The sequence below is a fragment of the Anomaloglossus baeobatrachus genome, chromosome 8, assembly GCF_048569485.1.
Source record: "Anomaloglossus baeobatrachus isolate aAnoBae1 chromosome 8, aAnoBae1.hap1, whole genome shotgun sequence".
Classification (NCBI taxonomy): domain Eukaryota; kingdom Metazoa; phylum Chordata; class Amphibia; order Anura; family Aromobatidae; genus Anomaloglossus; species Anomaloglossus baeobatrachus.
In genome coordinates, this window is record NC_134360.1 from 224,175,688 (window position 1) to 224,240,353 (window position 64,666).

Genomic DNA, 64,666 nt, shown 5'->3' on the forward strand with positions numbered 1-64,666 from the left:
CGCAAGGCCTTGCGTTCCATCCGGTTTTTGCCGCATGCGGCAGATTTAGCCGATGCGGCGGCCGGATGGAACGTTGCCTGGCACGTTTTTTCGTGCGGCAAAAAAAACCGCATTGCGCCGCATTCGGCCGATGCGGCGCATTTTTCAATGCATGCCTATGGCGGCCGGATGCGGCGCGATGCGGCAATAACCGCATCCAGCCGCCGCATGCGGTTTTTGCCACTGCGCATGCTCAGTAGCATGCCGCAAGCGGCAAAAGCCGGACTGGCCGCAAAGGAAAAACTTATGCAAAGGATGCGGTGTGTTCATCGCATCCGTTGCATAGCTTGCACAGCCGGATGGAGCCGCACAGCTCAAGCCGGATGTGTGAAAGCAGCCTAACACAAAATCTGAAGAGTCACATATTATACAGATTTGGATTTGGAGATTAATGAAACTGAACTGGACTAGCAGAGTTGGTGCAGTGGAGTGACTGTTGTAGCAGAGCTGGAACAGCAGAGTTGGTGTAGTAAAGTTGGAGACCGACATAGCAGAGGATCAATAGCAGAGTGGGTGCAGGGAGTTGGAGACTGATGTAGCAGAGCTGAAATAGCAGAGTTGGTGCAATGGAGTTGGAGACTTATGTAGCAAAGCTGGAATAGGAGAGTTGGTGCAATGGAGTTGGAGACTGATGTAGCAGAGTTGGATCATCAGAGTTGGTGCAGTGGAGTTGGAAACTGATGTAACAGAGGATCATCAGCAGAGTTGGTGCAGTGGAGTTGGACACTGATGGAGCAGAGCTGGAATAGTAGAGTTGTTGCAGTGGAGTTGGAGACTGATGTAGCAGAGCTGGAATAGCAGAGTTGGTGTAGTGGAGTTGGAGACTGATGTAGGAGAGCTGGATCATCAGAGTTGGTGCAGTGGAGTTGGAGACTGATGTAGGAGAGCTGGATCATCAGAGTTGGTGCAGTGGAGTTGGAGACTGATGTAGGAGAGCTGGATCATCAGAGTTGGTGCAGTGGAGTTGGAGACTGATGTAGGAGAGCTGGATCATCAGAGTTGGTGCAGTGGAGTTGGAGACTGATGTAGGAGAGCTGGATCATCAGAGTTGGTGCAGTGGAGTTGGAGACTGATGTAGGAGAGCTGGATCATCAGAGTTGGTGCAGTGGAGTTGGAGACTGATGTAGGAGAGCTGGATCATCAGAGTTGGTGCAGTGGAGTTGGAGACTGATGTAGGAGAGCTGGATCATCAGAGTTGGTGCAGTGGAGTTGGAGACTGATGTAGGAGAGCTGGATCATCAGAGTTGGTGCAGTGGAGTTGGAGACTGATGTAGGAGAGCTGGATCAGCAGAGTTGGTGCAGTGGAGTTGGAGACTGATGTAGGAGAGCTGGATCAGCAGAGTTGGTGCAGTGGAGTTGGAGACTGATGTAGGAGAGCTGGATCAGCAGAGTTGGTGCAGTGGAGTTGGAGACTGATGTAGGAGAGCTGGATCAGCAGAGTTGGTGCAGTGGAGTTGGAGACTGATGTAGGAGAGCTGGATCAGCAGAGTTGGTGCAGTGGAGTTGGAGACTGATGTAGGAGAGCTGGATCAGCAGAGTTGGTGCAATGGAGTTGGAGACTGATGTAGGAGAGCTGGATCAGCAAAGTTGGTGCAATGGAGTTGGAGACTGATGTAGCAGAGCTGGATCAGCAGAGTTGGTGCAATGAAGTTGGAGACTGATATGGCAGAGTTGAATAGCAGATACTGATGGACACTTAAAATAACAGATTAGCATCAGGAATGCCAAAAGAACCCATGTGTATGAAACAGAACCAACTGACCAGATAAGAAGAGTGTTGCAGTGCACAGAGCTGTAGCCAGGAGAGGTGAGAAACCATATACCGTAGCGCCCACTAGTGTCTTATCTCTCAGATATTAGAGAAATAGCTATAGACTCTGGTACTGCTAATCTCAGCACTGCTAAAACCTCCCTGGCTTCCACCAGGCTGACACTATCTCTGCAGTAACAGCAGTGTCTCCCCGAGCTGCGCCAGTCGCCACTGTACGTGAACCATCTCCCCTATTAGCACCGACCCAGACAGACAGCATGGTGGCGCCACACAGCAGTGCCACATCCATGTCTCTCTGCACTGGCTTTTCCCAGGCAGCTGCCAGTCAAGATGAGAGGCTCTCCCCATAGGTTACAACATCCTTGCCAAGTCTCCTGTATTTGCTGCTAAAGTTGCATTAAATTTGGGCATTCTGAGCCATAAAGGGGCACGGTATTTGTAAACCCATCCCAAAGTGGGGGGTTTGGGTTGGGGGCTGGTGGTGGATTGTAATCCAGCACACATGTTGGTAAGTGTGCGTTATGTACCAGCACAACATTAATCATATACAGCGGGTGAAATAAGTATTGAACACGTCACCAATTTTCTAAGTAAATATGTTTCTAATGGTGCTATTGACATTAATCTCTCTCTAGATGTCAGTAACAACCCATCCATCCACACAGGCAAAGAAATCAAACCATAGATGTTAAAAAAATTAAAGATGTGTAATAATGAGAAATTCCACAGGGAAAAAGTATTAAACACGTAAGGCTGATTTCACACTACATGTTTTTAACATGCATCATGAACGTTTTTTAACGCAAAAACGGATCCAGTGCAAATGCGTTTTCATTTCAATGCATTTGCAATGGACTCGCGTCAACATGCGTTCACATGCGTTTGCGTGCGTTAGGCTGGAAACACATCTATGCGAGTAAAATCGGTCCGACTGGGCTGAAAAAAACTCGGCTGATTTTAGTTCATGTTAGGTCCGAGTGCAACGCAAGTGCGATGCTTTTTCTGAATAAATTAATGATTTTACTAGCGTGTGTAATGCGTGTGTAATGCGTATTTTTTACTATGTCATCTGCCATTCAGCGCTGTTACATGGCCGCTGACAGCAGACACAGACAACCATGTAGCAGAGCTGAATGGCAGATGACAGCAGACACAGACAGAGCCGCACAATCAGAATGAACTCGGGTGAACTTCACCCGACTTCATTGTCATGCTGCGGCTCTGTCTGTGTCGCGTCCTGATTAGCAGTCACCTGTGAAGGATTCACCGGTGACCGCTAATCCCCCGAGTGACTGAAGTGTCCCCCCCTCTCTCATACTCACCGATCCCCGATCTCCGGCGCTGCACGGCATTCACACTGCTCCGGCGGCTTTTTCTAATTTGAAAAAGCCGGCCGCTCATTAAACAATCTCGTATTCCCTGCTTTCCCCGCCCACAGGCGCTTATGATTGGTTGCAGTGAGACACGCCTCCACGCTGAGTGACAGGTGTCTCACTGCACCCAATCACAGCCACCGGTGGGCGGGTCTATACTGTGCAGTGAAATAAATAAATAATTTAAAAAAACGGCGTGCGGTCCCCCCCCAATTTTAATACCAGACAGATAAAGCCATACGGCTGAAGGCTGGTATTCTCAGGATGGGGAGCCCCACGTTATGGGGAGCCCCCCAGCCTAACAATATCAGTCAGCAGCCGCCCAGAATTGCCGCATACATTATATGCGACAGTTCTGGGACAGTACCCGGCTCTTCCCGATTTACCCTGGTGCGTTGGCAAATCGGGGTAATAAGGAGTTAATGGCAGCCCAAAGCTGCCACTAAATCCTAGATTAATCATGTCAGGCGTCTATGAGATACCCTCCATGATTAATCTGTAAGTTACAGTAAATAAACACACACACACATGAAAAAATCATTTATTAGAAATAAAAAACACAAACAAATTCCCTCATTACCAATTTAATAAGCCCCAAAAAGCCCTCCATGTCCGGCGTAATCCATGGACCTCCAGCGTCGCTTCCAGCTTTGCTGCATGGAGGTGACCGGAGCTGCAGCAGACACCGCCGCTCCGGTCAGCTTAAACCAATACCATTAGTATATTTTACAACAATTGGGTTGAGACAGCTCACTGGTTTTACCCATTATGAGATGTTTCTTGTGTAATACCTTGCTAATGTGACCCTTTTTATTAGCCATCAGTTGAAGCAGCTGATATTATTTTTCACCAAGTAGCAGGATTGCTTTCTAATTACTGATAGATTTTGGCTGGTGTCATGACTTTCCATGGCTTTTTGCACCTCTCTTTCTTAAAGTGTTCAATACTTTTACACCCTTTTGACACTCTGTGTCATTTCTCATTATTACACATTATTTATGAATATCTATGGTTTGATTTATTCACCTGTGTGGATTGGATGGGTTGTTACTGACATCTGGTGAGAAATGCATGTCAGTTTAGAAATATATTTAATTAGAAAATAGGTGACGTGTTCAATACTTATTTCATCCACTGTATAATACACTGGTAGGTCCAGGTAGATAATATCAAGCGACCCCCTCTGATAAATGAACGAGTCCAATGAAAGCGATAGACAAACACGGTCAGTGAATGGAGGACGTACAGTTCCTCCTTCTTGCAACCAGATTGCGGGGCCATAAAACAAACCTTTGATCTAAGATTTATTATCCATTGAACAGAATATGTATTGTATATAGGACATCCTCCATAGTGTAAAAGGGACGTGGAAAGGCTGGAGAGGGATCAGAGGCAGCCGACCGGATGTGAAAACAGAAAAAATGTGACAATAAAAGAAGAGAAGTGTGATAAAATAATAAACCTAAATATCAGAAATGAACAAATCTTCCAGGTGCAGGACTCCATCCTCGTTGGCATTCCAACACAAACCCACACCCAGGTACATAACACCAGCCAGCAAAGCCTAGTCACCCCCCCCCCCCATGACAATAGGGACACAACAGTGGGCGGGACCAGGTGGATGGGAGTGCCCCCCATGTTGTCCTGAGGTGTTCTGGGAGGGAACAAGACAGTCTAAGTGAAGAGTTGAGTACTGACAGTCGAGGAGAGAGGAGTGTGGAGTGACAGCGGAGTCAGGGGTTGGGGCCCCTGGACTACCGGACTACTGACTAGGTGTCAGACGGCAGACAGGGCCACAGATGACGGAGATCCAGTCACGGGAGACCTTAAGTGGACCGGGGCAGGGTTGTAGCCTGCCGGTGCCAACAGCGGGAATCTTGTCCGGAGGCCGTGCACAGACTGGGTGCCTGGACCCTAGGGCGAGGAAGGTTTCAAGCCCCTTGTCAATTAGCCAGCCGGGGACAATATTCCAGATCTTGTCCCACCAGCAAGCCCAGAGAGCGAAATGGAAGACCAACGCGGAGGATAGGGTGTCTGCCAGAACCCACAGAGATCCCAAGGGTCAGATTTCGCGGGCCACAGCTCCCAACATACAAAGTTACTGGGAGTGGACGTCCCCGTTCCAAGCGGAGTTGTCCTGTTGAAGACACAAATACTGAGTGCAGGAGGAAGGGACCCCTGTTTGCTCTATCAGGGTGTGGGACCCGAATACACCCGCCGGAGGTCACCGGTCACTTTCAATTTGGTTTACCACTGGACTCTGTGTGAATTTCTTTGGAACTGTGAGTACATGGGGCGGCACGGTGGCTCAGTGGTTAGCACTGCAGTCTTGCAGCGCTGGGGTCCTGGGTTCAATTCCCACCAAGGACACCATCTGCAAGGAGTTTGTATGTTCTCCCCGTGTTTGCGTGGGTTTCCTCCGGGTACTCCGGTTTCCTCTCACACTCCAAAGACATACAGATAGGGAATTTAGATTGTAAGCCCCAATGGGGAAAGTGTTCCTGATGTATGTAAAGCGCTGCGGAATATGTTAGCGCTATAGAAAAAAAAATAAAGAAAAAATAAAGAAAATAAAGTACACCATTCTTGCCCGGTCCAGCCCTGCATGACACTCTCCGCAGCATTCCCTCCCATACACCTGGGCCCCGGAACTACACCTCCCTTACCCATGGAGGGGATACCATCCTACTGCCCCGCTCCATCACCCCCGGGCGTCCCATCACTAGGCAGCGGCGGTGCTACCAACCCTCACCGCAACCCACGGGTGGCGTCACTGACAAACTTTTCCCCTGTAAATACCCCCTTTCTATGGTTGTGAGGACGGACGGCCGCACAAGCCCGGGTCCGTCTACCACTCGAGCCACAGTAACAAACCTGATCTGAGCAGCCCTCTGCAGTGGTCTGGCACCCGTCCGCAACAAATACATTCACAGACACCAAATATCATGATTAGGCTACTTTCACATTTGCGTTCAGCGCAGTTCGTCACTATGGAGAATAGCGTAGTCCATTAACACACTGCGCTATTCTCCATAGACTTGTATGGACGACGCACTGTAACGCAAGTGTCAGCGTTGCATCCGCTGGACGACGAAATAACGACGCTGCGCCGGGCGGATGCAACGCTGCATGTAACTTTTTTTGAGCAGCGGAAACCTTTATTTTTCACTGCGCATGCTCTTTTTTTTTTTTTTTTTTTTTTAATCACAAACTTTATTTTATTTCTCGGTGGCCGAACGTTCAGCTGAGCGCTCGGCCGCCGGCATGTCAGGGCACTCAGCTGAGCGCTCGGCCGCCAGCATGTCAGGGCACTCAGCTGAGCGCTCGGCCGCCGGCATGTCAGGGCACTCAGCTGAGCGCCCGGCCGCCGGCATGTCAGGGCACTCAGCTGATCGCTCAGCCGCCGGCATGTCAGGGCACTCAGCTGAGCGCTCGGCCGCCGGCATGTCAGGCCACTCAGCTGAGCGCTCGGCCGCCGGCATGTCAGGGCACTCAGCTGAGCGCTCGGCCGCCAGCATGTCAGGGCACTCAGCTGAGCGCTCGGCCGCCGGCATGTCAGGGCACTCAGCTGATCGCCCGGCCGCCGGCATGTCAGGGCACTCAGCTGATCGCTCAGCCGCCGGCATGTCAGGGCACTCAGCTGAGCGCTCGGCCGCCGGCATGTCAGGCCACTCAGCTGAGCGCTCGGCCGCCGGCATGTCAGGGCACTCAGCTGATCGCCCGGCCGCCGGCATGTCAGGGCACTCAGCTGATCGCCCGGCCGCCGGCATGTCAGGGCACTCAGCTGATCGCCCGGCCGCCGGCATGTCAGGGCACTCAGCTGATCGCTCGGCTGCCGGCATGTCAGGGCACTCAGCTGAGCGCTCGGCCGCCGGCATGTCAGGGCACTCAGCTGAGCGCTCGGCCGCCGGCATGTCAGGGCACTCAGCTGATCGCCCGGCCGCCGGCATGTCAGGGCACTCAGCTGAGTGCTCGGCCGCCGGCATGTCAGGGCACTCAGCTGAGCGCTCGGCCGCCAGCATGTTATAGCGCTCAGCTGAGCGCTCGGCCGCCGGCATGTTATAGCGCTCGGCCGCAGGCATGTGAGAGCGCTCGGCCGCCGGTTATTAAGAGCGATCAGCTGATCGTTCACAATAGTCGGCTGCCGGTACTGTAAAGAAGAAAAAAAAACAAATAAATAAATAACGCTTTCCGTTATTTTGTACGATCCGTAGCATTGGGTTGTGCCACTATATGCAACGCATCCGTTGCATCCGTCACACAACACAATGCTACGGAAGCCGTCCAACACAAGTGTGAAACTAGCCTTAGTGGGAAAACAAAGGGGGAATTGGACACATTTGTGTCAATTTGTGTTAAAGGTAAACAGAGAATGTTTTGCAACATTCATCAGATTCATGTTTTTATTTGCAGGTGGTTGCCCTTTCCTGAACGTGAAATTCTTTAAAAATTTGCATCTTTTTATGTTGCAAATCAAAAATTTGACAGAAAAAAAAAAAATCACGCCACTTTCTACATGGGAATAGCCCGGTTTATCATCAGTTTGTAGGAAATGCAGAACATCTGCTGCTTTTTGTCTGATGCAACCTTATATAGTTGTATTTGTTTTTATCCTGAGTTTTCGGAGTGCGGCGCGCTTTAATATCCATATCTCACAGATGAGATGATGTTCTTTATTTAGTCCCTGAGTGGTCCTGGCACGCGGCGCAGGCTCTCCGCTTTCAGTCGGCAGTAGGAGGTCAGTTTGTTCCATGTGAAGTATCTCTGAATCACACTCTCTGATAAAGTCACCTGCTACAAAATGTATCCAAGGAGAACGGAGGTCACGGAACAAAGTGAAAGAACTAAAATAGGAATGAAAGAGGGATGACAACTATTCACAGGCACGGAGAGCGGACTCCTACAATGCCAGAAAATAAAACATCAGCTTGTTCTCGAACCAATGTTATTCAATAGGTCATGCACATGTGCGATTTTTCTCTCTGACCACAATTCACCTCCATATATCAGATCGCGTTCAGTATTTCAAGTCTAACGGTCCATGAAAAAATCAGCTGCACTCTGATGACATCCAAGTGGGGTCCGATTTTAACAGACGGACAAAGTAGAAGATGGAGGTTTTATTTTATTTTATCCTTCTTCACATCCAAGAAAAACGGATCCCACTTTGCATAAATGCGGTTCAGTCCGATTTTCATAATCAAACCATTTTTCTCAGATGGGGAAAATACAGTCTTATCGGCATGATTCCTATACGTTGTGCAGGGAGTCTGATCTTTGGCGGTAGGCAGTGGTCACACAGGCACGCAGATCCTTGTGCAAACGGGAAGATTTGTTAAGACAAGAAAATAAAACGATCTTCTCTCCAGCAAACATTGTATAACATAACAATGAATTATTCTATAGAAGGCACAGGCTCACCTGCTTAAATCTCACTCCTGCTCTTCCAGCCTCTGGCAGACGCTGAGCAATATGTACCTGGTCTTATGTCCTTCACTCCCGGAGACAAGAATCAGAGGTGTTTCCATCTTTAGGGCTCCTTTCCACTTGCGATTTTCATGTGCGAGTGCGATCCGATATAAAATCGGATTGCACTCGCACCAGTGTTAATCAATGAGGCAGTTTCCTCTTGCCTTTTATTTCTCGTCATGAATCGTGCTCTCGGTGCAATCTCAGCATACTGCGTTTTGCAGCGAGTCTCAGCTCACGCACCCCCCATACATGTCTATGGGAGCGTGTGAAACATCGTACTGCACTTGCATGTTATGCGACTGCAGTGCGGAGCACGCAGAGTCAGACAGAGGAGAAGATGGGGAGAAAATGCTCCCTCCCTCTTCTCTGCAGCTGTGATGCGATCGCAAGATCAGATCACAGTCGCATAACTCTTGGCTGACATACGCATCAGAGGGTCATTAGCATATCGCTTCCGATGCTCTTGCATCGAAAGCGGTACGCCAGTGGAAAAGAACCCTTAGGCTATGTGTGCACGTTGCGTCGTGTGCATGCTGAAAAATCTGCAGCGATTTAGCAGTGTATGTGCGCTTCAAATCACTGCAGAAACACTGTGTAATGGATGCAGTGTGTCTGCAGAATAGATGCCGATTTTATGCGCTCTGGATGCCGCCTCTCCCATAGACAGAGTGGGAGCAGCATCCAAAGCGCACCAAATAAGTAACATGTTGCTTTTTTGAGCGCAGAGATTTGGATCAGAATTTCAGCATGAAAATCGCTGCGCTCTCAAACGCAACAAGTGGATGGATTATGCACGATCTTCATAGATGGTGCTGGGGACGCAGGACACATGCGTTTACGTTGCAGTGCACTATGCAGCAAAAACGCATGAAATTACGCAACGTGCGCACATAGCCTAAAGCGGGCTTTACACGCTATGATTTCGCTACAGCGATCTCGTTGGGGTCACGGATTTTGTGACGCACATCCGGCCGCTGTAGCGATGTCGTAGCGTGTGACTCCTAGGAACGATTTTGGATCGTTGCAAAAACGTCCAAAATCGCTCCTCGTTGACATGGGGGTCCGCTGCCAGTTATCGCTGCTGTCGCTGGGGCGAAGTTGATCCTCGTCCCTGCGGCAGCACACATCGCTACGTGTGACGCCGCAGGAACGAGGATCATCTCCTTACTTGCCTCCGGCCACAATGCGGAAGGAAGGAGGTGGGCGGGATGTTACGTCCCGCTCATCTCCGCCCCTCCGCTTACATTGGGCGGCCGCTTAGTGACGTCACTGTGACGCCAAACGGACCGCCCCCTTAGAAAGGAGGCGGTTCGCCGGTCACAGCGACGTCGAAGGACAGGTAAGTATGTGTGACGGGGGTGCGCGATTTTGTGCGCGACAGGCAGCGATATGCCCGTCGCGCACAAACGATGGGGGCGGGTGTCATGCTAGCGATATCAGGCCGGATATCGCAGCATGTAAAGCCACCCTTACTCTGACACTTATCATTGCTCAGTTTGGTCTGCAACAAACTGATCCCCCCCCAACAGCACAGGTTATGGCTCTATATAAAACACTGCAGGTGTATCTAATCAAGACCTGCAGAACTAGTATTCAACCCCCATCACCCAGGATTCTGCCCGCTGCTTGCCTACAGTTGGCTAAATCATAAGAGCCCTGGAGCGAACAGTGTCTTAGGCCGGTTTCACACATCCGGCTTTTCGCCGTTTTGCCGGATCCGGCGCTCTGCCATACAGGGACTACAGTACAGTGACAGCGCAACAAGCGCCGGTCACATGCTGTCATGTGACCGGCGCATGTGACCCGGAAGTTACAGCGCTGTCACTGTACTGTATTGTTTGTACGGGAGAGCGCCGGATCCGGCAAACCGGCGAAAAGCCGGATGTGTGAAACCGGCCTTATTTACTAGGAGGGGCACGTGTCTACACAAATTTGTTGCACCTTGGATTTTTTGTGCACCAAAAGACTGAACTCTGTCACAGCTGATTTCTGGAATAAAAAATATTAAAGCTATCAGGCTGCGGGAAGTCTCATCCCCTTCTGTCCAATGCAAAAAAAAGGGCAATAGTCTGAAGTCAATAAGGGGGTTTGTGCAGAAATAGGTCCCTGTTTCACTTTGCAGCTTTGTCGCACAACCCTTAATAAACTCTCCGCTTTGTTGGTTTACTTTTGACTATTAACTTTCAGCCGAAAAAAAAAAGGTAAATGCTACAAATATGTTTGGCTCAAATGAGAATTCCATCCCATACATTTTCTATATGTTGCAAAACTTTATTAAATCTGTCCAAATATTGCAGTGGAAGGAGCCGAGAAAACTGGAGCATCAATCTTAGACGTGCAGACATTCTCATATTTTGATACAGACTTTCAACCATCTGGCTGCAGCGTTTCGGCTCCTAAACATAAGATTCACAAGGTTTTATGGAGCCTGATGAAGTCCCTGGGCCGAAGTAGAAACGCATTGCTCAGTACCAATAAGGCCCTGTGCGCACTAAAAAAAGGATTTTTTTCAAGAAATTTCTTGAGAGTCTAATAGATTAGCACACTTGCGGTCAAAAACCGCACCAATACTGCACCGCAACACGGTTTCATTCGTTTTTGGTGTGTTTTTGATGCGTGTTTTCCGCAGGTTGGTCCATGCTCATTCTTTTTCTGAAGAAATTCTGCAGAAAGAATGTTCTTGAGAAAAAAACGCAGTGTGCGCACAGCTATTTTTTTTCTGTAGGTTTTGCTTGGGAATGTCTGCAGAAAGGTTGCAACCATTTTCTCCAGAAATTTCTGCAGCAAAAACGCAAAAACAATGTGGGTAAAGACGCAGTGTGCACACAGTGCGTTTTTATTGCGTTTTTTTATATTGCATTTTTTAGTGCATTTTTGTCACAAAACTGCAAGCAAATCCTTATGCCAGCAAAGTCAATGAGAAATCTGAACTATTGTGCACATGTTGAGGTTTTTCTCCTTGCAGATTGGGTGCAGAAAATAATCTGCAGCGTCAATTCTTTCTGCATTTTTGCAGCGTTTTTCACCATTGAAAGCAGTGAACAACAAATGCAAAAAACGAGGCCAAAAAGCCAAATGTGCAATTTTGCACTGTATTTTTCCTGCCAAGAGGTGCAGAAATTTTTGCAACAAAATACTCAATGTGTGCACATATCCTTAGGCCATGTGCGCACTTTGCGTTTTTTTCATGCGTTTCCGCAGCGTTTTGAGCTGCAGCATTTTAATGCAAAATTGCATGCGTTTTGATTTCCAAGCAACGTCTATGGGAAATCGGGCTTTCTTGTGCGCACGATGCATTTAAAAAACGCTGCGTTTTAGTTGACAAAAATTTGTCAAAATCTCTGCGTTTGAAGAAGCAACATGTCAATTGTTTTTGCCATTTTGGCAGCGTTTTGCTAACATTGAAGTCAATGAGAATGATCAAAACGCATCCTAAAAGAAAATTCTAGCGTTTTTCATGCTTTTTTGATGCTAAACGCATCAAAAAAGATAAAATCAAAGCATGCGTTTTTGGCATTATAGTGAGGTCAAGAGGTTTCCATTTGCCCTCACATCCATTCCGACTTTAAAAAATGAGTCAAACAATACTTTTACTTTATTTTGAACATAATTATTAAATTGCTTTAATTATTTTCGGTAAATTATCATTATAGTTTATGATTAAAAGATTTTTATTTTTTTTTTTCAATTTTTTCCTACTGTTTGAATGTTCAAACTTTATTAAGTTGTGTATTTGTGTTGAAAACGCATCTCCATTTAAGCACTGAAAATGCATGTAAAACGCGGTCAAAACGCATAAAAAACGCTATAAAAACGCTTGCATATTTCCTGCGTTTATGTGGTCAAAACCAAATTTGACAATGACAAATTCTGCCAGAGGATGTGTTCATTTCTGCAAGTAACAGAACGCAACGTGCGCACGTGGCCTTATACTTCTTAATGTTTTCCTCTATGAGACTTGTGGTTCCTGTGTAACCGAGATCCTGCACATGGCAGCGCCTGTCCGCAGCCCCCTGGATTGGTTCCGAGAGCCTCTGTAGCTCCTCCTGGAACTGCAGCCATTGTTTTTAGGGTACGTTCACACTTGCGTTCAGCCGGGTCCATCACTATGGAGAATAGCGCAGTCCGTTAACGCACTGTGCTATTCTCCATAGACTTGTATGGACGACGCACTGTAACACAAGTGTCAGCGTTGCATCCGCTGGACGATGCAGTGTTGTTATTCTGACGCTGCGCCGGGCGGAAGGAACGCTGCATGTAACTTTTTTTGAGCGGCGTAAACCTTTATTTTTCACTGCGCATGCTCATTTTTTTTCTTTTTTCTTTTTTTTTTTTTTTAAATCACAGAAACTTTATTTTGTTTCTCGGTGGCCGAACGTTCAGCTGAGCGCCTGGCCGCCGGCATGTGAGAGCTCTCAGCTGAGCGCCCGGCCGCCGGCATGTGAGAGCTCTCAGCTGAGTGCCCGGCCGCTGGCATGTGAGAGCGCTCAGCTGAGCGACTGGCAGCCGGCTATTGAGAGCGCTTAGCTGAGCGCCCGGCCGCCGGCATGTGAGAGCGCTCAGCTGAGCGACCGGCCGCCGGCTATTGAGAGCGCTCAGCTGAGCGCCCGGCAGCCGGCTATTGAGAGCGCTCAGCTGAGCGCCTGGCCACTGGCATGTGAGAGCTCTCAGCTGAGCGCCCGGCCGCTGGCATGTGAGAGCGTTCAGCTGAGCGCCCGGCCGCTGGCATGTGAGAGCTCTCAGCTGAGCGCCCGGCCGCCGGCATGTGAGAGCGCTCAGCTGAGCGCCTGGTGGCCGGCTATTGAGAGTGATCAGCTGAGCGCCCGGCCGCCGGCATGTGAGAGCGCTCAGCTGAGCGCCTGGTGGCCGGCTATTGAGAAGAGTGATCAGCTGAGCGCCCGGCCGCGGGCATGTGAGAGCGCTCAGCTGAGCGCCTGGTGGCCGGCTATTGAGAAGAGTGATCAGCTGAGCGCCCGGCCGCGGGCATGTGAGAGCGCTCAGCTGAGCGCCTGGTGGCCGGCTATTGAGAGTGATCAGCTGAGCGCACGGCCGCCGGCATGTGAGAGCGCTCAGCTGAGCGCCTGGTGGCCGGCTATTGAGAGTGATCAGCTGAGCGCCCGGCCGCGGGCATGTGAGAGCGCTCAGCTGAGCGCCCGGCCGCCGGCATGTGAAAGCGCTCAGCTGAGCGCCTGGTGGCCGGCTATTGAGAGTGATCAGCTGAGCGCCCGGCCGCAGGCATGTGAGAGCGCTCAGCTGAGCGCCTGGTGGCCGGCTATTGAGAGTGATCAGCTGAGCGCCCGGCCGCCGTCTATTGAGAGTGATCAGTTGAGCGTTCAAAATAGTCTGCTGCTAGTAAAACTGTAAAGAAAAAAAAAAAAGCAAAAAAAAAAAAAGCTTTCCGTTGTTTTGTACAATCCGTTGTGCCATTATATGCAACGCATCCGTTGCATCCGTCACACGACGCAATGCAACGGATGTCGTTCAACGCAAGGCAGCCGGCTATTGAGAGCGCTTAGCTGAGCGCCCGGCCGCCGGCATGTGAGAGCGCTCAGCTGAGCGACCGGCCGCCGGCTATTGAGAGCGCTCAGCTGAGCGCCCGGCAGCCGGCTATTGAGAGCGCTCAGCTGAGCGCCTGGCCACTGGCATGTGAGAGCTCTCAGCTGAGCGCCCGGCCGCTGGCATGTGAGAGCGTTCAGCTGAGCGCCCGGCCGCTGGCATGTGAGAGCTCTCAGCTGAGCGCCCGGCCGCCGGCATGTGAGAGCGCTCAGCTGAGCGCCTGGTGGCCGGCTATTGAGAGTGATCAGCTGAGCGCCCGGCCGCCGGCATGTGAGAGCGCTCAGCTGAGCGCCTGGTGGCCGGCTATTGAGAAGAGTGATCAGCTGAGCGCCCGGCCGCGGGCATGTGAGAGCGCTCAGCTGAGCGCCTGGTGGCCGGCTATTGAGAAGAGTGATCAGCTGAGCGCACGGCCGCCGGCATGTGAGAGCGCTCAGCTGAGCGCCTGGTGGCCGGCTATTGAGAGTGATCAGCTGAGCGCCTGGCCGCGGGCATGTGAGAGCGCTCAGCTGAGCGCCCGGCCGCCGGCATGTGAAAGCGCTCAGCTGAGCGCCTGGTGGCCGGCTATTGAGAGTGATCAGCTGAGCGCCCGGCCGCAGGCATGTGAGAGCGCTCAGCTGAGCGCCTGGTGGCCGGCTATTGAGAGTGATCAGCTGAGCGCCCGGCCGCAGGCATGTGAGAGCGCTCAGCTGAGCGCCTGGTGGCCGGCTATTGAGAGTGATCAGTTGAGCGTTCAAAATAGTCTGCTGCCAGTAAAACTGTAAAGAAAAAAAAAAAAGCAAAAAAAAAAAAAGCTTTCCGTTGTTTTGTACAATCCGTTGTGCCATTATATGCAACGCATCCGTTGCATCCGTCACACAACGCAATGCAACGGATGTCGTTCAACGCAAGTGTGAAACTAGCCTTACACTGTTTTTCCTTCCTTGGGGGCCCGGATTCTGGGACCAGGTAGCAGAAACACAGCACTTTCCTCTGTGCACTAAGCGGATGTTTGGTGTTGTGCCCAATTTCCCAAGTTTTCTTCATTGCTTATTCCATAAAAAATTCAGCTACTGCACATGCCAAGATGCACGGCGTCTTCCTCACCAATTCTCCGCATATATTTTATATAAATACTATGTCTACTTTTTAATCTTTGTCCATGTACCCAAATATCCAGGATAATTTCCTTTTTATGCAAATAGACACAAAAAAGTAACCAGTGCAGACTATTTCATATACGTATTTGTTCACATAGGTTCTTTTTCCTTTCTGCCAAGACGTTAGACTCAATTCATCCTGACAGATGGCGCTGTGCATGACACTCTCTAAACAGCGATGCTACGAGAATAAAATGTGGCGACAGTAATAATGACGACGTGTTAATCCCTGGGAGTGGATCACCGGGAAACAGAAGAGTTTTCACTGGCAAATTCCCATTTATGTATGATGAATTGCAATACCAGACTCGGCCTTTGGACAAGAGTGGCGCTGTTGTTCACAGTAGAAAGAAGTCAGAATCTCCTCTGCAGGATCCTTCTTGCCCTATTTTCCTCTGTACTGAAACAATACGTACATATTACGAAAAGGGGTATTCCACTCTACCCAGTGTATGATCCCCAGAACAGGGAGTCCATGTCATCCTGGCAGCACAACCGTTCCTCTATTGACAAGCAGGAAAAAATATTTCCAGCTTCTGTTTGCTAAGGGTTTCTAGCTTTTCTTGGAACATTGAAAAGCTTGTTGGGATGTTTCCAAACAGGATAAGCGACACTTGCTCGAACTGTCGGAGCGAAGTCCTAACAGTGAGTATATTACACTTTGGCCCAGAAAACCCATTTAACATATTGAGCATATTTTTGGAGTGTGGGAGGAAATCAGAAAAACTTGGAAACTGAGCCCACATCCTACAGTTAAGGGCTCATGTCCACTTGCGATTTTCATGTGTGAGTGCGATCCGATAAAAAATTGTATTGCACTCGCAACAGTGTCAATCTATGGTGCAGTGTCCTTTTGCTATTTTTTTTCCCGTCTGGAATCATGCCTCGGTGCAATCGCAGCATGTTGAGTTTTGCACCAAGGCTCAGCTCACGCACCCCCAACTTCGCACTGCACTCGCATGTTATGCGACTGCAGTGCGGTGCACGCAGAGACAAACAGCGGAGGAGATGGGGAGAAAGTGCTCCCTCCATCTTCTCCGCAGCTGTGATGCGATCGTAAGATTGCACCACAGTCGCATGACTCTCGGCTGACGCATGAGGGTCATTAGCATATCGCTTCCAATGCTCTCGCATCGGAAGCGGTACGCAAGTGGACATGAGCACTTAAAGGGGTTGATCACGCATGAGTTACAAGTCTGCAGTCACTATGTGTCCCTCTATGTGACTGCAGACTTATGAATTCTCTCAGCGCGCACACTGCATGCTGTCAGGATTCTCCGGTGCTGAGGCTGGGAGTTTGCGGGCTCGTGAACACAAGAATACTATTTTCATTGAGCAAGGCCGGATATGTCTAGTCAGAAAGGGATTGGAAGTATGCAAATGACAGACTTGCGATCACATGTCCGCCCGGCACCGGAGAATCCTGACAGCGTGCACACTACGTGCTGTGAGAAATCACAAGTCTCCAATCGCAGAGAGTGACCCATAGAGTTACTGCATACTTCTACCCCAAATCTTTACAACCGCTCTAAGTGGGGCCCTCCACTCTATATCTATCACCCCTTAATGCAGTTTGTAGAAAGTCACAGAACCCATTGCCATCTTAGACTCCAGAACAGCATCGTCCCCGCTCCACCCTTGGCAGAGAACTCTGTTCTGTGATCGGCGGTCACTGTTCCGCCACATTTCCCTGCAGATCTGAATGCAGTGACGAGCGGGGGAGATGCATTCCAGGTTCTTGGTTCTCGTGGTTGGACCCACATCCACTTCTGTACCGGCGTCCTACTGCTCTGCTGGTCACCTAGGTCTGAACAATGGACGGACGGAGTGAATGGTTATGTCCATCTACTGCGGCACAGTAACAGCCGCCCAGAAGTAGACGCCGCTGTAGAAAGTGGACACTACCCGATGTTCACTGTTATATTCGGAGTGATGACTAAAGATCGCCATTGTTGTGCGGAGTGACAATAATCAGTAACTATGTAAGTGAGATCATCGCTTTCAAATCCCCCAAAATTAACCTCTGATTCCATCCGGAAAAAATCCTTCTCGTTGCAGAACAGCTGCTCAGGATTGTAGGAGACTCCGGAGCCTGGAGCAGAAGACTCTGCAGTTTCTGACTTTACGTAATGTTATCTTCCAGTTCACTCCGTGGGCGATTGACATTGTCGCTCCCTCCATGACGCGCAGTCTGGAAATTATAGAGTTAAAACAAAAAAACACTGCAGACAGGTGCAGCGGTGATTGGGCTTATTGACCTCAATAGTTTGTTTCTTTCATTTCGGATTCCTCAGCTTTGAGGGAACACCGGACATTAGAGGGGTTTAAAGTGGTCCCCGAGGGTGAGAACTGGTGCAAAATCACAAAATCAGACAGTACTTCCCCTTCCCCGCTTCAGCGCCAACTATCCACCGCTGCTTCTGTGCCGCCCCCGTGCCAGCAGCCGGGGCTGCTCGGATCTACAGTACGGCTCAAGGGGTTCTCCGGATCCGGGGGTCGCGCGGACACTCCGAATAAAAGGGGAACGTATTTATACGGGATTGATTGTAAAATCTCTGTGACACCACCCACGGTGTGTGGTGAGATGTAGCACCACCGCTGCCGTTACGGGGCTCCCGGGGACGTTGGGCTGGCAGCTGGATCTTAACCCCTCCGTGGGTAGGGATAGATGTCCCGAGGACCAGTGTCTCTGTGCAGGGTATGACGATGGCAGGGGCTTGCGCGCCCGGATAGATCAGGGGATGATTGGTTACTCACAAGTAAATGAATCACACGAGTCTTTTGGTAAACCAAGGTGCTGGTGGCCGGCCGCCATGGCTGGTTGTACTCTGGTCCCCCACCCGGGCTGATGGTTGCCGTCTTCTCCTCTGCACTAGTTGTGGTTGTGTTTTTAGACTTCCCGGTAAGTAACACTAGAGTCCGCTTTCTGTGTGCCTGAGGAGCCGTGCCCAATGACGCTGACCCATGGGATCTATGGGCCCTGGCGGTTGCCCTATCCCTCTCTGTGGGTGATTGTCTGCTTTTGGGACTTTGGTTGGGACAGGACCTATAATCCTGCCCTCAATCGGTTGATTAGTTAGGCCATTGATTCTGGTTCTGGCTTCAAGGTCCGAGTACCCCCTCTGTGCACGGTTTCCGGTCAGGTCTCCGTTGTCGGTACCGGCGGGCTCCAACCCTGCTCCGGTCCTCCTCGGATCTGCCGAGCCATCTTCCCGTCTCCTGCTGACGGAGACCACCATCTGCCACCTTGCCAAGATACCAGGGCTCCGACCCTGGCACCGTCCAACTTGAACTTCTCTACACCTAGCTCCAGCCCACACTCCTCTCAACTTGAACTACAAGCTCGAACTGCTTGTTTTCCCGCCCGGGCTGTCTAGACCCCTAGGTGGACGTTTCCTAACCGCCTGGTCCCGCCCACTGGTGTGCCTGTCTTGCCCTGAGGGGGGGTGACTAGGGTTTCAGGTCGACTGTATGTAACCTAGTTGAGGGATGGTGTTATGCGGGGGCCTATTGTGTGACCACCTGGTTTTGCCAGGGCGTCACACTTCTGTCGCAGTCATTTGGCTGCAGGGGTGATGTCACATCAACAGCTCACATAACCGCTGCAGCCAATCACTGAGCTTAGCAGTGCATGCCATACAGTGGGTACAGAACGTATTTAGAGCCCTTTACATTTTTCACTTTTTGTTTCATTGCAGCCATTTGGTAAATTCAAAAAAGTTCATATTTTTCCCATTAATGTACACTCTGCGCCCCATCCCTCACCTTGACAGAAAAAAAAAATCAGAAATGTAGAAATTTTTGCAAATTTATTAAACAAGAAAAACTGAAATATCACATGGTTATAAGTATTCAGCCCCTTTGCTCAGTATTGAGTAGAAGCACCTTTTGAGCTAGTACAGCCATGAGTCTTCTTGGGATCCTGGATTTGGGGATCCTCGACCATTCTTCCTTGCAGATCCTCTCCAGTTCTGTCAGGTTGGATGGTGAACGTTGGTGGATGCCATTTTCAGGTCTCTCCAGAGATGCTAAATTGGGTTTAGGTCAGGGCTCTGGCTGGGCAGGTCAAGAATGGTCACAGAGTTGTTCTGAAGCCACTCCTTTGTTATTTTAGCTGTGTGCTTAGGGTCATTGTCTTGTTGGAAGGTGAACCTTCAGCCAAGTCTGAGGTCCAGAGCACTCTGGCAGAGGTTTTCTTCCAGGATATCTCTGTACTTGGTCGCATTCATCTTTCCTTCAATTACAACCAGTCGTCCTGTCCATGCCCCATAGCATGATGCTGCCACCACTTTGCTTTGTGATATGTTTGGTGGCCATTTTCTTGCATGTATCCACAGATTTATGGTGTCTTATTCATATGTGGCATGTTTGTTTCCACCATAATTTATTGGCATTTTCAGCATCCTCATCCATATCACATTGAAAGGTGGAAAAAAAAGTGGGTAACTGCTGCCCAGGGTGTAGTCACTGGCAGCATGAAGCACTAAGAAACACTCTGTACTGACCAACTGACCAGGGAATCCCCGGAACTCCTGGGCTGGAAGTCTATGTTCTGCCCCAATAGCCCCTGGAACACCCACGGTTGTACATGGTCAACATCGTCCCTTTTGACCATGAAGTACTGGGAAAACCTGAAACATTTGGTAAATATGGAAACGAGTCTCCATGAAACTTGAAATGAGGTTTAAAGTGGATGTCCAGGATTTTAAAAACATGGCTGCTTTATTGTGGAAACAGCGCCCCTCCCGTCTTCTGAATGAGTCAGGTATCTCAGCTCTAATTAGCCGAGCAGCAAAACCACTTACAACTAATGGTCAGGGGGCACTGGTTTGTACGAAAGCAACCATAGATAGATGGACACGGATGGATGGATGGATGGATGGATAGGTAAATGGATAGATAGGTGAATGGATGGAGGGACGCCTGTAAAGATAGATACATTGAATGAAAGATGGATAGCATACAGAGGATGGATAAAGAGATGGAGAGAGATAAATAGATATATAGACAAATGGATGGATAGATGGATGGATGGATGGATGGATGGATGGATGGATGGATAGGTGGATGGACAGTATACAGAGGATGGATGGATGGAAGGATGGATGGAAGGATGGATGGAAGGATGGATAGATGGATGGATGGATGGATGGATGGATAGGTGGATGGACAGTATACAGAGGATGGATGGATGGATAGATAGATGGATGGATGGATGGATAGGTGGATGGACAGTATACAGAGGATGGATGGAAGGATGGATAGATGGATGGATGGATGGATGGATGGATAGGTGGATGGACAGTATACAGAGGATGGATGGATGGATGGATGGAAGGATGGATAGATGGATGGATGGATGGATAGGTGGATGGACAGTATACAGAGGATGGATAGATGGAAGGATGGATAGATGGATGGATGGATGGATGGATGGGTGGATGGACAGTATACAGAGGATAGATGGATGGATGGACAGATGGATGGATGGATGGACAGATGGATGGACAGATGGATGGATGGATGGATGGATGGATGGATGGAAGGATGGATAGATGGATGGATGGATGGATGGATAGGTGGATGGACAGTATACAGAGGATGGATGGATGGATGGATGGATAGGTGGATGGACAGTATACAGAGGATAGATGGATGAATGGATGGATAGATGGATGGATAGGTGGATAGTATACAGAGTATACAGACACTTAGCATACAGCAGCAGTATAATCAGATCCTCTGGATCCTGGGGCTGAGGAGTGCAGACCATCACATATTACGCACATTCATCACTGTCGCGCTATTTTCCGGTTGTTACTTGGTATCCTGTAAATAGAAACCTTAAAAGGCGCGAACCTTTAACTGGTAGAGATCCAAAGATCAGCGGCGGAGAGGCTTCGTGAGGACATAACCAAGAGAAAGACGAAGTGTCTCCATTAAGAAACTGGGAAAATAAGCAGAGACCGGGCAAGGAGCCACTAATACAGAAGAGATGGCCGACGTACAGGGTCAGATGACCGGGATGCACAGTAACCTGTCTCCGTGTAGCCCTGGGCTGTCACATATTCCACCCTGGTTCCTACATCCAGATCCACACCCATGAGTGACATCCTGTACTGCAGGGACCCCTGGAAATAGTGTGTGAGACCTTCATGCAGAACACCGCAGTATTCTGGGTATGAAGGCCACGTACTTGTACCCACCTGTGTATTACTCTGCAGATGCTCAGTGTAACAATAGGGCAATACTTTGCTATAATGTATCATTTAGGCTAGTTTCACACTTGTGTTCATCGCATTCCGTCACTATGTGGAATAGCGCAGTCCGTTAACGGACCGCGCTATTCTCCATAGAGTTGTATGGATGACGCACTGTAACGCAAGTGTCTGCGTTGCATTCGCTAGACGACGCAGCGGCGTTATTTTGACGCTGCGTCTAGCGGATTGAACGCAGCATGTAACGTTTTTCTGCGCTTGGCGGAGTGTCAAAAAACGCAACCTGCAGGAATCCTTTAGGCGTCCGTTGTTTTTATAATGGACGCCTATGGTGGCGGATTCCGTTAGAATGCGTCATTTGACGGATTCCGTTAACGCAGCTGACTTTACACAACTGCGCATGCTCAGATGTGTAAAGTCAAGGAAAAAAAACTACAACGGATTGCGTTATTTTGTACGATCTGTAGCATGCGTTGTGCCACTATATGCAACGCATCCGTTACATGCGTCACACAACGCAATGCTACGGATCCCGTTCAACGCAAGTGTGAAACTAGCCTTACTGTCTCTGCTCTTCCCAGCTCTGCTATGCCATGTATACCAGCCTCCGCCCGTGGTGCTGATTGCATTGATAGAAAACCCGTTTCTGTAGTTTTGAAACTGGGGTGCAGATTCAGAAGGTAAAGAGGTTGTCAATCCAGAAAAAAGTGCACTGAGAGGTAGAAATCCTACAAAAATCTACATTATTCCATTATACATTTAATACAAATGTTCAGTCTTTCCATCACTTTTTACTCTCCCGGAATTGTGTATTTCTTGGTTTCTAAACACAGGTTGGTCCTTGCTCTTCGGGACCATCGTCCTCTGCATTGTTGCCCCCTTCTGACCTTCTCCACCACTTTACGTGTCTCAGCTCCTCCATTATTCGTTTTTCGTTTTGCGGCGTCACAGCTTCATAGTGAGCAACATTCCTGGATTTTATGGGACTATGTTGATTTTTCACATAATATTCTGTGTCCTGTGCCAAAAAAAGGGTCCTTAAAGTGGGTGGTCTGCTCTGTTTGAGGAATTTCCGGAGAGGAGCTTGGGGTCGGATTTAAACCTCAATATTGGTAAGTATGCAGCTCCCTGCACGCACCAGCTCGGTTCTCGACCTTCTTTCAATTTCTTTATTGATCTGCGCCACTGTGATGGTGTGATATTGTGGCTGTATAACATTTTGTGTAGGTTCGTATTTTAGGCTTGGTGCTCTGTCCATTCTATGTATTATTTGTCCTGTCTGCAGGTTTATAACCCCCTGCAGTGCTTCTGTCCCTAGGTCTGGGGGAGGGGGCCTGGAAACCACCCAAACTCTGTTTACCTGGGGGATTAGTTAGTCAGGCTGGAAAGGACAAGAGATAAAGCAAGAAGATTCATCCTCTGGGGGATAAGGTTCTGCTACAGGCAGCACCCAAGAGAGCCATTGAGAAATCCCGATTTCTCTGGAAAAGGACTGCTGGAGGATTGTGACTGATTCCGACTGATTCCCGGGACATATATCCATTACTGAACTACTTTACCCTCCGTGTGGTGGATTATTTGATGTCTTTTTCTGATTTTTCTTGGAATAAATGTTCTTTGGGTTGTTCAATCATCTCTCGCTCTGTTGATTGTGTGATATCAGAAAAGGACCCCTTGACAGCCACCTATTGCAGTGGTCACCTGACCTGATGACATCACAACATGGCAGTTCCCTGTGTGATGAGCAACCAAGGACTATACAATGTCTGGGACAAAAAACAAGTGCAACATTTAAATCTTTTTAATAAATAAGTATTAGAAATATGTATATTTTTGAATGATTTGTCTCTTCCGACTGAATTTTTTCAAAATGGACAACCCCTTTAAATCCCAAAGTGGACATCCTCTTCAAATCTAAAAGTGGACAACCCCTTTAAAGTGCACAAATCACCAGGATTTTTCTATATAACCTAAAGCCAGTTCAATACTGGCACGATCAGGCTGATTCTATACATACCTTTAGTTGTCAGCTAGGATGTATAGGTTTTGAAACAGAAGCAAGTAAAGCTTGTAAAATGAGCATCTTTTTGAATAGCAGCAGCTGCCGATCAGCTGATAGCTGGGGTGGGTATTCATACTGATTCCCGCCCCCTGCCTGTCCATCCTCCCCCTCTCTGTTATTTATGCTAATTCTATTATAAAATTGTTTAACTAAGTGGATAGAAGGACCTGTGCTTATGTCATACCCATGTGACCAGAAGGGGTGGGGCATCAGCCAACATAGCTGATAACAGGAAGCAACATTATTTTTCTGTTGGCTGAGGCCCCGACTCTTCTCGTCACATGGGTATGACATCAGCACAGGCCCTTCTAACCACTTAGTAAAACGATTCTATAATAGAATTACCGTAGCATAAATAACAGATAGGGGAGGACGGACAGGCAGGGGGTGGGAATCACTATGAATACCCACCCCAGCTATCAGCTGATGGGCAGTTGCTACCATTCAAAAAGCTGCTCCTTTTACAAACCTTATTTGGAGAATGTTCTTTAGCTTTATACATTTTTTATATGATTATGGAGCTGCCCGATAGTTCAGAATCTCCTATAATCCGACACCTATTATTCCTATTCAGTCAGTGTATTTGTCTATTGTTGCTGATATCAAAGATCTGACTGCAGTATGATATCTGCACTAACATTAAAGCATTTGCCAAAAAACAATGAATTTATAATAATCTAATATATAAAGCTGAGTGTGTGTGTGTGTATGTGTGTGTCCGGGATTGTCATCTGCACCGTCGCCGCTACAGCCACAAAATTTTGCACACTCGCACGTCTGGACCCCGAGAGCATCATAGGCTATGTTGTGAGGCGAAACTTTAACCCCGCGCGTTCCAATTTACCAATGAATTTTGCCCCTATCTACATAGTGGGGAAAAAGTGAAACGAAGAGTGTATCCGCACCGTCGCATTTACAATCACGAAATTTTGCACCGACGCCTCATGTGACCCAGGGAACATCGTAGACTATGTTTTGACAGGTAAATGTAACCCCGCGCTTTACAGTTACTCTCCAAAAAACATGCCTCCATTAAAGTAAATGGAGCCTGGAACTACAGGTTAGGCTGGTTTCACACTACGTCTTTTTAACATCCGTTGAAAACGTTATTTTAGCGGAAGTACGGATCCAGTGCAAATGCGTTTTCATTTCAATGCATTTGCAATGGACTCGCGTCCACCTGCGTTCACCTGCGTTTGCGTGCGTTATAGTGCGGATCCGGTGACTTGCAGTTTTTTAACATGTTTCAAAAGCGCTACTTGTAGCGTTTTTGAGCTGCGTCAAAATACTGCAAGTCACCGGATCCGCACTATAACGCACGCGAACGCAGGTGAACGCTGGCGTGCTGATAGACAGGATCCTGCTTTTGTACTGAGCATGCCCAGAAAGTACTGAGCATGCCCAGAACCAGTCTCGCGTGATCTGTCTCTCTCTCCTCCTCCCTCCCTCACCCTCTCTCTCTATCTCTGTCTTTCCCCCTTCCTCTCTCTCCCACCTGAGAGCTGCGGACACTCGTAACCAAGGTAAATATCGCGTAACCACTTCTCTTAGTTACCCGATGTTTACGTTGGTTACGCGTGCAGACAGCCCTGCTCCTAGCAGCTGCAGACACTCGTAACCAAGATAAATATCGCGTAACCACTTCTCTTAGTTACCCGATGTTTACGTTGGTTACGCGTGCAGACAGCCCTGCTCCTAGCAGCTGCAGACACTCGTAACCAAGATAAATATCGCGTAACCACTTCTCTTAGTTACCCGATGTTTACGTTGGTTACGTGTGCAGGCAGCCCTGCTCCTAGCAGCTGCAGACACTCGTAACCAAGATAAATATCGGGTATCCAAGGCCGATGTTTACCTTGGTTACCAGCGTCTGCAGCTGTCAGAAGCCGGCTCCCAGTCTAGCTCCCCTCACTCCCGATCACATGACTCCAATGCCCGCCCCTAAACATCCAGTGCAGGATCCTGCAAAATAACATATGCGTTTGCATACGTTATTTGCTGTAAAAGCAGGATCCGTACTTCCGCTAAAAAAACGTTTTCAACGGATGTTAAAAAGACGTAGTGTGAAACTAGCCTTATTAGTAGGAGCTGTGATTGGTTGCTATAGGAACAAAAGACATTTATAGTATAAGAAGCTTATATGTGAGGTAATAAGATGTCGGTGGGGAGACGGATAGAGACAGACAGAGAGATAGAGACATACAGAGACAAACGGTGAAAGAGACAGACAGAGACAGACGGGGAAAGAGATGGAAAGAGGCAGACCTGGAAAGAGACAGACCTGGAAAGAGACAGATGGGGAAAGAGACAGATGGGGAAAGAGACAGACAGGGACAGAGACAGGCAGACAGGGAAGGAGGAGACAGCCAGAGAGACAGACAAAGATAGATGGGGAAAGACACAGACCTTGATAGAGACAGACGGGGAAAGAGACAGAGAAATAGAGACAGACAAGGAAAGAGACAGACGTAGACAGGCAGACAGGGAAAGAGACAGACAGGAAAAGACACAGACAAAGAGACGGGGAGACAGACGGGGAAAGAGACAGACCTGGGAAAGAGACAGACCTAGAAAGAGACAGATGGGGAAAGAAACAGAGAGATAGAGACAGACAAAAAAGAGACAGAGACAGGCAGATGGGGAAAGAGACAGACGGGGAAAGAGACAGACGGGGAAAGAGACAGACGGGGAAAGAGATGGAAAGAGGCAGACCTGGAAAGAGATAGATGGGGAAAGAGATAGATGGGGAAAGAGACAGATGGGGAAAGAGACAGATGGGGAAAGAGACAGACGGGGAAAGAGACAGACGGGGAAAGAGACAGACGGAGCACATTACTTGGCCAATTTAGTTAAATCTATGTGGAATATCTGGGGTGTTGAAATATATGTTGTGAAATGCTTCTTACATAGTTACATAGTTACTTTGGTTGAAAAAAGACCTAAGTCCATCTAGTTCCCCCTTCCGCCACCAGTTCTACATTTGGTCACTAAGTCATTTATAACCAACAATGTTGTGTGTATTGAGGAAATCATCCAGCTCTTTTTTAAAAGCTAGTATCTGCCATTACTACCTCTTGTGGTAGGGCTCTATTAGCTTAGTTTTTGCCTTTTAATAATTACATTTCTATCTATTTGTTTTGTGGTTTTTGTGTGCAGAATACATTTTTGTTAATACATTCTATTTTGTTAACAACAGTTATTAACCCGGGCGAAGCCGGGTAGTACAGCTAGTAACCTTATAAAAACCTAAATATATTAAAACAGTCAAAAAGCAAAGACTTTTATTAAGAACAAGGCACAGAAAATTCTTCCTCCACCATATACTCTATGACTCCGGGACATATGCTCCACGCGCTGCCGTAAACAGCGAGCACTTTCTTTTACTTTTGTAACAAAATATATATTTTTTATCTTAAAGTGCATTGTATCAGTCCTAACATGATGAGTCCAATGAGTCTTTGACATGGAGCAGAAAAGCCGGAGCCGCAGCAGCGGGAACTTCATGGAGTTTGTGACTCCGTTTTCATTAACTTGGGCAAATGACGTCCCTGAGTGCGGTCAGAAAGCAAAATAAATTCCTGTTCCTGACCAGTCCAACCAGCAGAAGAAAGGAGTGTAGGGGAAAGGTGCACCAACAGAAGAGGAAAGGAGTGTAGGGGAAAGGTGCACCACCAGCAGAGGAAAGGAGTGCAGGGGAAAGGTGCACCACCAGCAGAGGAAAGGAGTGCAGGGGAAAGGTGCACCAACAGCAGAAGAAAGGAGTGACAGGGAAAGGTGCAACAACAGCAGAGGAAAGGAGTGTAGGGGAAAGGTGCACCACCAGCAGAGGAAAGGAGTGTAGGGGAAAGGTGCACCAACAGCAGAGGAAAGGAGTGACAGGGAAAGGTGCAACAACAGCAGAGGAAAGGAGTGTAGGGGAAAGGTGCACCACCAGCAGAGGAAAGGAGTGTAGGGGAAAGGTGCACCAACAGCAGAGGAAAGGAGTGTAGGGGAAAGGTGCACCAACAGCAGAGGAAAGGAGTGACAGGGAAAGGTGCAACAACAGCAGAGGAAAGGAGTGTAGGGGAAAGGTGCACCACCAGCAGAGGAAAGGAGTGTAGGGGAAAGGTGCACCAACAGCAGAGGAAAGGAGTGTAGGGGAAAGGTGCACCAACAGCACAGGAAAGGAGTGTAGGGGAAAGGTGCACCACCAGCAGAGGAAAGGAGTGTAGGGGAAAGGTGCACCACCAGCAGAGGAAAGGAGTGTAGGGGAAAGGTGCACCAACAGCAGAGGAAAGGAGTGCAGGGGAAAGGTGCACCACCAGCAGAGGAAAGGAGTGCAGGGAAAAGGTGCACCACCAGCAGAGGAAAGGAGTGCAGGGGAAAGGTGCACCAACAGCAGAGGAAAGGAGTGTAGGGGAAAGGTGCACCACCAGCAGAGGAACGGAGTGCAGGGGAAAGGTGCACCACCAGCATAAGAAAGTAGTGACGGGGAAAGGTGCACAACCAGCATAAGAAAGTAGTGATGGGGAACGGTGCACCACCAGCAGAGGCACCATCCTGGAGGGACGATTGGACCGTTGTCAGAGAGAATAAAGCGGGCTTTACACGTTGCGACATCAGTAACGATATATCGTCGGGGTCACATCGTTAGTGATGCACATCTGGCGCCGTTACCGACATCGCAGCGTGTAAACCCTAGGAGCGACGATCACCGATCGCTAAAACGTCAAAAATCGTTGATTGGTGACACATTGCTCCTTTTCATAATATCGCTGCTGCTGCTGCCGGTACGATGTTGTTCGTCGTTCCTGCGGCAGCACACATCGCTGTATGTGAAGCCGCAGGAACGACAAACATCTCCTTACCTGCATCCCGCCAGCAATGCGGAAGGCAGAAGGTGGGCGGGATGTTATGTCCCGCTCATCTCCGCCCCTCCGCTTCTATTGGCCGGCCGCTTAGCAATGTCGCTGTGACGCTGAACGCACCTCCCCCTTGAAGGAGGGATTGTTCGGTGGTCACAGCGACGTTTCCGAGCCTTTACACAAGCTGCTGTAGCGATAATGTTCGCTACGGCAGCAAGCACCACATATCGCATGTGCGACGGGGGCGGGTGCTATCATGCTCGACATCGCTAGCTATCGCTAGCGATGTTGCAGCGTGTAAAGCCCACCTAAGAGTCTTGTAGTGAAGGCGCCAGAAGAAGACGTTTGGGCAAGAGTCTACAGAGACTAAATATGTTATATCTGTATCACCAAGCCATGCACCTAGAGAGTATAGTATCCATGCAGGACAATAATGCCCCTCGGCGTACCTCTTACAGGCCCCATAAATGGGTTATATCCAAATATATAACAGATTATGGGATTGCTATAACATCAGCCGGCGCTGGTTGCAATCTAGGCTTTACCATCGTTTACAGAGCGCCGCTCTGCTCTCCTGACATGTCTGTGTTAGTAGATGTCTGGGTCATGGTGGTTTTTTTTTCCCCTCTATTATTCTTAATGGAGATTTATGAAGAAATAGTCAGCGGAGTGACACTGTACACAGTACATTATAGTCAGTGCAGATCGGACTGTATCATTTGGTAACAGAACATGACTTTATCCATATATTTCCAGGAGGGATAACGGAGGGACAGCATAATGATCTAGGAAGAATTGCTTTATAAATGCTGTACAGTGTTAAGTGCTATTAATTTCTAAGACAGACAAGTCAGGAGAAACACAGAGAGGACAGGACAGAAATGAATGCCGCATTGTATGTGTGACCATTATTGTATACCGGACTCCGCGTCACGTCTTGCAGCCTCTGGCACTTGACTTTGTCTTATTCTTTGGCTACATGCAACGTTTGGGGCGTCCATTTTACCACGTGTGAGATACGTGGCTGCAAACACTTTTTGTAGAAAAATATTCTTTCAATTGACAAATGTGCAAAACTCCAAAACCCACAAAACACCGACGCTTCTTTGACGCCGAACGGGATGAAGTCTGATGCTAAATATACCACCAATATAATAATAAGATCTACCGCTATGCAGGATTTGCGTCATCACCATTAATATGCTACTTGCAAGCTTCTGGGATATAATGACCAGCTCCGTAATACAAGAAATACAGTAAACAGCCGTCATTAGTAAGCCTGTGAAACCCCCCAAAATGGCAACAGCAGAAAACGCCCTTTGCAGGGTTATAATACGGCACATATACAGCCCTCCAGGCACTAGGGTAGTGCGGATAGACAGCTGGGCACACGGTATGGATTGTGGAGTCCGTCCGGAGACTTCTTGGTGGTTGTGCCGTCCTCTAGGATGCCGGCAGGTGCCGTTTCAGGACCTCCTTTGACGACTGTGGAATGCTGTCCGGAAAAATGACTTCGAACTCGACCAGGAGGTCTCCATGCTGATCGTGGTTTTTTGGAAAAGGGAGTCCATATCCAATAATCCTTCGTCTCATTCCTGGCTTAATAACTTCATTTATGGTCATGGGGATGTTGCGGCTGTCCAGGGTGGGCACAGTGATGGAGCAGCCGCACAAAGCCTGAAAGCAGAAAACATGGCACATTACACAAACAGCCGGCACTTCTAAGTACAGATGCTATCAGCCCCGTACAGGCGGCCTCGAGCCATCCTTGTTTTGAAAAGGGGGGCATAATTTATGGTGATGCAATCCAAGTTATGCATCTACATCTTAAACCCGTCTGCTTCCAAATCATATGAATCATTTGTCAGCATGCATGCTATGCCATTCATCAACAAGACCAGTGATGTGTGCACGGATCTAGGTTGAAAATATGACTAGTTTAATTGCAGAAGTTCACATACATTTAAAGAAATCAGTTGGCTAGGAGCCAATAATATGTAACATGTCTCCTATTGGGTAAACTGTAAAAGAGCTTATTCTGCAATATATATATATATATATATATATATATATATAATGTGTGTGTTTCATCATTTTATATTAAGCTAAGTCAGCATGATTCACTTATCACAGGAAAGTCCCAGAATGTCTGGTGAGTCTTGTGATGTCTGAACGCAGATTTAGGTGTGGTACACAGTGCACCATTTTAAGTGCTTTTTGGATATCTTCATATAATTCTTAATACTCAGAACCATGTCCATAACAGTATTACATGAAGGGACATCCATCTCAGTGGCCACCATGTAATATTACATCCCCGGCTTCCTCCATAAGCTGTTTGCCGGAAGTGTGACTTTGGATAACTGGCTGAAATCTCGGAGATGTAATGAAAAGTTCCCAATAACTGACCAATCATACAACTTATCCTCTCCACATTACAACCCCCAGCGCAGCGGTATGAGAGCTTGGCTACCTGAATTGCCATGCCAATGGATTACACCACTCCAATGCCACCATCATCCTCCTCGCCCCTCACAACTGGTGGCCCATTGAAGCCCCTACTTGACAGCCAACTTTGTGCCGCTATGAAACACTGGACTTCATGGGAGATCCTAAATGTTACTATATACTGTAATACCAGGCAATAATATGATCGCAGCTTCAAGTCCCAAGGACTAAAAAATGTTAAAAAATATTTAAAAAATATTAAGAAACTAAAACATGAAAGCAAATAAAACTTAAAAAAGTCTTGTAGGGGTCAAGGATAAAACTTTAAATTGGGTCTGTTGGGTTCTGTATATAAAAAAACAAAAGTTAAAGAATGATACCCATATCACATCAATAAATATGGTTCCACCAGTGATATTATATAATAATAAGATTATACTCAATGTGAGGGTATATTGGACCAATAGGACCATTCGGATATAAATATAAGTCACCGAAAAGAAAACCGAAGTTCGGTTTTCTTTTCGGTGACTTGGGTTCTGTATATGAAGCAGTACACAGATGGGCCATTTCAATATGTCTGACATCCTCTACTAGTATCCAGAGGTACAATCACTCGCTGCATATGTCATACGATAAAAAGCAGAAGACCAGACGCAAACACTGACTCTTTGAGAGCGTAAACCAGTAAAACCAGTTCCCCAGTCATCAATGAGCCTGAGTTTATTGGTAGTTGGGGCATCATGGACGGTGGCTGGACACAAAGCGTCTGTATGTGCAAAACACACTTTACTATCCAGAGAAGAGAGTCTTTGTATGACCGTGTGGAGCAAAATGCCGACCCTTGGGAATTCCCTGACTCCGTCCTTCTCTACATGGGATATATTTCTCATTTCAGACCTTTCCATTCGAGCCCCCCACAAGGTAGTGATTGACTTATGTTTACCCACAACATACGGCTGTGGACGAGACATAAGGCAAGGACAACAAATCACTTTAGAGGGTCCTTTGTGTCCACTGTTTCCCCCCATATTTCCGAGCTCTTTGTAGATGTCATGTATTATTTTTTAGTTTATTCTTGGGAAATCATTTTTAGTGACTTTTTGTGAACTTCATCCTGTCCTGTGGGGGATCACTCCACAACCCTCTGACTTCGGAGGAGTTGGGGAGGGGGGGATTTAATAGAGCTCCATGCCTTCTTCAGGACTGGTCACCCTTTGGTAAAATGTGAGAAGCTTCCCCCCATACCAGTCTAAAGCATGTTCTGTATTGTGGAGACTCCAATATGTAAAAGAGAACTGTAGCATTAGATTAGTATCATGCAAAAAGCCGTCTGTGCAAGATCAAGTCAGTCCCAGAAAAGTCCTCATTCCGATAGAAAGGTAAAATTTTCCCCGACAGAAGTGTTAGAGCTAAAGAAGCGACAAACAAAGGTTGTACCTCTCGTAGACTGATCTGTAAAGGGCACACAATGTTCGAGCCGTCCCTCTTAAAATGTGCATGGGGCTTGTCCTTTATAACAAACACTACATCGGCAGGAATGGTCATGGGCGCCTCATCTCCCTCCTTGGGGAATGTGATTTTGGTGCCTTCTTTCCAGCCTTTCTTTATCTCGATCGTCAGGATCTTATCCTCAGTCCTTGCTGTTCTTCCATCGGGATTCATCCTCTTCCTGGAGATCCTCATTCTTTTAGTGCATCCATGATATATCTCCTCTAAAGACACCTTCAGCTCGTGAACTATAGGCGGGTCCTGCTTACGTCGGATTTGACCAACTTGGTTCTTTTCTCTTGGAAACCCATTCATGCCAAAGCTAGAAAATGAGCCGAATGGATCACCATCCAACTCCATGTCCTCGTCCTCCCGACCTCCGGGCATTCGTCTTCCGAAGAAGATTTCAAATGGGTTTGTTCCACCAAAAAATGCAGCAAAGGTGGCATGTGGGTCTCCATGAAAGGTGTAGTGGAAGTTTCCTCCGTGCCCATTTTGTGCACCGGATCCTCCTTTAAGCCCTAGAATTAATGATAAATAAAACATTATTACAAGTTTCTAACAGGATTTTTATATAAAGTCATTTCTGTGAAAATAACAACAAGGTATAATGCAATAGATGCAGCAGTTGTTCAACATTTGGCCAAAAGATATTATCCGAGCAGAGGGAAACCACTGCCAGGATTTATGTGCATCGTGGACCAAAGATCAGACATGTTGAAATCCAATATTGACCATTTTTCTTTCACCCGACAACTATCATCAGATGCAACGCTTCTTTCACCCGACAACTATCATCAGGTGATCCGTGCACGCTCCAGATGAGCAGTCACTCCTGAATTTGGCACATGGGATGACATTCCCTAAAGATGACCATGGACATCAAATAGATGTCGGCAGAACATTACTTCGGCTGATCGTAATCCTTCCCCCATATACATGAGTGCTCTGCTCATCCGAGGGTTCATGTGTTTCAATGGGGAGAGAGGAGAGATGCGCAGCCAGACTCTTGTAAAAGGGCCGACCTGTGCCCGCGCCTATGCACAATATATAGAAGTCCATCGTTACTCTTTTACTGGCCCGTTACATGGACGGACGATCACTGATGGGAACAGAACGATCGCGAGAACCATTGTTCTGTGCCCTTACACCATCATGGTTTCGGCAGCACATCTCCTGGTTACACTGCTGCCGATAACAATTTTTTTTGTAGGTCTAAGGCCCCTTTCACACGTCAGTGATTCTGGAACGTTTGTGCTTTTTTTTAAACGTACCAGAATCACTGACATACGCAGACCCATTATAATGAATGGGTCTGCTCACACGTCTATGATTTTTCACTGCACGTGTCTCTGTGCGGCGTACCCGCGTGTGCGCGATTGCCGCATGGAGACATGTCCATTTTTTTCTGGCATCACTGATGTCCCACGGACCACGCAGTGGTGTGGTCCGTGAAACACGTGCCAGAAAAAAACGTGCATTTAAAATAATAAACATTTTAACTCACCCGGCTTCAGCTGCGCTCTCTGCAGCCCGTGCAGCCTGCTGCTTCTGAGCCGGCTCATTACTGTCGCGCATCTTAATGATGCACGACACAGCCGACCCGGAAGCAGCTGCTGCAGGGGTCAGCGCTGGCCGGATGCTGCACCGCGGGAGTGATCAGCACCATGGAGAGCGGGAGCGGGCACAGGTGAGTTGATTTCTAAGTGCAATCACGGGCCACGGAGAACGGAGCTCGGATTGCACTTAGACAACCCACGTGTGCCGTGATTCACGGCACACGCAGGGACATGTGCGTGTTTTACACGCCAGTGAAAAACGTCAGTGTTTTTCACTGACGTGTGAAATGGGCCTAAACCAGTGTTTCACAAATTCCAGTTCTCAGGGCCCACAACAGGTCAGGATTTCCTCAGTACTGCACAGGTGAAAGAAAATTGGGCAATTTCTGATGTCTTGATAATGAATCCATCACTTGTGGAAAACTGAGGAAATCCTGAAAACATGATCTGTTGGTGGCCCTGAGGACTGACGTTTGGGAAACACCGGTGCAAATGGTACAATCGCCTAAGAGTAAGTTTCACTAATTCATCGGGTGATTGCCAGCACGTCTATACAGATGGATACAAGAGATGGTTCACCAATTCTCAGCCAGTCCACATGCACCTTATGGCAGCAGAAATCAAATGTATTGGTGGTGAAATTCCAACTATGTGATCCTTCTCTCTGACATCATCTGTTGGGGTAGTCGAGAGACCCCATATAAATCAGCCGCCTCTGCAGAAATTGTGGGGTTCAGACATGGGGGGGTGGGGTTCATTTTCGTCCAATGTGTATGAGAGTTTAGCAACCCTAGAACTCACAATACTTCTGTTTGCTGTGGGAACGTGGTGACATCTGAGCTGAACGTGTAGAGTGCGGTGCAGTTGGATATGTGGCATGGATTGTTCATCAACTGTTACAAAACTACAACTCCCAGCATGCCAGAAGAGCCTGTGATGCTAGACACTATGGTCAGTATGAATAGAAGGGTAGTCAGACAAGCCGGGATCATAGGCCAGGTGGTAATGTATAAGGTTCAGGGAGCAGACAGAGATGTGGTTAGGAAGAGGTCCGAGGTCAGAAGCTAGGAGGTAACGTATAAAGTTCAGGGAGCAGACAGAGACGTGGTCAGGAAGAGGCCTGAGGTCAGAAGTCGAGAGGTAACGTATAAGGTTCAGGAAGCAGACAGAGACGTGGTCAGGAAGAGGTCTGAGGTCAGAAGCCGGGAGGTAACATATAAGGTTAAGGGAGCAGAGATGTGGTCTGGAAGAAGTCTTAGGTCAGAAGCCAAGATCAGAACACTTACACCAAACAGGAGTAAAGAGCACAGTTAGCAAATAGGAAGTACGACTGGTGAAGTTCAGACAGAGCAAACCGAGTAAAGAAACAGAGCAATCACCAGGAATGAGGCGCATCTCTGAAGGCACCTCCCAAAACCAGCGTGGATCCTAGTCCTGAAAGACAACCTGTCAGCAAGTACACAAGACACAGAACAGAGCATTTTTAAATGCAAAATGCTCTGCACAGCGAAACCGTGACAGAGCCCAGTTACACCATTGCTCAGCACAATACTGACATCAGCTTTACAGATGACCTTACACTAAATGTATTAGATTTTACATCCTCCAATTATCGCCTCTCCGCTGATTTTGGAACAGTTTTTCTTTTTCTTCTGTGTCCCTCTGTTTCAAAGTTACGGTATATTCCCCAGTAATAAAGGTGCAATTTTTGTTTCTTCAACCAATTGGGCGTAAACTACAGACTATCTCTATGAGCATTTGCATTCTCTCCTCTGACTCCGGCAAATCAAAACGTGGCCACACCCACAAAAAAATTCTGTAGTTTACGCCCAGTTGGCTAAAAGGAAACCTTTATTACTGGAGAGCATAATAATGGAAGGAATAGAAGGAAACTTAAAGAGTCAGTGGAGCAGCGACGATTGGAGGAGGCACCACCTGCAGCACTTAAGAATCTGGGCTACAAGCCACTATGCAAATCAGTCTGGAAGTGCACTGGGGGCGGGTCTATGTGCCTGAACTGTTTCTTCCCAGTGCACTGACCGGCCCCAGTGCACTTCCAGCCTGATTTGCATACAGTTTCTATGCTGACTTTCTCATGACTGGCTCATCAGATCCCTACAGAAATGTAGGATATTTACAGGGGGACATATGTGAAAATGTGCTGACCGGATCCCTTTAAATATATAATATCAAAGATAACATATTTCTTGCTGTTCTGTGTTTTTTTTATTGCTACTTATATTCTCAGCGTACAAGATCCCGGCAGCCAAAACTCACAGAAATACATATATGCCATGTATGGAACAGAAGGTACGAAAATCTGAAGAAATGGGAGTGAAGCGTGAAAGTATGATCCCAGTAACCATGGCGATGAACAATACAGGAATAACACTTTCATACAGACTCGAAGTGCACAAGGGGGAACATTTATTAATGGGGTCTTAACTGCAAACCGATTAGTAAGAGAATCAATGCCCCAAATATATCACACAGGCTCATGACAAACGATAAATCAGAAGCATCTCCACACACTTGTATGTTATTCTACCTCTTGGCTACTTAAAGGGAATCTGTCAGCAGATTTTTGTTATTTAATATGAGGTAGGGGCTGATACCCTGCTTCCAGGGATGTGTCACTTATTAGGCTGATGGCTGTAGTTTCAATACAATCAGAGTTTTATTAGCAGGAGATTATCAGTGCGGACTAAGTGGCACATGCAGGCAGTCAAGCTATTCTGATTGGCAGCTTGCTGTACACAGGAGGTTGCCAGCCAATCACTGTTGTGGACGAGGCTATACACAGCTCAGCAATTTGAGCACTGCTCCATCAGAGAAAGCAGGAATTCTAGCAAAACTACAGCAAGCAGCCCAGTAAGTCACACATCGCTAGAATCAGGATCTCTGCTCCTACATCATGCTGATTTTAGATTACATAGTACAAATCTGCTGACAGATTCTTTTTAAGCTTGACCTTCTGCCTGCTGCTTTGAATCAGCCCATCCTCAGGTCTTAACGAGCAGTAGAGAGATGGCCATATTGAACTACGGGCATTCGACTCGTCAACAGCAAGAAAGCAACATCTGAACACGGATCTGATGGGGAAAAAGCCCGGGCGTGGTCTGCAATTCCATCCAAAAATGGTGGCTACAAGCATGATGCTCTTCTATCTGTCAAATAGGTTTTTTTTGTATTTTTTTTTTTGCTAAAGAGCGGTCTTAAAGTGTTCACTGTGTAAATGCAAATCAAAAAAAGTCTACAACAATGTTGCAGTTATATTTACAGTAGGATTGTAGCAATTCTTCTACCAAGAGAGAAAAAAATACAAATATTGACTGCATCGACCGTGGCCTCGTGGTGCAAGGGCCAGCATTATCTACCTCTACAGTGGAGACTCCTATCTGTGGGAGTCCAGACAGCAGGGACCCATCAATATTTGGGAGGAGTCCAGAATGGAAGCAAATTTTAACTTTTTATGTGTCTGTACAGCTGACGACGCCAAAGAAAGTGGAGATGGAATGAAACATATGGCTCCAGCCCTGGCATTTCCTAGAATAAAACTGAGTGGGTGGTGCTGACGGAAAGACCACATTCCCCGTCTGAGTTTACGGGCTGTATACCCAACAGCCATAAATCAGGGGATCGAGGATATGGCATATACTGCGTGTATCTGAGAGACAAAACATTATGATCTGGGCCCCTATGCACAATCTGCCCCAGGTCATCAGGTGCCATTTATAGATCTGGTGTCCTCTGCACACTGTGGGGAATCTCTGGTGCCAGGAGCGGGTAGTCATGTGATTTGCAAACGTCCGGTAACGATACGACTAGACTTGTTCCAGCCACACTCATTTGACTTGCATTGGGCATTGCTGTGCCCGCTAGTTGGCAAGTGACCGCATGTATGCAAATCACATACATGCGGATATGCGGTCAGTGCCCGCACAAAAGAATGTGCAATGTAAGGATTCACAAATCTGCAGATACATAGAGCGATTGCAGACTTGTAACCTAAGGCCGGACAACCCCTTCAAGCCCTGGCGGACACAGACAGAAAGAGGGCTCCTGTGCAAGAACAGTATATGGGCCCTTTACAGCCCAAGAGATCATCAAAATGCACAATTCCAGAGGTGGATGTGGCCCCCCAACCTCTTGGGCCCCTGTGCGGCTGCACCAGTAATATGTCCGCCCCCGCCTTTAAGGCTGCTTTCACACATCAGTTTTTTGCTGTCGGCACAAGCCGGTGAATTGCGGATAAAACGGATCCGACGTCGGATCCGTTTTATTCCCCATAAACTTGCATTAGTGCTGGATTGTGCCGGATGGCCTTGCGTTGCATGCAGCGTCCGCTGGATCTGGCGAAATTTCTTCGTCCGGCTGCCGAATAGGACGCAGCATGGTACGTTTTTTGTCTCTGGCAAATAAATGGACCACGGATCCGACGCCGTCCGGCATGTTGTATAATGGAAGCCTATGGGCGCCGGATCTGTCATCATCCGGCATATGACAGAATCCAACGATGGAAGGAACGCATGGAAAAAAACTGATGCGACGGATACGTTTTTTTTTTGCCGGATCTGTTGCATCAGTTTTTTTGCCGGATCGTCACAGGAAAACGGTGGGGGCAGGACGCCACCACTCATCTAATTCATGACGAGCAGAGGCCAACCTTACTCCAGACATCTCACTCCAGTCAGGAACAGGCGTAAAATTTCAGCAGTGGCGTATGCCGCTCCACAAACGCTCCTGATCATTGGCCCACCACTTCATAAATCCAGGGCGTCTAACTCCACCCCCCCCCCGACTGGTGATTGATAGCCCGCTAGAGATTTCTCTGCAGACAGTGCTGCTCCAGGGGAGCAAATGCTGGCAAAAAAACTGAGTTGGAACCACTGGTGTTACAAAGGAGACAGTCAGCAAGGCAACCTTGGGGCAAATAATCATGTTTAAGTAAATGAATATTAAAGAGTTGTCCTGTCCTAAGTGTGTGAAGGTTACTCGTCCTGTATTAAAACGTTCCGTAAATATATAAAAAAAAAAAGTTGAGGCTTCTCAAATAATTTCATGGAAAGTGAGCGGAGCAGAGTTCGAGCTCCTTCTGTTCCATCCATTTGCAAAGTCCAATTCTCAGGACCCCAGACTCCTGTTACTGAGGGTTCAGACCCCCGTGATCAGTAAGTTATAACTCCTGATTTTGGGTATAAACCTGTAGACTGGGGCCGCACGGTGATATGAGGGATTGAAATCGCAGTGTCTTAGGACGACATCGCATCTGGGTCATTCCATGGTTACTTTTTGTGTAACGTAAGTTACCAAGTAATAACATTGTATTTTTGTATTTCATTTCTATTGTTGAAAAATCAAACTGTGTTGAAATCGATTGAGAATAGTTCAATGTACAATATACATTCACTCATTTTTGTGCCTGCCTTCAAAGAACCATAAGTAGCCATTATTAACTCAATTTTTGGCTTGTGAATGTAACGTAAGTTACCATGGAATGACCCACAAAATGATTCCTTACAATGTCACATTAAGGCTGTGTGCACACGTTGCTATTTTTTTATGCATTTTTTTTCTTGCAGATTTTAATTAATATGCAAGGGACAACAAATCCCAACAAAGTCTATGAGAATCCAAGTCCTGTGCATATGTTGGAGATTTTTTCCTTGCAACTTTTGGGGCAGAAAAAAACTGCACCAAACAATTGACAGGTCAATTTCTACTGTGTTTTTCCCAGCATTTTCTCTATCTCAATACATAAAAAAAACGCCTCGAAAAACGTAAAAATACAACAAAAAAAGTGCTTTTTCCGCAGCATTTTTCTTATCAAGAAATGCAGTTTTAGGTGCAGAAAATCTGCAATATGGGAACATACCCATGGACTTACAACCTACAACGACTGTGACACAGAAATGCAGAGGTGCAAATGTTTCCAAACGCCTTGGATTCTTTCCCACTGCTCACACAGGACACACTTGCCATAGACTTCAGTCGTTAGAGGGTCTAAGGCTGCTTTCACACATCCGGTTTTTGCAGTGCGGCACAATACGGCGCTTTGCAGAAAAAATGCAACCGGTTTTTTTTTGCCGACGGTTGCGTTTTTTCCGCATAGACTTGCATTAGCGCTGTATTGTGCCGCATGGCCTTGCGTTGCGTCCGGTTTTTGCCAGATGCGGCATATTTAGCCCAGACGGTGGCTGGATGGAACGTTGCCTGGCACGTTTTTTTGTGTGGCAAAAAAAACGCATCGCGCCGGATCCGGCGCGATTTACAATGCAAGCCTATGGACGCCGGATGCATTTTTTTGCACTGCGCATGCTCAGTATCAAGCTGCATCCGTCAAAAAACGGACAGGCCGCATGGAAAAACTTATGCAACGGATCCGTTTTTTTTCGCCACATCCGTTGCATAGGTTTTTGAGCCGGATTGAGCCGCACTGCAAAAACCGGAGGTGTGAAAGCAACCTGAGTCTCTTGATCGGCTGCGATGGATAATTGTCCCACTCATCTCCTGCACCAAATTTGGTAAAACTTTCCCATAATTTTTTTGGCTTCTCACAATTTTGCATGAAAGTTTTGCCTATTACCTGCATCTGTGAACACACGAACGCTCTGCTGTCTACACTGAGGCTTCGCAAAAAATATAGACGTCAAGGAGATCAGTGATCCTAATGGCAGCAGCATAATTCCTGATTGGCCACAATAAACGTTGCCGTGGATATAAAAGATTACAGGATTTTGTTTGCTGTTTTACTCACATGGTGGAAGAACTTAAAGTGGTTGTCTCAGCAGACGCGGGATACTCCAGATAATTGACGGTTCAGACCTGTGACGTGCTATTCAGGTCACCAGATCTGACAGCTCTCCTCTGCTGCAACAGCATGGCAGGAGCGCAGGGACATTGAAGCTTCAGAGCAGCACTCACAAGCTCTAAACCACTGATTGCACTAGTTTGAATGATGCAGCCCTGTCTGCAAAAAAGCTCAGGCAAGCTAGTGCTGTCAATCACCAGTGAGGGAGGCGGGCAAATGCAAAGCCATTGGGCGGAACGGTGCGCTGAGCCTTTTGGCCACACCCAGAGTGCACCAAGCGCGATAATTAACATTTTTCATTACTCTCCAATTTCTGAAGAACGGAGGCAGCGATCAGAGCAATAAAGTTGTTATTTGTACAGGAGCATCTCCCCTACAAGGCCGTATGCTTAGTTTATATCATAAGCTTGGGCCGAAAGTCACCCGAAAGGCGACGTTACACGCTGCGATTGATCTGACGATATGTCGTCGGGGTCACGGATTCCGTGACGCACTTCTGTCATTGGTAGCGACGTCGTTGCATGTGAGACCTACGTGTGACTCTGAACGATCGCAAATAGGTTGAAAATCGTTGATCGTTGACACGTTGTTCACTTTCAAAATATTGTTCATCCTTTGGAACGCAGCAGACATATTGCTACGTTTGACACCCTGCAAACGACGAACAATATCCACACGACCGCCTTGGGCAAACAATGTATCGCTGAACGATTTTGCGTTCCTTCTGCGATCATTACGTGTGACCGCTAATAAACGACCTATGTGCGATCTTGGCAAATCGTAACTACGATCTGGGCGTGTCATATCGCTAATGAGATCGTCAGATAAATCGTAGCGTGTAAAGCGGCCTTTAGGCTATGTGCCCACGGGACAATGTACCCGCGGATATTTCCGCAGGTTTACTGCAGCTGCAGCTATCCATTGCTGCGGGATTTGAACATTTGTGCTGCGGTAAACCTACAGAAACAGTGCGGAAATACCTGCGGAATTCCCACCCTGTATCTCCATAGTGGAGGAGTTGGAATTCCGCAGATAATTCCGCATGAATAATTGACATGCAGTTACGTGCGGCTGCGGGAGATCCGCAGCATACTCCACAGCCGCACATACCGCACCATTGATACAGCACTCCCCAAATCCCATAGGATAACATGGGGAGTGTCTGTACTTGCTAAACCTGCGGATTTATCTAGAATATCCAGATAAATCCGCAGGTTTTCCGCGGCAAAATCCGTGGGTACAAATGCCAGATTCAAAAGACTTTAAATGTTAATATCCAACTTGGAGACATTGCTTCCCTCAGCGGCAACCATGGAGGGGCAGTGGATAGGGATACTGAGCAGGGCGCTCCCCAGCACTTGCCATACCCTGACGCCTCCTCCAACCTGATCACGGGCCTGGATATATACAGTATATATTCTGCTGCATCTTGTTATATTCAAGTTTACAGCTCCTACAAGAACGAGACAGAGTTATTGATCCTGTGGGAGCTGAGGAAGCAGCGCTATAATGAAGCCACACATAGAGGATAGCTGCAAGTCTGCAAGATGCTAAAAGGAGGCCCCTTGAGCAGAATCCAGAGCCGGTGCCCCCCTCCTGGAGACGCATTTTTTATGGCTTAAATTCGCTGTTTGCAATTAGAGTTTAGGAATTTCATGACATCATGTAAGATTCTCCGTGTCCCGGGCGGAGAGCCAGAGATGGGCAGTCCTGTGTGTATCAAGTAGGAGCGATGACGTCTCCACAGCCCCATGATTTCCTTTTGTTGACTATAATGGTGACATAATAACCACCCACTGTAGTTTTTTTTCATGTGTAATAATCTTTTGGATACTTTTGTCTCTCTTAATGTAACGCCTGCCTGAATCCACAGACTCATACTGGCTGTAATGGACAGGCTAGAGGGAAGCAACTCACCAAGCAGGACCCCTAGAACCCTGAAAACCTTTAACCCCTATACAGAGATTTGTAATTACACAGGGCCCCGGTGATCACTACCTGCAGAAGGCTGCAGTCCGATGAGAGTAGTAGTCAGGCAGGGTCAAACCAGGAATTGCAGAACAGGGAAAGAATCAGGCAGGCAAGGACGTAATCAGGAAACCAAGCAGAGGTCAAATCCGAGACTGGCAGCGAGGTACAGAAACGGCAGGTAGAAGGGTAGTCAGAAAACAAGTAGAAGTCCAAACACAGGGGTCACTAAGCAAAACAGGGAGGGAGACAGGTAACATGAAAACAGGACTATCTCTGGCAGTGGTCAGAAGACAGGCGGGGAATAAAGAAGGGTGTGGTGTCTTCCCATTGGCTGAGGCTGAATGATGGTAACTTCAGCTGGAAGACACACGCCGCCTACAGTCAGCCAGTGGTACTGCATATCCCAAAGAAACCCAGCCCAGTGGATGAGCGGATCCTGCGCCCACCGGTGTCGCTGGCATCAACTCCTCTCCCATCACTAGCACTATCCACGGCAGGAACACGGCATCACCTGGTGATCGAAGTAGAAGTCGCTGGAGCGAACTCCGGTGGTGACGTAACAATTATTTAGCATGTGCCGCTGAGGACGTTGAATCTAAAGGGGACCGGTCGACAGGTAAGAAGTGGCCACGGTCAGCTCCTGATTATCCCCTCAGAAATTTTACTTTAGATTTTTCAAAATCCACCATATTTTTACATAGGTAGGTGCCTTTTTTTATTCAATGCTAGTTTTTATGGTCTTTACTCTGGAGTGTGACTCACGGGGTAATTATGCGGAGCAGCCTAAAGGCACGGCCCCTTGGTAAAGACCATAAAAATTACAACTAAATGAAAAGGCCCAATACTCTGGAATCAGGGGAGCAGTGGAAATAAAATGAGGAAAAACTGGGCACTTGTGTCGTGGTGACACACACACTTTAATGCCACTGAATATTGGCGCTTTGTAATGGAATTGCTCTGCAAATGGTATAAGGCTATGTGCCCACGGGACAATGTACCGGCGGATATATCCGCAGGTACGTCCGCAGTAGCTCCCCGGAATCCGCAGCTATCCATTGCTGCGGGATTCCAGCGAAATATCTGCGGTAAACCTGCGGACATTCGTGCGACTTTCCTGCGGAAGTCCCAGCCTCTATCTTCATAGTGGAGGGGCGGGGTTTCCGCAGATATTCCCGCATGAATAATTGACATGCAGTTATGTGCGGATGCGGGAAATCCGCAGTATATTCCGCAGCCGCACATACCGTACCATTGATACAGCACTCCCCAAATCCCAGAGGATAACATGGGGAGTGTTGCTAAAACCTGTGGAAATTTCAGAAAATCCAGATAAATCCGCAGGTTTTCCACGGCAAAATCCGCGGGTACATTGTCCCATGGGGACATAGCCTAAATGCCCCCTTGGGTACACCAATCAAATATAACGTTTCCTTACTCCATGTGTGAAAGGTTGGGTTTAGAGATGGGCGAATAGTAACTATTCCTGTTCGGATTATTTGTAACAAATTCCAAAGTTCTATTCCGGTATTCGCCATGAATAACGAACCTAATGCAAATCAATGGGGAACTCGAATATTATTCTTGCAGTAATGAATACTGGAATAGTCCTCAGAATTTGGTAACCATTATCCAAACACAAATAGTTACCACTTGCTCATCACTAGTGTTGCAATCTAACTAGTTTCTCGAGATAACCCGACTTTCCACATTGTGTAGATGCTGCACTTTCTTCTTCTGCACATTTGCATGCAGAAAATTTGCATCGTCTTACACCTCAGCGAAAGTGAATGCGGAAATTGATCTGCGGTGCAGTTTTAAAATCCACATCGTGTCAAATACCCTAGGGGTAAATGAAAAGACAAAACAAAGTAGTTTTATTTAAAGGGAACCTGTCACCAGTTTTTTGGCATATAATCTGCGGCCACCACCAGTGGGCTCTTATATACAGTATTCTAACATACTGTATATAAGATTCCAGGCCGCCATGTAAAACAAAAAATACACTTTATAATACTCACCTAAACCAGTCGCTGCGGTGGATGTGGCTCAGATGGGCGCCTCCGTCCTCCCATGCCGGCGCTGCCTCTTTCAGCTATCTTCGTCCTCCATCTTCTGAAGCCGCGGTGCATGATGCGTCCAACGTCATACACACTCGCCGGCATTCAGGTCCTGAGCGGGCGCACTTTGATCTGCCCTGAGCAGGGCTTCCTGACGAAGCGAGTGTGAAATGCGCATAGAGGTGCTGGGCAGTGTGGTTCTACAGGTAGTGGTCTCTATTTTTCCAAATCGTCCCCTGGCAGTTCGATTTCGATGCCCCTTGCTTCCCCCTTCCTTCCCCTCCTTTGCAGGGTTACACTGATGGTATATGGGGTCAAATTGACTTAAGCATGGGCATATTATATATGGGGAATCAAAGTACTATTGTGCCATATTTTTGTGTTCATTTATGTGAGGCTGCAGTGATGCTCTTGTATATGATTATTTAAGTACTTGAGGATCTAATGTGTCGCCCCCTATGGAATACATGCACTTTTAAGGCACTGTCACTTTAAATTTGAAAGTCCATTGTAAGTAAATAAGATCTCCTTTAAGACTGTTAGGTTGTTGATCAATTTGGAATAACATGTATGGTATATCTAATTGATTATATAACTCTTTTTCTGACCATCCTTATGTAAAGGGGGCTTTACACGCTACGACATCGCTAATGCAAACTCGTTGGGGTCACGGAATTGGTGACGCACATCCGGCCGCATTAGCGATGCCGTTGCGTGTGACACCGATGAACGATTTTGCATCGTTGCAAAAACGTGCAAAATCGCTCATCGGTGACATGGGGGTCCATTCTCAAAAATCGTTACTGCAGCAGTAACGAGGTTGTTCCTCGTTCCTGCGGCAGCACACATCGCTCCGTGTGACACCGCAGGAACGAGAAAGCTCCCCTTACCTGCCTCCCGGCCGCTATGAGGAAGGAAGGAGGTGGGCGGGATGTTACGTCCCGCTCATCTCCGCCCCTCCGCTTCTATTGGGCGGCCGCTCAGTGACGTCTCTGTGACGCCGCACGGACCGCCCCCTTAGAAAGGAGGCGGTTCGCCGGTCACAGCGACGTCGCCGGGCAGGTAAGTATGTGTGACGGGTCTGGCCGATGTTGTGCGGCACGGGCAGCGATTTGCCCGTGTCGCACAACAGATGGGGGCGGGTACCCACGCTAGCGATATCGGGACCGATATCGCAGTGTTTAAAGCGGCCTTAATAGCTTATTAACCACATTGCTCCATTTTTTCTGTGTTTTTAAGGGGTTAATTTTTTAACTGTATGTTTTTTGATACCCATCTCAAATCACATGGTAAATTTAATGGTGTTTTTTGTGTCATGCTAATAAAGATCTAATAACTTTTTGGATCTTTTTTTGTCTTATTGACACACTTGCATTAAGATGCCGGTCTAATATAGGTTAAATAAACAGATCAAAGTATCGTAGTGTGCATGCGCGGGACCGGCGACTGTGTAGGACGTAGAGGCATCATGCACACAGGCTTCAGAAGGAGGATGAAGGTGGCCGAAAAAGGAGGCGCTGGCACCGGAGGACGAAGACACCCATTTGAGCCGCAGCGACGATTTATGTGAGTATTATAAAGTGTTTTTTATGTTCTACACACCGCCCTAGGCTCTTATATACAGCATGTTAGAATGCTGTATGTAAGAGCCCAGTGGTGGTGGACGCAGCTTATAGGGGAAAAACCTGGTTCAGGTTCCCTTTAAAGCTAGAAAAATAAGATAGGCAAAAAACTGCTGCGAAATAAGTACTAGAAATGCATAGTGATTAGAGATGAGCGGACCCGTTGACGTTTGGGCCTGCGGGTTCAGCGGGACTTTAGATAAAAGTTTTGTCATTCTGGTTGCTGCCTATGCAGAGTGCAGCAGCCGATGGCTCATCTCAGCTGTTGTGCTCTGTATTTGCGGCTCCAGGCAGTCACTCACTATACGTCGTTCACTTCACAATGCGGGCAATATTGGAAAGATGTCACTGAGCGGTGAAATTTTACCATTCCGCAGACAGGAGCATTGGACCCCCGGCCCACGCAAAGCTACTACATTGACATCAGAGCACAAACTAAACACAGAAGATAAATTCGGCTTATTATGAGACGTCAGATTTATAAGAGGTCCGCGTCGCCCGCTGTTCCTGCTGTCCTATTACACTGGATAACACAGCAGCCATCAATGCAGCAGGTTCGGATTCTCTCACACTGCACTCTCTGGAGCGTAATAAAGTGCTGCCATATATGATACATATATATAAGGCGTATACACTGCCTGTGGACAGATCCAATCCGACATGATTAGGCCTGCCAGGTTATCTGAATGATTGCAGCAGCTGCTTTGATAAATCCTAGAAGGAACATGGGGTTTGGCTCAGTGGCTTTTAACCATTGAGTCTCACCCCTTTTTTACTGACGTATGATCGCGTCACCCCCCAATCCATGTTATAAATAAACATAGCAGCAAAAATGTCCCATCTAAGTCTGGTACGTTTCCATATGACATCGACTTAAAGCCTCAGCTACAGAATGAAAACGACCGTATAAATCAGTGCGCCATAACGCTGCGAACGGGTTATTGGGATACAGGAATTAACCCCCTGAGCGCCATAGCCTGCGGACGAGTCGTAAAGATGATACATACCCTCCTCCCCGTATTGATCGTAGATCTCTCTCTTTTTGGGGTCACTCAACACCTCGTAGGCTTCGGCTATCTGCTTGAACTTCTCCTCTGCGTGGGCGGACTTGTTCTTGTCCGGGTGCCACTTCAGAGCTTGCTTTCTGTAAGCTTTCTTGATATCCTCCTCTGAAGCCCCCTTCTCGATGCCCAAAATTGAGTAGTAATCTTTCCCCATAGCCCCTCCGATGACAGGACTGGAATGCTCACGGCTACTTGTCCCTAATGGGATGGAAAACGCGTGTCCCCCCCGAGTGCTCAGCGGTCCATCCCCTCCTGCTCATATATAGAGATCAGCTCCCTGCCTCCCATGTACGTCTCTGCTGCCTGCCTGCAGAATTTACCAGCTCTTTCTACAAGTTTTTTTTTAAACAAGCTGAAGCTTTATTGGATGACGAACTGCAAAAATTCTCCTGAACTCCGGGCCCAGCTGTCTATTGTACCAAGATAAAGCGGGTGACACAAGCCACAGGGAGAAGTGCCCTGTGACCGATGCATCTATACAGGAGGGGACGTCACCGTGCACATCAACAACACAGAGCCACAGCTTCATGTATACAGATAGGAATTCTGGAGAACCCACCAATCATTGTAACAAAAAATAAAAACAGGGGAACCTTATAATACTAATTATGTACTGATCTTCATTTATATTCCAGATCCAGAGCTGTACTCACTGTTCTGATGATGGAGTCACTGGCTACATTGTATGACAAGTGAGTACATTTTTGTAAATATTTTATCATATCTTTCCATGTGACAGCACTGAAGATCTGATACTTTGATACAATGTACACTCCCTGACAGAGGTTCTGTCGCTTATCCATGTTATGTAAATAAAAGCTTATAACCTGACTTTTAATTCATCCATTGGTTTTATAAATTACTCTTTTGAAAGCTGAAACCCTCCCAAATTTGGTTTAGGTTATGAAAATAAAGTTGCTGCAAAGGTGAAATATTGATCATTTAATGAACACAGAAAGGTAACTTTTTGGCAAGACAAAAGTTTTGTTGCCTTGTCATATTATGCACCCAATCCTAGTTTACATCCTCACCTGTGCTCACTAAATGATTGCTTAATTAGTTGGTGTGTATAAAAAGAAATCCAGCAACCCAGACCTTCACTTGAACTGCAACTTGACCTCTGACAACATGCCAAAAATCCTCCCTGCGACCAAAGCCTTGATTATCAAGAGGCTAAAGACCAGATCCACTGCAGAGGTGGCTGGCACCTTTAATGTGACTCTGCATCAAGTACAAAGAATTAAAAAAAGATTTGAAGAGACTGGAGATGTTTTTGACAAGCCCAGGTCTGGCAGACCACGCAAAACAACTGCTCAGAAGGAACGTTTGTTGGTTAGAAAATCCAAATCCAGCTCCTCTTCCATTGCAGCAGAGCTCCAACAGGCCTGGTCACCTCAAGTCTCTGTGTCAACTAGAACAGTTTGTAAGATTCTGTCTCGAAATGTCCTCCATGGTTGAATCTGTGCCCAGAAGCCAGAACTAAACAAAAGGCAATTAAAAAACCGTGTGGCATTTGCCAAGTCCCACAGCCTGCTAAACAGATGGACGCTGGAAAAGTGGCAGAAGGTGGATTTCTCTGATGAATCTTCAGTTGAATTACACCACAGCCGCCGCAAATACTGCAGGAGACCTACTGGAGCCCGTATGGATCCAAAATACACCCAGAAAACGGTTACATTTGGTGGGGGAAAGATCATGGTCTGGGGTTACATTCAGTATGGGGGTGTGCGAAACATTTGCAAGGTGGAAGGCAATATCAATAGCCTAAAATATCAAGAAGTATTAGCTACCTCATACATTCCTAGTTATAAAAGGGGTCAAATTCTGCAGCAGGATGGTGCTCCATCTCATACATCAATCTCTACAACAAAGTTCCTCCTGGTAAAGAAGATCTAGGTGCTGATGGACTGGCCAGCCCAGTCACCAGACATGAACATCATTGAGCATGTTTGGGGGTAGGATGAAAGAGGAAGCTTGGAAGACAAAACCAAAGAATCTAGATGAACTCTGGGAGGCATTTAAGACTGCATTCTTTGCTATTCCTGATGACTTCATCAACAAATTGTATGAATCATTGTTGAACCGCATGGATGCAGTCCTTCAAGCTCATGGAAGTCACACAAAATATTAAATATTGCTCTAATAGCACCCCAACTTCATTCACCAATGTTATGCAGCATAGATTTGTATTAGAAGTTAATTATTTGTTTGAATTTCACTTTACTTTCTGTGGGGGACAAAACTTTTGTCTTGACAAAATCTGACCTTTCTGTGTTCATTAAATGATCAATATTTCAGCTTTGCAGCAACTTTATTTTCATAACCTAAACCAAATTTGGGAGGGTTTTAGCTTTCAAAAGAGTAATTTATAAAACCAATGGATGAATTTAAAGTCAGGTTATAAGCTTTTATTTACATAACATGGATAAGCGACAGAACTTCTGTCAAGGAGTGTACAGTGTCAGTGTGCAGCTTGTATAACAGTGTAAATTTGGTGCCCTCTAAATTATTCTTTGCATGGTTTGCATGAGTGCTGCCAGCTGTGGGGGGCTACAGGCCATTGAGGGAAACCATGAATGCCAACATATCCTGTGACATACTGAAGCAGAGCAGGATCCCTCGCTTAATATTCCAACATGATAATGACCCAAACACCTACAAGACCACCGCTGCCTCGCTAAAGAAACTTAGCGTGAAGGTGCTGGACCGACTAAGCGTCTCCAGACCTAAACCCTATAAAGCATCCGTGAGCCCTACTCACACAGAAGGTGGATGAGTGCAAGGTCTACAACATCCATGTATAAATTGTATATACATAAAAACACCTAAAAGAGGAATAAAAATCCTCCAGAAATTAAGCAAAAACTCACAGACTAATGGCATATTCCTCTTTTTGGTGTTTTTTATGTATATACATATATGATATATTAGTGTAAGGACCCACAAAAATGAGGATCCGTGACGTGGATTGTGGGCTTTCCGTACTATGGCCATATTACCTACCAATACCTCATATATTTATTTATTCTTTTGCACAGAATATTTTATACAGGATGCAGCCAGGCCTCTTTATGTTAGGCCTTGCATATTATACTCACTGTCCCTACATGGAGCACATATTTAGTACTGGCGCAGCCCGCTTGCATCTACTGTGATGGGTGTAACTAATGGGCTGCATACCGGATACTGTGTGAACAGTGACTTATGCAAGCCACAAGTGTGCAATTTGAGGCTATGTGCGCACGTTGCGTATTTGTATGCAGTTACGCTGCGATCTGCACCGCAGCATAACTGCATGCGTCCTGCGTCCCCAGCATAATCTTTGAAGATTATGCAGGAGACGTGCGCACGTGGCGTATTAGAGCGCAGCGCTTCGGCTGCTGCCCGAAGCGTGCGTTCTAAGAAGTGACATGTCACTTATTCCGTGCGCTCTGCCTGCAGCTCCCACTCTGTCTATGGGAGGGGCTGCACTCAGCGCATGGAATCAGCTTTTTTTTCATTAGGACTCTTTCTGCAGCAATTTGAAGCGCATGTGTGCTGTTCAAATCGCTGCAGAAATTTCTGCAGGGACAGAACGCTACGTGTGCATATAGCCTTACCATCTTCCTTTGCACCTGTGATGTCTCCATTTAATGGAGGTCTTGCTGCATCCTGGAAGTGTATTAGTCTTTTTGGCCTTGGGCAGTTTACATCTTCTGCCATTAGTCTGTGAGTTTTTGTCTACAACATCCACCAGCTCTGTGATGTCGTCATGGAGGATGAAGAGGATCCAGCGGCTCCTGTGAAGCTCTAGTGACCTCCATGCCCAAGAGAGGTAAGGCAGTGCTGCAAAATATTCACACTTTGGGCAGAATTTGGCCATTTTTACTTAGGAGTGTACTTACTTTTGTTGCCAGCGATATAGACATTAATAGCTATGTTTTGAGTTATTTAGAGGGCACCACGTTTACAGTTATACAAGCTGCACACTGACACTGCACATTGTATCAAAGGGTCAGATCTTCAGCGTTGTCCCAGGAATAGATATAACAAAATACTTACCAAAATCTGAGGGGTGTACTCACTTTTGTGATATACTGAAGATTATGTATCAAGCATTACACCCTGTATTATACTCCAGAGGTGCACTCACTATTCTGCTGGTGTGGTCACTGTGTACATACAAGGTGGCCATAAAATACCTAAGGTGTTTGGAGCTGTGTGCAGCCTGACCCAGTGGACAGGATTGGCTGAAAATTGGTATGTATGCTATTCAAGGCATAGGAAAACGGAAGGCATCTTTAAAAAAAAAAAAAAAAAAAAAAAAATTATACCAAAAGTTCCCACCAGGGGAAAAAGTGTCACTGTACAGTGAGCGAGCGGCCCACAAACCGTGTGCTGATAATTGGAGATGTCACAATTGTTCCACAGACTATGCAGAACATGCTTGACGCTTGCGTGTAACATGTCTGGTGGGATGCTGCGCACTTCCAAAATGATGCGGTCTTTGAGGTCAGCCAGGGTGTCGACATTTCCCCGATAAACACGCTCTTTCAAGTGTCCCCACAACCAGAAACCACAAGGATTGAGATCGGGTGAACGCGGTGGCCATGCGTTAGGGAAGGAGCGGCTCAAAATCCTGTCATCGGGAAAATGTGCACGCAGAAGGTTCTTCACACGATTTGCGATGCGAGGAGGTCTCCATCATGCATGAAGGTGGTCGTCTGAAGACACTGCCGCTGTTTCCAGCATTGTCTGGGATCTCGCTGCTGTCACGGAACAGGTAGCAATCCCAGTTGGCCTCATTTCTTTGTAAAAGAATGGTCTGAGGATGAATGATGAAGCGAAGCCACACCAAACAGTTACCTTTGGCGAATGCAGCAGAACCCCCTCGACTGCATGCGGATTTTGGTAGCCCAAACACGACAGTTTTGTGTTCACCGTTCCATTCGTCGTACCACAGAACATTCCATGGCCAATTGCCATCCACTTCCACTCTCGCCAGAAACATGAATGCAAATGTTATGCGGGTATCATTGTCATGAGGAAGAAGTTGTTGATGGTGGCTGACTTTGTATGGGTATGCCCGCAAGACCTTTCAGAGAATTTTCAACATTGTGCTGTACGGGAGCCCCAATTGTCTGCAAACACTGCGTGCACTGCTGTAACCGGCAGGGTTATTTGTGCCCTGTTCCACATAGGCAGTGGCAATGTCCTCCACATACTCTCTGCTTACCGGTTGTCGCCCGCACCCTGGCTAAACGCTCAGTAACACTGTTGCCTCAAAACGTGTCATCATCTGTCTCAGCGAATTGACATCCATTGGATCGCTACGTGTGTGAAGGTCTTTCAAACGACGAAAGGCTCTCAGTGCAGCTAGCATTCCTAACATTCTCATAAAACAGCCGCACTGGCAGCACACGATCCAGCAAAGAGACAGGCATATTGCAGACTGAGTTGCAAGGCGCGATCACTGTACAGCACCACTTTTTTTACCTGGTGGGGAGTCTTGGTATAAAAATTTTTTAAGATGCCTTCCATTTCCCCATGCCCTGAATAGCATACATACCAATTTTCAGCGAATTCTATCCACTGGGTCTGTCTGCACACGGCTCCAAACACCCTAGGTTATTTTATGGCCACCTTGTATATTACATTACTGATCCTGTACTGATCTGAGTTACTGCCTGTATTATACTCCAGAGCTGCATTCATATACTGCTGTTGCAGTCACTTTGTACATACTGTACATTACTGATCCTGAGTTACCTCCTGTATTATACTCTTTTTCAGACAGGTAAAACTCCAGCTTGTCAAACAGCACAGCATAGGTCCTGGACGTGTTAGTCCAGTCAGGTATGTTATTACCACAAAACCTGCTCTAGCTTTCCAGCCCAAATACCCACACCAGTGAGAAGTCCTGGCTGCCTATTTATGCTGTCCTAATCCTGCAGCTGTGCAACTTACCTGTTGCTCCATAAAACCAGGCATAGCAGAGAAGGTCTAGGACAGGTTTGACCTCATTCCCTACTGCTCACCAGTATGAAAAGGCACTTGCTAGGAGAAATATACCTTCCGTCCGGCACCACACTTCATTGTGTTACATTACTCCCCTTTGTTCAACCCTGAGATGGTGGACACATGCGACATAGTGGATTCAGGACAAAGTATCTGCATTCCCCTGCAGCATACGTGCCTGATGTTCCACTGTAAACTTGAAATTTTGCTGGGACAGAACCACCTGGTGACCTGAGCATTCCTCTACTTGGCTTGATTCATTCATTTAAGAGGGGAATGATCAGTCACCAAGCGGAATGTCCTCCCCAGCACATAATAGCAGAGAAAATTGAGTGCCCACTTAATAGCAAGGCACTCCCACGGCACTTATACTGTATCCAACTTTAGCTGGGGTAAGCTTTCGGCCCATGAAAACAACGGGATGCTCTTCCCCGTTAATCTCTTGAGACAGCACTGCACCTAGACCAACCTCCGAGGCATCTGTCTGCACGATGAACTCTCTTTTGAAGTCGGGTGTAATCAGAACAGGTGCTCCCCACAACACTGACATCAATGCCACAAAAGCCTCAGCTTGATCAATCTAGCAGATCATCACAGCCTCCCCCCCCCTTTTAGACATTCCATCAATGGAACGGAAAATTTTGAATCGCCTCTACTTTGTTTACTTGGGGTCTGATGACTCCTCATCCAAAGACATACAGAGCTTTTTCCACCCCTAAAGTACATTTCTTTGGGTTGGCAGTTAGTCCCGCTTGTCAGAAAGAGCCCACTACTGCCTGAACCTTTGGTAAGTGACTCTCCTAATCTGCACTAAATACTTCAATGTGATCGAGGTATGCTGAGGCGAATCGGCGATGGGGACGGAGGTTGACATCCATTAACCGTTGGAATGTCGTTTGTAAGCCAAAAGGTAATACCTTATACTGATAGAGCCGTTTGTCAGTTACAAAGGCCGTCTCCTCCTTGGCGGCCTCTGTCAGGGGCACCTGTCAGTACCCCTTTGTGAAGTCCAGGGTCGAAAAGTACCATAATCCTCAACCTGTTTAGGGGGCAAAGTTTCTGCTATTTTTACTAAGGCGGAGGCTTCTCCTGAAACCACTGGAGTTAACAGAGCCTTCCCCGCAGGAAACGCTGGCAGCAGATTGTTCCTGCCAAGGATGTCCCTATCCTTCCAGGGCTTCAGCAAATTGATATAGTAGATCTGTTCTGGTTTTCTTCGCCCCATTTGGTGTACCTTGTAGTTTACTGGCCCTACCCTATTATCTAGTAGGGTCCCTGCCTCCTCGCAAGTAATTTGCTGTCTACGGTGGGCACAAGTACCAGCACCGAGTTAAAAGTTCACATCCCAGCTTCCGTTATAGACCCGACTCTGAGCCAGTTGTGCTGCGTCCATATGCTCTCAAACAAGTGGTAGCACTATCTCCATTCCTTCCTGCACTTTAGTGACTTGTTCTACGCCACTCTTTTGCGGTGTGGGCTGGTGCTCCCATGCATCTTTAGCTACGTCTAGCAACCCCCAAGGATGTCTGCCATACAATAGCTCAAAGTGCGAGAACCCAGTGGATGTCTTGGGCACCTCTTGCACCGAACAATAGGGCAGCAGGAGATCACAGGCCTTCCCATCCTTGGATACGGGCCTTTTTAGCATGTTTATTAATGTTTTGTTCAACCATTCTACTAGGCCGTATTTTTGAGGATGATAAACCGACCTGCGCAAACATTTAACATCCTGCAGAGTTCCTTCATGATCTTGGACATAAAGGAGATTGCTTGGTCTGTTAAGATCTTTGTTGGAATCGCTACCCAAGAAAACAGGGCCATGAGTTCTTTGGCCATGAGTTTATCCGATGTATGACACAGAGGAACCACCCCAGGATACCGGGTGGCATAATCAAGAACTACTAGGATATGCTAGTGACCCCTTGTGGACCTATTTAACAGATGCACAAGATCCATGGCCACTCTTTCGAATGGTACCTCGATAATGAACAGAGGTTCCAATGGGCACTGCAAATGTAGCTGGGGACTGGTTATCTGACACACTGGACATGAGTCACAATAGTTTTACTTCTTGGAAGACTCCTGACCAGTTACACAGCCCCACAATTTGGTCCAGGGGTTTTTAATAGCCCAAGTGTCCGGTAAATATGTATTGATGGGCCAGGTCCATTACCAGCCTGCGATAAGCCTGTGGCACCACCAATTTTTCTACCATTTCACCCCGTATATTGTCGACCCAATACACCAAGTCGTGGGTTCTCTCAAAGAGAAGAAACATGGTATCTGCCCCAAGTTGTTGGGGTTCTCCATCAACAATTATTATTAGTTATTATTATAGCGCCATTAATTCCATGCCGCTTTACAAGTGAAAAAGGGTATACATAAAAACTAGTACAACAATCATTAACAGTTCAAAACAGACCAGATTTACATTTTCCCTAGCCCAGGACAAAGTAGGGCCTCGGAGTTGTGTTGTGCAATATCAAAATTGTCAGCAAAGACATTTCCCCAGCCATCATTTCCATGGGAGATTTCTCCCCCTCCTTCTCCAGAATGGAGGTTAACCCTACAGCCAGCACCTCCTTCTCAGGGCCACAGGGCTCTTGCACCCCTTCTGTAGAATATTTTGTGGCCTTTACTGATTATGATTCATGTTCACCGGGTAGCATAACTGTTGGCCATAGGAGGGATTTTCCTTCATTCTCTACCCTATCAGTTTGCAGTGCAGATTCTAACGACTCCCACATCCCGACATAGTTTCCCAGCGGATGCGTTTTATCATCACTTGTGTGGTGGGATAGTCGTTTAAGTCCCCGTAATGCATAACACACCAAATTTCCGGCCAGTGAACTAGGTGGGTCGCACTAGGTTTTCCAGCACCAAGGTCACAAGTAGTGATGTGTCGGTCGCGAACGATGTGACACAAAGATCCGGCTCCCTGCTGTGACTGACAGGAGCCGGATCCCCGGTGAGAGGCACTAAATTCTCTAAACGGCTTTTTGCCGCTGAAACCCACCCTTGGATAAACCCCACCCACTCAACAATCTAATTGGTCCCTTGTAAGTGGGCAGGGTTTAGCCATGTGTGGGCGGGGTTTTATCAGCGTTACTATAATTTTAAATCTAATATATAGCAAAAAAGGGGTCAAGACAAGGAAAAACTCCTAAAATATAACATTTATTAGATATGCGGATAAAAGGTGGACTGCCACCATAAAAGAATAAAACATCTGTCAAGGGCTGCAGAGAGTGTACTAACAGCCTCCAGACAAATCATATAAGGCACACAGTACAGGAGGTATGAATACAAGTCACACTCAAACCTGCATTGATAAACACAGCTAGGATGGTCGCTTCATCAGGGTCAAACAAATGTTCGCAACCATTAAAGTAGAAAAAAACGGCCTTACCGTATTTTCATAGGGCATGTAATGATATGGCTCAAAATCAGGTGACCTCCTAAAGGTCTTGCACAAATACCTTCACTTTGCTCGAACCATACCACAGTACCTCCCGACGCGTTTCAAAGAATCATCAGGGGAGTCATTTCAGGGTACAAGTCGTCATATCAGTAATCATAACTGGACTGATATACAATCAAAGTTGCCCCATGGACGGAACTGTGGAATAAAAATCATAACTTACAGCCCATCCAATCAAACATGAGGAGTAGCCTCATAAACCAAGCTGCTTACCCCAAATAACGTCCAGCAAGGAAGAGCGCCAAGCTGCAGGTGCCGCGCCGGCTAGTTTGAAAACCGCGCTTCTTATAGGGGCCGCGCATGCGCAGTAAGTCCACCGCAGCGTCGTGACGTCAGTCCCAGCATTCACATTGCCGGAAACAACGACGTCACCATCATGCACGTCGGCCGCATCATCATACCTGCGCCGCCGACGTCATAGGCAGGAGCCTGGAACGCAAGCCGAAATGAAACCGGAAGTATCCGGTAAACAGTTGCTTATTAACCAGACTGCGCCTACATCAAATTCCAACAACAAGGTATTAATCCTTGTGTCAAGATAAAGGTACACAGGGCCTACACGATCACAGGATCATCCGAGACATACTAAAGATACAAATTTAGACAAAAAGGGCACTGCAAATGTAGCTGGGGACTGGTTATCTGACACACTGGACATGAGTCACAATAGTTTTACTTCTTGGAAGACTCCTGACCAGTTACACAGCCCCACAATTTGGTCCAGGGGTTTTTAATAGCCCAAGTGTCCGGTAAATATGTATTGATGGGCCAGGTCCATTACCAGCCTGCGATAAGCCTGTGGCACCACCAATTTTTCTACCATTTCACCCCGTATATTGTCGACCCAATACACCAAGTCGTGGGTTCTCTCAAAGAGAAGAAACATGGTATCTGCCCCAAGTTGTTGGGGTTCTCCATCAACAATTATTATTAGTTATTATTATAGCGCCATTAATTCCATGCCGCTTTACAAGTGAAAAAGGGTATACATAAAAACTAGTACAACAATCATTAACAGTTCAAAACAGACCAGATTTACATTTTCCCTAGCCCAGGACAAAGTAGGGCCTCGGAGTTGTGTTGTGCAATATCAAAATTGTCAGCAAAGACATTTCCCCAGCCATCATTTCCATGGGAGATTTCTCCCCCTCCTTCTCCAGAATGGAGGTTAACCCTACAGCCAGCACCTCCTTCTCAGGGCCACAGGGCTCTTGTACCCCTTCTGTAGAATATTTTGTGGCCTTTACTGATTATGATTCATGTTCACCGGGTAGCATAACTGTTGGCCATAGGAGGGATTTTCCTTCATTCTCTACCCTATCAGTTTGCAGTGCAGATTCTAACGACTCCCACATCCCGACATAGTTTCCCAGCGGATGCGTTTTATCATCACTTGTGTGGTGGGATAGTCGTTTAAGTCCCCGTAATGCATAACACACCAAATTTCCGGCCAGTGAACTAGGTGGGTCGCACTAGGTTTTCCAGCACCAAGGTCACAAGTAGTGATGTGTCGGTCGCGAACGATGTGACACAAAGATCCGGCTCCCTGCTGTGACTGACAGGAGCCGGATCCCCGGTGAGAGGCACTAAATTCTCTAAACGGCTTTTTGCCGCTGAAACCCACCCTTGGATAAACCCCACCCACTCAACAATCTAATTGGTCCCTTGTAAGTGGGCAGGGTTTAGCCATGTGTGGGCGGGGTTTTATCAGCGTTACTATAATTTTAAATCTGTCACCTGGGGTGAACATGTATTTAATAGGGACCCATGAACGAGCCGAAAGAGACGGCTCTTTTTGGTGAGCGGAGCCATGGGAATCTGATCAACAAAAAGTGCCGGACTGCCCATCACTGGTCACAAGGTTCCCAGAGTCCAATAGGGCCACAGCCGGGGCATCCTCTACCTTAACACAACTCAAATGTTCATCACTGGGATCCTCTGGGGTGCCAGTCGCACAGACCTATTTAGCATACAATGGCTGACAAAAAAAAACAAAATTTGTGTCCATGGGATCACTCAGCTCATACTTGACCTAGCTTCTGGGATCGCCAGTCATCTGGAGTGGCCCACCTGGGCTCTGCTTGATAGGTCGGGGGTGGGGGACTTTCCAGTCACCCTTCCCCGGAGTCCCTCCCTGGAGCTCCTCAGTAGCCCCATACTCCTTTATAAGGTCCACCATCTAGAGCGCATTATTAGGGGATGCCTGTCCTACCCAGAGTTGGAGGGGGTGAGGTAAGGATCTCCAGAACTTATAAACCACTATGCAGTTCACCATAACTGTGGGAGACAGTACAGCAGGCCGCAACTTCTGTATCGGGTGCAGCAAGTCATAACAAGGGACTTGGGTTAAACTAGCACTGATGTACCCACTGGGCCTGAACTAACATTTACACCAAGCTGTGCCCGGATCTCAGCCTTGACAACTGTATGATTCGCTGCTTGCTCGGCCAAGTAGGTCTCGATAAGCCTTCTGGGGTCCTGCTTAGAGATGACCAGACCCAAACTTTAAAGTTCGGTAACAGACTTCACAAAAAGGAAAAAAATCAAAGTTTGCGTTTGGGTGCTTTCTGCATTGCTGTGCTCAGCCACTTGTAGAGTTTGAGTGGCTCTCACTGGGGGTAACAGCAGCATTATCATTATCGGATATACGGTAGTGTGTACAAACAAAAAATAAATGGAAAACCCCACCCTTCCTCCATGATAAGTGCTCTGTTTATGAGTGCCTGCATGTGGGCAGAGACCCGACCTGCTAATCAGTGACTTCCAGTGAAGTTCACTTCAACTCAGAGTCCAGAACTTTAAGGCTCTGTGCGCACTGGGAAATGAAATTTCCTTGCGTAAATTCCGCATGCTCTCAAAGATTACCGCACCCACGGTAAAAAACCGCGGGAAACCGCACCCGAAAACCGCATGCGGTTTGCCGCGGTATTGTTCGCGGTATTGCCGCGTGGGGGTTGGGATGTGCTTTATTGCATTCAATGCAATAAAGCACATTGAAGAAAAAAAAAAAAAAATACATTTAATTCTGATAGTAGATAGACAGAAGAATAGATAGAGGGATAGATAGATAGACAGAAGAATAGATAGAGGGATAGATAGACAGAAGAATAGATAGAGGGATAGATAGAGGACAGATCGCTGGATTTCCCACGGTCGGCAGTGAGTTCACATTACCGGCCGTGGGAAATGACCGGTAATTACCTCTGCTGTCTGCTGCTTTCATTCAGCCTGTGTCTGTGACAGTCGCGGCTGGATGGAAGCAGCGCAGGACGTCGGAGCGGTGGATTACGCCGGAGCTTTGTTTGGGGGGGGTTAATAAAATGGTGAACGAGGCTTGTTGGTTTTATTTAAAATAAAGGATTTTTCGGTGTGTGTGTTTTTTCACTTTACTTACGGGTTGATCATGTCAGCTGTCACATAGACGCTGCCATGATCAAGCCTGGGGTTAATGGCGGTGGTCCCCCATCACCATTAACCCCTTGTATTACCTTGCCACCACTGCTACACGGTGGCAAGAAGAGCCGAGGACACTCCGGTAGTGCCGCATATTGCATGCGACAGTGCCAGGGCAGCTGCGGCTGATATTCTCGGCTGCCGGAGGGGGAGTGAGGCGGGGGACATTAACCCTGCCCCTCTCCCTCCCCAGCCTGAGAATACCGGGCCGCCGCTGTGTGCTTACCTCGGCTGGAAGGTAAATATGCAGCGGAGCCCACGTTCTTTTTTTTCTATATTTCCGTTTTCTTTCTATGTGTGTTCTATGTGTCTGTGTCTATGTGTCTGTGATGTGTCTGTGTCTGTGTCTATGTGATCTATGTCTGTGATGTGATCTATGTGTCTGTGATGTGTGTGTGTTTACTCTGCACGGCTTCCTCTTCCTGTAATGACATCACTTCCCTGCAAAACCGCAGACAAGCGATGCACATTACCGGAGGTAAACCGCGAAATACCGCAGGGAATAACGCAGGAAAACGCAGTGAACCGCACAGAATTTGCTGCCTGCGTTATTCCCTGCGGGATTTCATGATTAACATTGAGTCAATGGAGTGAAATCCCGCAGCGATGTGCGGAAAAGAAGTGACATGCACTTGTTTTTGCTGCGGGATTCCCGCAGCAAAACATGCAGCTGTCAAATTCCGCCCAGTGCGCACAGGATTGTTTTTCTCCATAGGATTTGCTGGTGATTCACTGCAGAGATGTTATGAACATTTTCTGCAGCGAAACATGCAGCAAATCCGCGGAAAATCCGCGGCAAAATCCGGTAAGTGCGCACATAGCCTTAAGGGAACCTGTCACCAGAATTTTCGCTATTAAGAATCCCCTTCTGCAGCTCCTGGGCTGCATTCTAGAAAGGTTCATCTTGCTACTAGCCCCCCTTTCAGATCTAAATAACTTTATAAAATATTACCTTTTGCTATGGTAATAATAATCTTTATTTCTATAGCGCCAACATTTTCCGCAGCGCTTTACAATTCAGGAGGATCATATACAAGCAAGTAACAGTTATAGAAGATACAATATTTAGATGGGAAGAAAAAGACAACCCTGCTCGTGAGAGCTTACAATCTACAATGAGATGGAGGGGGCAAGGTTTGCTGGCCCCGTGGGTGGGCTGTATTTCATCCGTTATCCCCCCTCCTGTCGCTGCTCGCCGTCCCCCAGTGTTCATTTACATAGATGAGGCTGCCGCCCACATCTTGCGCAGTGCTATGGAAACTCACGCATGCACAGTGACACTATTGCGGGACCGAGCCTGTTTTCAAATCGCGAGCGCCGGTGATGTTATTGCGCAGGCGCGAGATTATGAGCGGGTAATTGGATGATGCTGGTGAGGGCATTCACAGCGCTGCCCATAATCTCGCGCCTGTGCAATAACATCACCGGCGCTCACGATTTGAAAACAGCGCTCAGTCCCGCGATAGTGCCACTGCGCATGCACGAGTTTCTGGAGCAATGCGCAAGATGTGGGCGGCGGCCTCATCTATGTAAATGAACACTGGGGGACAGCGAGCAGCGACAGGAGGGGGGATAACGGATGAAATACAGCCCGCCCACGCGGCCAGCAAACCTCATTACCATAACAAAGAAGGGAATTTTGTTTACTTACCGTAAATTCCTTTTCTTCTAGCTCCAATTGGGAGACCCAGACAATTGGGGTGTATAGCTTCTGCCTCCGGAGGCCACACAAAGTATTACACTTAAAAGTGTAAAGCCCCTCCCCTTCTGCCTATACACCCCCCCGTGAGTCACGGGCTCCTCAGTTTTGGTGCAAAAGCAGGAAGGAGGAAACTTATAATTTGGTCTAAAGTAATTCAATCCGAAGGAAGTTCGGAAAACTGAAAACCATTCAACATGAACAACATGTGTACACAAAGAACAACAGCCCGAAGGGAACAGGGGCGGGTGCTGGGTCTCCCAATTGGAGCTAGAAGAAAAGGAATTTACGGTAAGTAAACAAAATTCCCTTCTTCTTTGTCGCTCCATTGGGAGACCCAGACAATTGGGACGTCCAAAAGCAGTCCCTGGGTGGGTAAAATAATACCTCGTAATAGAGCCGAAAAACGGCCCCTTCCTACAGGTGGGCAACCGCCGCCTGAAGGACCTGCCTACCTAGGCTGGCATCTGCCGAAGCATAGGTATGCACCTGATAGTGTTTCGTGAAAGTGTGCAGGCTCGACCAGGTAGCCGCCTGACACACCTGCTGAGCCGTAGCCTGGTGCCGCAAAGCCCAGGACGCACCCACGGCTCTGGTAGAATGGGCCTTCAGCCCTGAGGGAACCGGAAGCCCAAAAGAACGGTAGGCTTCGAGAATTGGTTCCTTGATCCACCGAGCCAGGGTTGATTTGGAATCCTGTGACCCTTTACGCTGGCCAGCGACAAGGACAAAGAGTGCATCCGAGCGGCGCAGGGGCGCCGTACGAGAAATGTAGAGTCTGAGTGCTCTCACCAGATCCAACAAGTGCAAATCCTTTTCACATTGGTGAACTGGATGTGGACAAAGAGAAGGTAAGGAGATATCCTGATTGAGATGAAAGGGGGATACCACCTTAGGGAGAAATTCCGGAACCGGACGCAGAACCACCTTGTCCTGGTGAAACACCAGGAAAGGAGCTTTGCATGACAGCGCTGCTAGCTCAGACACTCTCCGAAGTGATGTGACTGCTACTAGGAAGACCACTTTCTGCGAAAGGCGTGAAAGAGAAATATCCTTCATTGGCTCAAAAGGTGGTTTCTGAAGAGCCATCAGCACCCTGTTCAGATCCCAGGGTTCTAACGGACGCTTGTAAGGAGGAACTATGTGACAAACCCCCTGCAGGAACGTGCGCACCTTTGGAAGTCTGGCTAGGCGCTTCTGGAAAAACACAGAGAGCGCAGAGACTTGTCCCTTAAGAGAACCGAGCGACAAACCCTTTTCCAATCCGGATTGAAGGAAGGAAAGAAAAGTGGGCAAGGCAAATGGCCAGGGAGTAAAACCCTGATCAGCGCACCAGGATAAGAATATTCTCCACGTCCTGTGGTAGATCTTGGCGGACGTTGGTTTCCTGGCCTGTCTCATAGTGGCAATGACCTCTTGAGATAACCCTGAAGATGCTAGGATCCAGGACTCAATGGCCACACAGTCAGGTTGAGGGCCGCAGAATTCAGATGGAAAAACGGCCCTTGAGACAGCAAGTCTGGTCGGTCTGGTAGTGCCCACGGTTGACCCACCGTGAGATGCCACAGATCCGGGTACCACGACCTCCTCGGCCAGTCTGGAGCGACGAGGATGGCGCGGCGGCAGTCTGACCTGATCTTGCGTAACACTCTGGGCAACAGTGCCAGAGGAGGAAACACATAAGGCAGTTGAAACTGCGACCAATCCTGAACTAATGCGTCTGCCGCCAGAGCTCTGTGATCTTGAGACCGTGCCATGAATGCCGGGACCTTGTTGTTGTGCCGGGACGCCATTAGGTCGACGTCCGGCATCCCCCAGCGGCAACAGATCTCTTGAAATACGTCCGGGTGAAGGGACCATTCCCCTGCGTCCATGCCCTGGCGACTGAGAAAGTCTGCTTCCCAGTTTTCTACGCCCGGGATGTGAACTGCGGAAATGGCGGATGCAGTGGCTTCCGCCCACAGCAGAATCCGCCGGACTTCCTGGAAGGCTTGCCGACTGCGTGTGCCGCCCTGGTGGTTGATGTATGCCACCGCTGTGGAGTTGTCCGACTGAATTCGGATCTGTTTGCCTTCCAGCCACGGCTGGAACGCTTTTAGGGCAAGATACACTGCCCTTATCTCCAGAACATTGATCTGCAGGGAGGACTCTGGCTGAGTCCAGGTACCCTGGGCCCTGTGGTGGAGAAAGACCGCTCCCCACCCTGACAGGCTCGCGTCCGTCGTGACCACCGCCCAGGATGGTGGTAGGAAGGATTTCCCCTTCGACAATGAAGTGGGAAGAAGCCACCACCGAAGAGAGGCTTTGGCTGCCTGAGAAAGGGAGACGTTCCTGTCGAGGGACGTCGACTTCCTGTCCCACTTGCGGAGAATGTCCCATTGAAGTGGACGCAGATGAAACTGCGCAAAAGGAACTGCCTCCATTGCTGCCACCATCTTCCCTAGGAAGTGCATGAGGCGCCTCAAGGGGTGTGACTGGCCTTGAAGGAGAGATTGCACCCCTGTCTGTAGTGAACGCTGTTTGTCCAGCGGAAGCTTCACTA

At 47.5% G+C, this 64,666-nt stretch overlaps 2 protein-coding genes across 3 annotated transcripts; both read right to left on the reverse strand.

Annotated features, from left to right (window-relative positions):
* Nucleotides 1-26,886: 26,886 nt before the first annotated feature.
* LOC142248882 (uncharacterized) lies at nucleotides 26,887-29,817 on the reverse strand. 2 transcript variants are annotated; one of them, XM_075320259.1, is made up of 2 exons: nucleotides 27,439-29,817; nucleotides 26,887-27,364 (listed from the first exon to the last, which is right to left on the reverse strand). In XM_075320259.1, the coding sequence occupies exons 1-2, from the start codon at nucleotides 28,163-28,165 to the stop codon at nucleotides 27,186-27,188; spliced, it is 906 nt and encodes a 301-aa protein (XP_075176374.1). In that variant the 5' UTR covers nucleotides 28,166-29,817; the 3' UTR covers nucleotides 26,887-27,185. The 2 variants fall into 2 exon arrangements, with proteins under 2 accessions (XP_075176374.1, XP_075176373.1); XM_075320258.1 differs by having other exon boundaries at nucleotides 27,402-29,817.
* A 12-nt stretch (nucleotides 29,818-29,829) lies between these two features.
* DNAJB4 (DnaJ heat shock protein family (Hsp40) member B4) lies at nucleotides 29,830-47,726 on the reverse strand. The gene is made up of 3 exons (XM_075320257.1): nucleotides 47,438-47,726; nucleotides 32,360-32,931; nucleotides 29,830-30,148 (listed from the first exon to the last, which is right to left on the reverse strand). Exons 1-3 carry the CDS (start codon nucleotides 47,646-47,648, stop codon nucleotides 29,915-29,917), a joined length of 1,017 nt encoding a protein of 338 aa, XP_075176372.1. The 5' UTR covers nucleotides 47,649-47,726; the 3' UTR covers nucleotides 29,830-29,914.
* Nucleotides 47,727-64,666: the final 16,940 nt, after the last annotated feature.

Bases quoted from the DNA above. Each gene is read 5' to 3' on its own strand.
- LOC142248882 (XM_075320258.1), bottom strand. From the start codon at position 28,165: ATGGTGCCTCTGCTGGTGGTGCACCGTTCCCCATCACTACTTTCTTAT. The intron at 27,365-27,401 runs CTTTCCCTGTCA...CTGTTGGTGCAC, and splicing joins TTCCTCTGCTGTTGTTGCAC to CTTTCCCCTGCACTCCTTTC.
- DNAJB4 (XM_075320257.1), bottom strand. From the start codon at position 47,648: ATGGGGAAAGATTACTACTCAATTTTGGGCATCGAGAAGGGGGCTTCA. The intron at 32,932-47,437 runs GTATGTATCATC...CATTAATTCTAG, and splicing joins CGATCAATACGGGGAGGAGG to GGCTTAAAGGAGGATCCGGT. The intron at 30,149-32,359 runs GTACAACCTTTG...TTCTGCTTTCAG, and splicing joins TACAGATCAGTCTACGAGAG to GCTTTGTGCGGCTGCTCCAT.